Below are 72,089 nucleotides of genomic sequence, written 5' to 3' on the forward strand. Positions count from 1 at the left end.
CATGTTTTTACATACAAAATGACACCAATTAGCATCTATTGTTATTACTATGTAAAACAACACGTTTGACTACAATAAAATGTCACTCTTGGGCTATATATACTGAAGACAAACAGACAACTTAGATTACTATAAATCAAAGTTACACAAGAATTGGTTCATTCTTTCACAACACCTACACTTTCCTTTTCTTCCCCTCCTGACTGCTCTCATCTCTCTAAGGCAATCCAGCCAGGGAAAGAAACTAAATCAAAACCAAAATTAAAAAAAAATATAGAAAAAACAAAAGGACAAAAACTAGTTATTGGAGCTATTTCTTTCTTCTCCTATGTCCCTTCTTCTGCTGTCAAAAGCACCAATCTACCTGGCTCCTTCCAACCCTCAGAAGTGAATTTACAGATTCACAATATTGTGTACATAAAAAATTAAAGGCTATTGATTAACAAGGTGTGCCGGCTTTGCATTTGATCAGTACACCAGCATAGCGAGTGAGTCGGCCTGCATATGAACCAGGCTTGAATTTGATCCTATGAGGTTTAGTCAATGCAGATTTTTTCTTGTTTTGTGGCCCTGACTCCACGAAATAAGCTCCATTTAAAAACAAATCACCCTCTGATACCCATTGCCAGTTCTTCCACACCGATTCTGGCGCGTAATCCCTCTTAGTCACCTTCATTTAGCATCATGTATGTCAGCAAATCACATAATATAAGCCAATAGATACTTGTGAATCTACCTAATATAACCATATATGAATTTTCCAAAAATGTGATATGAATTGTGACGTTTACCTGCTTAGTGTTAGGGTTGTTAGCGGCCTTGAAACGATTACCCTGGCTGATAATGGTTGGATTAGCGCTGCCACCAATTGCATACATTTGCCAATGAGAGTAGTCATTGTTGACAACATGGAAGAATCCCCACCTGCACCTTGGCATCCTTTGAATCAATCCCTTTCCGAACCGATTGAATGCAACAGTGACTTGCATTATTGAATCTTGAGGGAAGGCATCAGTTGCCCCCAAAAGCATCACCTGAATTACCATTGTCAATGACTATTGAGTAATCAAATTAACAACTACTAAATGATTTTTCAGGGTAGTAAGAGTAACTTACGTCGTTGTGATGATTGAATTTGCAGTTAGAAATGGTGATTGCAGTGGAAGCCATGATGGCATCAATGAGGCCATCAGTACATTGGGACAAAGTGCAATGGTCAATCCAAATATGGTTTGAACCAAAAATAGAAATACCATCACCATCACTCACTGTCCTAATTCCAATATGCTTACCAGAATCCCTTATCATTCCACCTGAGGTAGATATGATATGATGAATCCTAATGTTGTGGATTATAACATTATGCACAAATTGGATAGTGAAACCAGCACCATAGGCAATGTGAAGGGAAACTCCCCTGCCATCGATCGTCTTGTCACTCGTAATCATCAGTTCTTGCTTCAACCTAATTATCATTGATTTCTCAAAGATAATCCACAATGGCTCCTCTTGGATCACAGCGTGACGAAGGGTCCCCGGCTTTGGATCCTTCACGTCATCATCCGAGTCATCAGTTACAACATAGTACCTTCCTGCTTTACCACCTGTTGTTTTGTGGCCAAATCCCCGAGCGCAATCTGCTAGCTTTTTCCTGTTTTTCGCCCAGTTTTCGTCACACCTCCAGCATCTGTCGATTGGATTGGTTGCCATGCAACTACTTTTTTCTTTAAGATGCCTCCTTAAGCTTGTAATATTTAGCAATGTGCTGCATAATACATCAAGTAGTTTTCAAGTCATTATTCTTAAAACATGTTTAAGTAAAATCAAAGAAACAACAATAGCTATGCCACAATAACAAACAAGTTAATTAGGGTTGGCTATATAAATCATCATTATTAATTCATGTCCCTCCGTTTAAGCTCGTCTAGGTGAAATATTATAAAAATCAGTTTCTCTAGTACTAGAGGTTCTCTATATTTTCTACTACCATATAAATTTCTCCAACAAGCCTAAAAACTTCTAGCAAATATTGGACCTAATTAAGTAAAAGTGCTGCGTCATAAATCTTTTTCTTTCATTGTATCCTATTTTTCGCTAGGTCTGCATGTAGAAAAATAAATAAATAAAAAAGTATCAAGAAACTACTTACTCTCCAACTTCTCTATTGAATGTATTAGTGACTTGCTCAGGATGTTCATTGTATGCAGCAAGAGAAGAATTGAGCGCTTCCTTAGCTTTGTTTTCCAAATATGCATCAAATTCAGCAATTTGGGCATGCAAATTAGGGACTAATGAAGCTAACGATATAAGCAATATTAACAAAACTGAATTCCCACTAATAGAGGCCATAACTTTTTTTATCCTTTTTAATGTAGCTATATAGCATCAATATCTCTTTTTCTCTTGTAGTAGGTAATCTTTTTTGTGTTGTTTTTTTAGGTATTACTTGCGAATCACTGGAGAAATGTTTGTGTCCAGTGACTCGCTTTTGGAATGCTGCTTAGAAGGAAGCCATCTATAAAGGGAAAGTTTCTTTATATATATCGTAGGTTAATTCCCAAAAATAGAGAAGATGAAGGAAGTACATAGAGGTATAACAGACACAATGGACCTTGGGAACAAACATATGGCGGGAATAGCGGGTATCCAAAGACGGATTTATGGTTGGCTTAGGTTACTAACCAACTTTTGAATGTTTGTTAAAAGAAGTCAAGTAAAATTAGATACAAAATCCACTATACCTTTTTTTATCATAAGTAAATTTAGTAGAAAATTTTAACTCCAATATCAAAGGTTGATACCTTATTTATTATAAATAAATACTCTTTTAAAAAATTATCTCCTATAGTTATCTTTTAATTTTTATAGCAAAATATTTATTTATGGCAACTTCCTATCTTTAAGCCATTAAATATGTTGTGTATTATTTTTCTCTCTCCTTCTTTCTTTTTTTTCTCTCACAAAATTACCGTATAGGAAATAAACTTCTCTCTCCAGGATCTCTCTCTCTCCAATTTCTCTCTGTCACATCGCTATTCTCTTCCCCATTCTCTCTCTCAACGATTCTCCACTGATTCATCTCCATTATCTCTCTCAATTTTTTAGCCAAGCTTGTGGAAATTACTGGCGGAGGACTTGACGGACCATTGTCGAGATCAAGCCCCATTGGCGATGCAGCGTTAGCATAATTTATACCACCGAAGCCATTTATTCCCTCGGGAAGTCCAAATGCAGGATTTGCTATAAGGGAAGCCATTGATCCTTCCAAGGATGATAAAGACCCCAAAAGAGCAGATCTCAAATTTTTCAAAGCATAAATGAGAGATTCACTACCTGGACGACTAAGATGGTGCCAGTACCGGCTGCGACGCCCCACATGACGGCAACCTGGATATCGGTGGATTGGGGACGGAGTTTGGGGCTGAGGAACTTGAAGAGTCTGTTATCTTTTTTTTTCATTGTATTTCAATGTATCTCGTTGTATTTCATGTATTTCATTGTATTCACTGTCTTTTTTTTAATTGTATTTCAATGTACCTCGTTATATTCCATGTATTTCATTGTATTCACTGTCTCGCTGTATTCCATGAATGTATTCATATGCTTTTCTAATTAATATAATTTATGTATTCAGATGTATGTGTGTGTGTGTCTATATATATATATTCAAATATATCTGCAGTGTGTATTCATATATTTTTGCACTATAGATGACCTGTTATACTTCATGTATTTAATGTATTTTTATGTATTTAACTGTATTCAATGTAATTATATAATTTTAATATATAAATCTATTTTTAAAGATATCACTAAAAAATATTTTAGTAAAGATACCACTAAAAAAAGAAATGATGGATTGAATCTCTGAAGATTGCTCTTTTTTTGGAGTATTTTTCGGTTGAGAATCTTTTCTATAACTGAAATTACAAATTTTGTATGTTATAATTGAGTTTGTTGAGTTATATTAGGAGTCTATCGCGTTAATTGATTCACTTACTGTTTTTAAACATCTGAAGACCTTTTTTTTTTTTTTTGCAAATTTCGTTATTGTATTCACGAATACAGTCGAATACATTCTCTGCTTAGCTGGACTCCCCTGTTTTCCGCCGAGTTTTGCTACTGTATTCATGAATACAGTAGCAAAAATACATCAAATGCAGTCTATAACAACTGAAAACATAGCTATAGGAAGTAATTTAGTAAATGGTAGCTATAGCAAGCTAATAATCACTAAAATATAGTGGTTTCTGAAAATTTCTCAATTTAGTATGTTTAAGCCGGTGAGTGCGGACAACTACCACGGTCGTCACTCTTTCGGTCCATTAGGTTCAAACTTATTACTCCTTTTATTTTAATTTATGTGAACCTATTTGATTGGACATGAAGTTTAAAAAAATAAAGAGGACTTTCGAAACATGTAGTGTTAAGCATGTCATAATATTTGTGTGGTTGTAACCAGGGGCGGCTTGACCCTAAAGCAAGTGAATCACTTGCTTTAGGCCCCAAAAATTTAAGGGCCCAAAAATTACTATTTCTCTCTCTATATATATTAGTATATTATTTATATAATTATCTCTTATTATTGATAAATTTATTTCTTTATTGTCATATTAATTTTTGATAACTCGATTTCTTCCTCAAATTAATATAACTAAAATAGTTTTCTGTCAATCTTATTTTACTTTTTTACTTAATTATATTTCTCTTTTCATTAGTTGGTCATGTAACTATATCTAATAATCTAACTTATTATTTATTTTTCTTACATAAATTATACTCTCTCCGTCCCAATGTATATGAAAGTGTTTGACTGGATATGGAGTTTATGAAATAAAGGAAGGCTTTTAAAACTTGTAATCTTAAATAAATCATAAAAAATTATGGGCTAGAAATCATCTCATTAATGGTAAAAAGAAAAATCTAAAGTTGAATTGTTACCAAATATAGAAAGGGACTTACTAAAAAAAAGGAGCCACTTAAGTTGGGACGGAGGAAGTATATTTTCTGGGTTCTCCCATTTCAGTTGTGATGCAATCAACGTTAAATTCATTTAATTTTCTGTACTTTATAAAACTAAGTTCTCATTTTTTTTAATTCCACATCCTCACTTGTGTAATTTTTAAAAAAACGATGTTCATTATATATATATTAAGGCCTTTTATTAAGGCTTTGCTTTATGCCTCGGATGATATTGGGTTGTCCCTGGTTGTAACCAGGGGCGTAGCTAGGTAGGCGGAAGGTGGTTCAGCCAAACCCCCTTTGCCGAAAATTATACTATGTATATAAGGTTTTTTTTTATGCATTATTAGATGTTGAATTCACTTAATTTTTTCGTGTGTTCAATTTTTTATTTTTGAATCTCCTTGATGAATATCTTACTTCCACTTTGAAACTTATAGTCTTATACTTGCCATTAGGGGTGTACAAAGAAAATTGATAAACCGTACCAAACCGATAATCCGAATCAAACCGAAAAAAATCCGATGTGGTTTGGTTTGGTTTTAACTAAAAAAAGTCAAACTGAAACCAATTCAACCCGACATTACATTTATACAATTTTTAAAAATACTTTATACATATAAATATTTATTATAATGTAATTTAATTTCTTAAACTTTTATACATTTTTATCTTTTAATGTATTATTTCATGGACTTAAATAATCTTTTATTTTTTATCTTTTAAAGTTCAAACAAATACTAAATCTAACAAGATAAATTCAATTCAACACTATAAATGACAATAGTATTGGATATCTATTTTTAGTTTTGTATTGGTTTATAATAAAAATGCATAACTTAGTTTATCTTTTTCTTTAGTGCCTAATCATGTAATTAATAGTACTTATTAGATGTACTTATTTTAGCATGACTTATATAGTACTTTTAGATTATGTTCATTTTTATTGTGACTTATTAATTAGCAATATTTATTTTATGCGATTTTATTATCTTTGTTATTGAATATTTTAGTATATGAATCATCTCATATTGTTGTGTTATTTTCTTGAAAAATACATTATATAGTTGTATCCTACTAGGATAAAGAAATATTTGGAGCACAAGTTATAATTTTGTGCTATGAAGACTTTACCGGAAAAAAATCGAAAACCCGAAAAAAAACAGAAAAACCAGGGAAAAACCAAGATTCAAATATCCGACTTTGTTGGTTTGATTTGGTTTATAGATTTAAAAACCCGACACCATTGGTTTGGTTTGGTTATTAAAAAATTCGAACTTACGACCTATGTACACTCCTACTTGTTGCCATAATATTTGTGTAGTTATAAAATTTTTTTAAGTGTAAATAAAAAGTTAAAGTTGAATTATTTTCTAATTTAGAAAGATATCATGTTTTTAATGGACTTTCAGCCATATGTTACCATTTAAATATTTATTAAGAGATTATCGGTAATTACCTTATAAGTTATCTGGTTGTGTAAATATTATATATTGTTAGTGCAGAAAAATTGGACTCTATATTGTATACATATACACACATGTACATAGTTAGAGAAAAATATTCTGGGTGAATACAGCTGCATTTGACTGTCAAAATATAATGTCGACAATCATAACAAACGTAAGTACTTTTGGGAGAAGTTTTTACAATTTACTGTGTCAATGCAGATGTACCTCTATGTTTAAATTTTCCTCAATGTTTTCAAAAGGCATTATTACGCAATGATATAATTGGTATCATATATACATTTAAAAAAAAGAAAAAAACTGACGTTTGTCTGAGAATTTACATAGAACAGTCTAAGTAGGCGTTTGGACATGAATTCCAAAAAAACAATTTTAAATTTGGAATTTCACTAAAATTTGAATTGAAGATTAAGTTGTGTTTGGTTATAATTTTTGCAACATATTTGGATGTCTTTTTTTAACATATTTTGCAACTAAACACTAGCAACCTTCCCATTTTCAATTGAAAAACTGGTTCTCACCAAATTTTCAAATTTGAAAATGCATTTTCAAGTGAAATTAAAAAAATTGTAAGATTTTGATAACCAAATATTATTTTCAAAAAATAAAAAAAAATAAAAAAAATTCTTATGTCCATACGGACTCAAGTTTGTACATTCAATTTTTGCAAACTCTAAAAGAAAATACTACTACCTAATAATCTTTTAATGCTTAATAATCACATTGCCAGGACGGGGTAATGAGTTCTAATTTCGGAGGTTGTATGAATCAAGTTAGGAATTGTTTTAAAATCTAAATAATCACAAAATAGCTAGATAATAGGAATAATGAAAAAGGGACTTTTTCGTATATATACCAGATTTTAAACTTATTTACCCGATTTTGTCTAAGTTTTCTTATTTACGAAAAGTAACTAAAGTTTTTTACAAAATATATACAAATTCGGTCAAAATCTACAATATATTTACAATTTATCTACAACTTAAATATAATTTTTTTTGTATAGAATCTGGTAAAAAAACTACAATTTATATACAATTATATTAGTTGTATATATTTTGTATTATATATATATATATATATATATATATATATATATATACATACAATTTTTTATGTCTTTTTTTCTTTCTTTCCGAGTTTCAATCTGAAATTCCAACCTAAACCACCTCGAATCTTCACCAAATTCTCTAAAAATTGAGATATAAATTTCAAAAAATATTCCCAATCATTTGCGACAACACTCAATCCAAACAAATAATAATTTTTCAAAATTTGATTTTCAAATTCAAAGTTTCGAAACTTTTTAATGGTTGTCAATGAAATTCGCAATATCAATTACGTTCTAACTCTATAATTGTTAGAAAGAAACTTCCGTTAACAAGCAAACAGATTAAATAAAAGCCAAATTAGACAATTTCCAACCAAAATCTCAATGCTTTTGTAGAAGCGGAGAATGTGAAACTTGAAATAAATTATGCAAAAGAAATTTTGGGCGATTGCTTACGTGGGGATGGGAGGTGGGATACGCTATCTGTGTATTATTTGAAAGATGTGGGGATTGGGGTGGGTACGTTGGAAAGCTAATTAAAGCCCTATAATTTAGGGATATTAAATTATCCCTAAAATGTATATTATTGGTAAATTGTATATCAAATTGTAATTAAACTAAAACCTCTTTAGTTATGCTAAATAAGTTTCTAAAATAGTATAGCTAGGTAAAAATTTAATAAAAAAACACACAATGTGAAGCATCTTCAAGGAATATAATTGGCGACAGCATATTCTCCTCCAAAGGCCAATAAGAGAATAAGGGCATATTCTCATAATAATAATAATAATGCTTTTAGAAAGAAAGAAGTGTGAATCGAAATTATAGCTAAAGTTTACTGGATACAAAAATAATAAGTCATACTTACATTTTTGCATTTAATTGTAAAGTTTTAATATTCACAGAAAACCATCTCGATTATTATTACTACCAGTACCAAGTACCAACTGAAAGGCCTATTAGATTAGTGAAATTGTGACCTTCCTATTTTCAATTCATGGGTTCTCTCTTACTCTAAGGGAAAAGAAATATAAAAAGAAAAACGATGAAAACGTGCGTGTGTATTTGTGTGTGATTATCTTCATTTTTGTGATCTGGATTTCATGCTTTTTGCTGGTTGCTATAACAATAAACATATCATAATCTAGTTCGTTCAAGATTTACACGACTATAAGGAGTCACAACTCAAAACTTAATCCATCTAACAAGAATTTAAACAATTAACAAATACTAGATTGAATTACACTTTAATATTTATTACTAATATTCAAAATTGGCCAACCTACTCTAGGCGGAGTTGAAGGGCTATGGCCCAGGTTGGACTGAGAAATTAAATTCCTCAAACAGAAAATGAAAGATAAGACACATTTTTTATTTTTCCAAGGAAAGTTCAGTGTTGCCCTCATGTTAGATCCGATTAACGGTCCACAATTTCTTCTTTCACGTTCAACATGAGATCCGACGGTCTAAAAAGAAGCACCGAAATAAGCTAGGGTTATTCGTATTATTATAATTTTCCTACCACAACCAAACCAAGTCTTTTGATAAACACCGATTCTCTCTCTAGAACCTTCTCTTTCTCTTTGCAGAAACAGTCACAGAAGATGGTGAAGGGTCCTGGACTTTACTCCGATATCGGCAAAAAAGCTAGAGGTATTTCTCTTTCCTCTTGTTTGGTTTTCATTTCATTGTTTCATACTGGGGAAAAATGTTTTTTGATATAATCATTTTCATTATTTCGTATATTTATGTTTTGGTTGTTGTTGTCGTTTAGATCTTCTGTACAGGGACTATGTCAGTGACCATAAGTTCACCGTCACTACCTATAGCTCAACCGGAGTGGTCAGTTTTTTTCTCCATTTGTATATTTTTTATTTATAGTGTATTATTCGGGCTTAGTGCTGTGGGTTTATCATTCAATGTTTTTGCTTATTTTTCATTCGTGCTTGCATTTTGGTGTGAAATATGTAGTCGTGATAACTTTTACAAGTATACAGGAAATTAGAAGAATATAAGGGGGGGGGGGGTTAACAATTTTGGTCTTATGCCGCTCTTATCAATATAGCGAAATGAAACTAATTACTTTAGGGGATGAGGAATGGGATGTTATTTAATTTACACTTTTCCTGTATTATGGGATGGGTTATTAACTTATTTTATGACGGTGGTGGCCGGGCCAACTTGTGCACCTCGACTATTCAACCGGCCTGCTACCTCCTATCAGCGCTTGTATTAGGTAGCTTCGCGCACCAAGGCGTATAGCCTGTTTGGCCAAGCTGGAGAAATCAGCTTATTTTGAGAAGTGTTTTTTTCAAAAGTATTTTTGAAAAAAGTACTTTTGAAAAAAATACTTTTGGAGAGAAGTAGTTTGTGTTTGACTAATGACTCTGAAAAACACTTTTGAACAATAATTTGTGTTTGGCCAAACTTTTCAGAAAGTATTTTTAAGTATCAAATTACGAATAAGTACATGAATAGATTTACTTAATAGTTAATAGGGCAAAGGTTCAAATATGCCTTTGTACTATAGAAAATTGAGCACATTTGCCCTTTGTTAATACTTTAGCTCAAATATGCCCTTACCGTCACATAGTTGGTCCATATATGCCCAGTTACACAGTTGGCCCATATATGCCCTTTTCGAAACGGAATATATCCAAACTGATTAGCTCTTTCGTTAATCGTATTAAAGTGTATTACAAACACTATTTCCTTTGTATTAGTACCTTTTTTTCTTTACCTTTCTCTTTTCTTTTTTCTCTTTTCTTTTCTTCTCTTTTTTTTTCTTTTTTCTTTCTCCCTTATCCGTTTTCTCCATTACTGATGTCTTCTCCATTTTCGTCACCAATTTCACTTGACAAAACTCATGAATTCCAATTACTAAGAAAATTCTCCCATAAGGCAATCAAGTTCCAATTTCACTGGCCCTATAAATAAATGAAATTAAATTATTCCAAAAATTATGGTTTAAACTTTAAAATAATATAAAAAAATCTCAACCTTTAACAATACTCGAAAGACCAAAATATTTAAATTGTTTCCAGAAAGATAATTTAATGATTAAAAGCCTGGTGTTCAAGTTGTAGTGTTATAAATTTGAGTTGTTAGTCTTTTTTCAGCTGGACATTTTCTATTTTTTTATTAACTATGTAAATTAGGGGTGTACATGGAACGGGTTGGTTCTATTTTATCAAAATCAAACCAAACTAATTATATCGATTTGGATTGTTCGATTTTGTTGGATTTTCGGATTTTTTGTTACATAAATATTATTTCAATCTTACTTTGTTAAATTTTTTAGAACTAAATATATGTTCAGTAAAAATTAAAAAATTGAAAAACATATGATCTATAAAAATATTCTTATGGGAGAATTTTCTTAGTAATTGGAATTTATGAGTTTTGTCAATTGAAATTGGTGAAGACATCAGAAATGGAGGAAATCGGATAAGAGAGAAAGAAAAAAGAGAAGAAAATAAAAAAGAAGAAAGAAACGAGAAAGATAAAGAAAAAAAGTACTAATAAAAAGGAAATAGTATTTGTAATACACTTTAATACAATTAACGAAATAGTTAATTAATTTGGGTGGATTCCGTTTCGAAAAGGGTATATATGGGCCAACTGTGTAACTCTAAGGGCATGTATGGACCAACTATGTGACGGTAAGGGCATATTTGAGCTAAAGTATTAACGAAGGGAAAATGTGATCAATTTCGTATAGTATAAGGGCATATTTGGACCTTTTCCGTAGTTAATATTATAAGTAAATAAATAATCTTAAAAATTTATTATTACAGGCAATAATTAAATCTTTTCATTTTGTTTAAGTAAAATATGAAAATAAAATTTAAAAGTACTTAATTCTTTTAATATAAGTTAAAAATCATTCACCCCTAAAGTCACTATATATTAGAAAGCTATCCTAAAAATAATAAGAAATATTTATACATTAATATCCTAAGTATTAGGTTTAACGGTTACTTTGGTATATACTATATTTTGTTAAGGGTATTTTTGGTAAGAAGAAAAGTCAAACCTGCTTCTACTTTTGGGAAGAAGCTACTTTTTTCTGTTTCTGCTTCTTCCCAAAAGTACTTTTTCTCCCCCAAAAAGCTTGGCCAAACACCTCAAGTTGTGAAGAAAAAGTGCTTTAGAGAAAAAAGCATTTTTGGCCTCTTGAGAAGCTTGTCCAAACATGCTAGTAGGCAGATGGGAAAAATCACCTAGTATTTTATTCTAACTTCCAGCAGAGTGTGTAATTCTTGGGAAGGATTTCCTCGATGTTGCCTAACAGTGGATGTATGTAGTGGATGGCTCACATTGTTTAACAATGGTCTCTTGTTATTGAAATTGTTTTGTGACCAGTTAAGAGTATGTCACTAAATTCTATCTCTCAAATTTCAGGCTATTACCTCATCTGGTCTGAAGAAAGGTGAATTATTCTTAGCCGACGTTAACACTCAGCTGAAGAACAAAAATGTTACCACTGATGTAAAAGTGGACACCAATTCCAATGTGAGTTTGTAAATATTTTCATTACCTTTTATTGCCTTTTTCCTTCTGATTTTCAGTTTGATTACTGGCATCTAATATTGGACTGCCTATGTTGAATAACTTCTAGTATTTTTAACTGGAGATACTATTTTTGAATTTATATGCTTTGGAAATGTTAGGTGGCAACATGTCTGGCTGTGTGAGCCATATTGATCTGGTCACGATTTGTTCTGACTTGATCACTTGATCAAACCTTCCCTTAAAAATATAACCCAAGAAATCTAGAAAACCAAAAGTAAAAATGAAGGATTCCTCTGAAGTATTAATTTGGTTACTGTGTATTTTGTTTCCTTCTTGCTGTCTGATTCAATGCATGTCCATGGAGTCGATACCTTTCTCCTTGTGTATTGAAAGAATGTGTTTGTTTGCCTGTTTGCGTGTTCTCCTCCATTTTGCTGTTGGATCTCTCCCGCAGACTATCTTTTAGCCACTTAACATTATCTCAGACGTTAAATCTTTCTGGAAAGAAGTAAGAAACTGATTGTAATGTTGTAATGGCCAAAAGGTCAATTTCGATAAGAGCCAGTGCTTCCTCTCGAACAGAGCTTCGTCGGTTTGAGAAGGTGAACGACGAATCCGAGTGATCGAAGGTTCAAGTAACGTTTTCACTGGTGTTGGTTATGGTTATGTGCCAAGTTCCTTGATCTAAGCCCCCCCTCTCTCTCTCTCTGATTTGTGAGGTTTCCTTTAAAAGATGTGGATTTTCTTCTGATTTATAAGAGGATTTATTTTCTGAGCATGGTAAGACTTTTGTAAACAGAAGCACAAAGTTTGTGCCAACATACATGCAAATCAGTTCTTTTACATAACTGTTGGAAGCTGAGGAAATCTAACATCCTATCTGCTGTACTAACATCTTCTAGTCTACACTGAAAAGCCAAAAAAAGATATATATCTCTATTTCAATGTATGTATACTTTCACATTCGCTCCCAAACATCGTTGATTCCTTTCCTTCCAAATCACCCGCCATATGCAGGAAGGAACTTAAAAGTGATTTGAGTAAATTTTAAAAGTGAATTTGTCAATCTTTAGAGTGATTATATATCTTATAGAGTTATAGTTCAAAGTAGGCATTATGATATTGGTAGGGGATTGAATGATGGGAGATGCAAATACCTCCAAATGCAAACTTTTAGTAACAGAAGATTGAATGGTCAAGTGTGATAATCAAAATAAATGAGTTTTCTGGTAGTCGATAACAAATGAGTTTCACAACCAAAGTCGAAGGACAGTCAATTGGGGGGAGGAGTAATATGTTTTTGAGTTATCTAACTTGTTCTTCCCTCTACACTCTCCCAAAAAGTTCTCTGTCTTCTTTCTTTGGTTTTGATTTTGAGACTTATTGATTGAGAAATTGACAAGTTCAAGTTTCTTTTGTCCAAACTGAGTTGGAGCACAGCCCGACACTGTGCTAATTAATTTGGATTGAATGATACAGGTCTACACTACCATCACTGTTGATGAACCTGCACCAGGACTCAAGACAATCGTCAGCTTCGTATTACCAGATCAGAAATCTGGAAAGGTACCTTTGCTTTTAACAATATTTCTCTGCAGTTGGTTGGTAGTTTAGAATTGCGTGATTCCTAAGCAAAAGAATTATGTTACAGGTAGAGCTCCAATACTTGCATGAGTATGCTGGGATCAGTACTGGCATTGGACTTACAGCAAGTCCTCTTGTCAACTTCTCCGGCGTTGCTGGCAACAATACTGTTGCTTTGGGCACTGATCTATCATTTAACACTGCCTCAGGCAATTTCACAAAATGCAATGCTGGTCTGAGTTTTTCCACTTCTGATCTGATTGCTTCCTTAGCACTGTAAGTATTTGTCTGCCTCCTTGTACATATGTATTTGTTAGATTCTAAATTGAGCAAAGTCTGTCTTTTAGCCATTCTTTCTCTTTCTTTTTGTCAAATGATTTCCTTGTAACGTCTTGGTTTTCTGTCTTTCTCCAAGAAACTCTTTTGGGATTTGAATTATTTCAGCCCGACAATGTCCCTTCTATTGATGAGATACTATTTTGAAATGAAATGAGGGCTGTATAATTGCATTAAATGTCTCTCGGATTTTGAGGAAATTTTGACTTGGGGACCTACATGTTCTATCATTGTCTTTGTTGTTTTCTAATCTTAGATCTTTTTTTGACTAAGCAATAATTTTATACAGGAATGACAAGGGTGATACCCTTAGTGCTTCCTACTACCACACTGTGAAGCCGGTGACAAATACAGCTGTTGGAGCAGAGTTGACTCACAGCTTCTCAAGCAATGAGAACACGCTGACCATCGGGACACAGCATTTGTTGGACCCATTGACCACGGTGAAGGCTCGGGTTAACAGCTACGGTAAGGCATGTGCTCTCATCCAACACGAGTGGCGACCAAAATCCCTTTTCACAATATCTGGTGAAGTGGACACCAGGGCAATTGAAAAGAGCGCCAAGATTGGGTTGGCTGTAGCCCTCAAGCCATGAGTCTGTTACTACCTTACAGAGAAGTGAGTGAAGCAGTGCTGTTTTGTATGGTCCAGAGTAATAAATTAGATAGACTTGTTTCAGCACATTATCCTTCTGCACCAGTAAGAATAAACCTTCAACTGGTAATGCAAACTCATGAATTTTTGCTTATATCCATCCCAAATACATTGAGGGACCAGTTTTTGCCTTCACCTGGCTTCATCATTCATGCAATTGATTAATCTTTATTTGTTCATTATTTAATGGTACGAACATTTTCCCCTTATGATGTTGAATGTCAGTGATGGCACAGAGGCTCTCCAAAGAGAGCTTTCAACCGTCCTTTCTTCTTTTCTTAGTCCTTATCAGGAAAGAAAGTTTGACTGGAAGACCTTTTGATTGGGCGGGATCACTCTAACATATTTGGTTGCTATTAAAGGAGATCTTGTGAAGCACACTGCATCTATCGTGGATGCCTGTTAGCTTTGTTAGTCTTGATGGAAAATGTTGTTAGCTACTATCCGCTAAAGTTTACATACATCTACGATGCCCACTTTGGCTACAATTGCGTAAAAGAGCTCACTGAACACCGAAGCTATATAGTGTAGTTTGTATATTCTGCCAGTGTCCCTAGCTCCTCTCTATACACTTAAAAGAAAAAAGAAAGGCAGCCTGTTACGTGCAAGGTCCGGGAAGGGCCAGAGTCTATTGTAGATAGTCTTACCCTGTATTTTTATTGTAGATAGCCTTACCCTGCATTTTTGTAACAGACTGCCTTCCTGGTCACATGATAGCGATTTTACCCGTTACCCCAAGGCGCACCTTCCCATCATTTAAAGAAAATGTTAGTGAAAACGCATGATGTTTCTCAAGTACACCTATTTTCCGTACCCTCCTTGAAATTACTACTACAGAGCATCACATCAAATACCGTGTACAAGTGTTTAAGAAAATAGCCTGCTATGTGTAGCTAGAGTATGTGCACACAATTAGTTCTTGCACCTTTCCTTTTCTAACACAATACATGGAGAAGTGCCCTCTTTCTCTCAAAATCATCATATCTGCATCGTAAACTAGATGCTTTTCCTTGAAGCAAACTGTTCATTTATTTACCTCTGCTGTGAAAGTCACATCCTCTGGGTCATGAGGAATGAAGACAATAGATGAATTAGAGGAGGCACCTATCTCCTTCATTGTGTCAAAGTATTGGGTAATCAAAATCATATCCATGATATCCTTGGATGATGCCCCAGGAACACTATTAGAGAAACCGAGTACACTTTCTTTGAGTCCTTCTACGATAGCTTGATGTTGACGAGCAATGCCGAGCCCTGCTAAATACTTCGATTCTGCTTCCGCTTCTGCTTGCTTTATCTGCAGAATCTTCTCTCCTTCTGCCTTCTCGTATGCAGCTTCTCTCAATCTTGAAGCTAGTTTACCAATTCACATTAGAAGAGCAAAGGCTAAAATTTTCAGACCACTTGATCTTGGACAAGCTAACAGCTAGAGAAAAATTTACTTTTATTTAAGGGATAAAAAAGTAATCTAGTGAAATTTAAAGATAACCATACCTGCATTAATCTCATTCATTGAACTTTTCACTTGATCATCTGGTTCAACATCTACAATAAGAGTCTGAACTATCTCATATCCATAAAGAGACATTGCCTATGTAATTCCCCAAGGAAAATGAGATAGAGACTGAATTTAGTTTCTTGACTTCTATTTTGTTTGCTTAAGAATTGCAGTATCAATATAAAGAAATACCTTTGTGAGTTGCTTCGCCACTGTTTTGGCTATCTCGGTTTTCTGTTCAAATATTTTATCCAGTTCCAATGTTGGCACAGTTGCCCTAATAACTGACAAACAGAACGAAACATGAAGACAATATAAGGTATGAATAAGTAAACATCTCATCATTATCTCTACAATATGGACTGGAGGTAAGGCAAAATCTAACTATGTCATTCACTATATAAATGATCACAGTCCGAGTCCCAGCAAAGACAAAAAGAAGTTTAGTAATTTCTTTTCATTTGTTAAATTTTGGTGGATAGAATTATTCGGTACCCGTGATAGTGGAAGCTAGCAGATAGAACATACTAGAATAGTAGGATAGTCCATTTATCCGAAACATGGTTATACAAAAAAAATTGGAAGAAGCAATCCTGGAAATTTTGGATATAGATGACCAGTACTGCAACAATAATAAAGTGTGAAATTTACGGAAAAAAAAAATACTAAAACAAAACATAGTTATTAAGGATGCTTTTGTTTGCACAAAACAAAAACGAAAAGATCAATTATCCTTTTTGCAGGTACAACAAAAAGAAAATACACCTAGAAAATTTTGTTGCTGGAGACCTGATGCAATATGTAGAAATTCATGTTACGAAAGTATGCAAGTCTTTACACAATACTCACGCACAAACAGCAGAAGCAGCAGTAATTGAGGAGATTTGCTTTTGCATTTTTTTAAGCATAATAAAGTTATGATAATATACAGGCATAATGTTTGCATCTCACCATCAAAGACATATGCTTTAATCTGCTCTTTTGTGTTGCTTAGCTTATAGAAGGCATCTGCTGCCTTATCTGCCAAGACTCTATACTGGATTGAAGCAACCAGAATCACAAAAACATTATCCTGAAATTATTAGCAAGCAAGCAAAGATAAATACACTTCCTGGAGACTATGGTACCCTAACCATTTCAATTGGAAATTGAAACTTCCTTTCCAGAGAAGTAAGGATATCATTCTTAAGTAACAACTAGCCTTTGAACCAAGAGGATAAAAAAAGAAGACAAATATATTGAACAAACCTTAGTCTTGGATTCACAACGAATGTCAAGTTGCTGTACTCTGAGAGAAAGATAACCAGCTAATTGGCTTCCAAAACACCATGGCATCAAGTGACAACCAGGACCAATAACATCTTCATACTTCCCAAAATTTTCCTTTATAGCAACTGTGGATTGATCCACTTGAATACAACCCAAAGCTTGCCCCATAACTTCTATGATTACAAGAAATAAATATTATTTAGAACATATAGAAAGGATATTCTTGATTTCAAAGTTTAAGATAAAATTAACATCTGAATCTTGGTTTATTCAGATTGACAAGATCTTGACTCAAGATTCACAAAGGGTCTTCAAAAAAAGATTAAACAAAAAAAATAAATTATTATTAGTATACCAATCTGTCTACTTGGTTTTCAAATCAACATTTATATGAAAAGAAGTTGATATATGTCTAAAATGGTAAATGTGAAAGTTGATATCTTTTCTAAGCCAATACTTTTGGATAAGACCTCACTAAATGAACATACAGAAAAAGTCATTTTCAGCAATAAGTTGGCCATTTTGTTATCATTCTTCAGTGCAATTACGAAAATGCACCAAAGTAGTCATTAGGTGGTGGAAGAAACCAGTAAGATGGACATTTTTTAAATTAAAAGTGAGTCCTTATGTAATTTTGACGTGTTTGTGTTTTCTGATTAGTGGGAGTACATGTTACAGTCTAATTAGTCACCTATGTGAAATTAAGGGGAAAATTTCTTTCCCCTTGTAGAAAATGCTCCACTTTGATATTATGCATTAAAGTGATCAATGAATATATGAAGACAAGTGTTTTGCATTCATCGGTATAAACAAATTACACGGTAATATCTTTTCTCCCAAAAGCAACTCCAAATATCCTTTGCTAGGTTTTGGATAAGAGTGTTCGTCTGTCGGTACGGTGCAATATTTAGATATTTTGGTTTGGTATTTTCGGTATTCGATTTCTTAAAATCCTATACCAATATCGTACCTAATTAAATTCGGTATGGTTCGATTTTTCTTCTTTCGGTTTCGATTTCGGTTTATTCGGTTCGGTAACTTCGGTTTATTCGATTTGAATACTAACTAGTGCATAGAGCCATATACTCTAATATTCTTAATTAAAGTACTCAAAAATACAAAACTGAAAATATTTGTTGATAAAAGTTTTGTCCAAAATCAGCAAATATCGACCCATAGAGAGAAAACTGTACATAAAAGAATAAATTTGATCATTAGAAATGTCTTGTTACTTGTTTAAAGCTAATTGATAAACTTAGAGAATAAATAAAAGTAAAATTTTACATTTTTTATATTTATGTTATAATTGATAATATGTGTTTTGTCTAATATAATATATATTTCGGTACGGTATCGGTATTTCGGTATTTTATTTTAAAATACCATACCTAATACCAATTTTTTTAATAACTTAAACCAAATACCATATCAAAAACCAAAATATCGAATACCAAATACCAAATACCAAAATTTTCGATTTCGGTATGATAATTCGGTATTTATCAAATTATGCACAACCCTAATTTTGGATCATATTTTAGTACTGACTTTATCTCCACTTCTTGAGGAATTCTTTCTTCTAATCACTGGATTCCGGAGTAATTCAAACATGACCAGCTTTTGGAAAAAGCATGAATTCCTTGGTTGATTATATTTGATGAGTCAAAAATTGCACGCACATCTTATTTGTATAACCGTGGTGTCCGGATCAACTTTTGCGCACCTTAATTAGGGTACTTGTTACCTCCCGCCAACATTATTCATCTAATAAATTGGATAGTTGTGCATTATGTTTTGCAATTTTACGCTTATAAGAAAAGGTTGGTCTCACTATAAAAATTGCCTTCAACAAAGAATGTAGCTCAACTGTCAAACCAGAACGGTAAAGTAACAAGCAGAACAAACAAAAGTATAGTACTATCTGCTATGACATGAAGACTGCAGTTCAACAATTGATATACTTTTTTTTGGTTGACAAAGCTGACCGTTTTCTACGTGCTACACTCGACAATATGAACCTGCAAGTAACAAAAAATTTACCCTTTTTCTGAGGAATTGAATCAGTGACAATTACAAATCCCCCCTATGACTGGGTCCTGAGAGATAATTGGGAGTGTGTGACATCCGACACAGAAATATATTTACTCAATGGTGCTTATGCTACATTCTTTCCAAGGAGGAGAGTTTAGCACTCTCAAAGATCACTACATCATGTAAAATGTGTACTCCGATTTCCTTGCCAGTCATCCAAGGATAAATGTGGGCCAACAAAATCTACGGAGGGCGATAGGAAAGAATGATAGAAACAGATTTCTTCTAATCCAATTCTATGCTTTGCCATTTGGCTTTGGTGAATTCTGAGGAAGTTGATGATGGTGTGGAGAAGCATGAGAACCATTTGGAATTGAAAGACTTCTTGGTTGCTGCTGTCCGTACCTTGAGAACGATCCCTGCGTTTTAAGGCCATTTCTTGTATTTGGGCTTGATCCAACTCGGTCAGCTTGCATGGTCTGAAAATAGTACGAGGAGCTGGCCATGTCCTTGAGGTTCGGCAAAGGCTTCAAGGCTTCAACCACTTCACTCATCATAGGTCTAGCTTTGGAATCCCGGCAAAGGCATCGAGCAGCTAACTGTGCAGCTTTCTGTGCACCTTTTATAGAAAAATGACCTTCAAGTCTAGGATCTATTAATTTATAGAACCTTCTTCTTTCACCCAAATGTGGCCGCGCCCACTCAACAAGGTTATGCTCCCCATGTGGCCGGTTCTTGTCCATTGATCTCCTACCTGTCATCATTTCAAGCAGAACTACACCAAAACTGTAGACATCACTCTTTGATGTCAAATGTCCTGACACAAAAGAGTGGCACGCGTTTCAATCAGTAAGAGGGAAACATCATCTAATTAATGGAAGTTTCAGTCAGAAGATGGGAAGAACATTCAAGAACCTTTTCAACTGTGGTTCAGGTCATGGAGTTGTACAGAGACATTAATAGTAGGAAATACTAGATTAGAACGGTTTGAAGGATTTGTAAGCGAACTAGCATCCAACTAGGTGGGACTTGAAGTGACACAAAGAAATTTGATAAAGCTGAGCAGGCCATCCAACTGACATATAGGTAAGTATTGTAGGAAGAAAGAGATCGACCAAGATTGTAGCTTTACCTGTCATCACATACTCAGGAGCTGCATACCCATATGTTCCCATGACACGAGTAGAAACATGGGTCTTGTCGCCCTCTGGACCATCTTTGGCAAGTCCAAAATCAGAAAGTTTGGCATTGTAATCCTGAGAGAACCGTGTTATTAGAAAAATGATAAAAATGGGAGAGATCAATTTGCCAATGTGTTTGAACACACCGCATCTAGCAGAATGTTGGATGTTTTGAAATCACGGTATATCACTGGTCTTTCTGCTTCCTCATGAAGAAAAGCAAGACCTTTTGCAGCACCCAGAGCTATCTTCATCCGGATGGACCACGGAAGAGGCAGGGACCCTGATATTACAAAGTTGCATAAAATAATGCAAGGACATTAACATTTACAGCAGAAAACACAGATAAGAACATAGGCATATATTCTAGAACTTCGTAAGTACCAACATCCACTTCACCAGATTCAGATAGCAAGACTGAAAAATCACAAGATAAAAGCCATCATATTTTGGTTACTCCAGAAATATGCTAAATGCAAAAACCTGGAAATATATAATGTATACAAGACCAATTAAGGCTAGCTGTTGGAGTAACATCACTTGTCTTCCCCAAGAATCACCAAACCCTCCTCTAAATTTGACTTTCTTCTTCCCTGCCAAATTAACTACGGTTGCTAGTGGCTGAACCATAGATCACATATAAAAAATGCTCATGCATTACATTTCTCAGCAGAAGGTACACAAACTACAACTGCCAAACGAGGATCAAGGAATTCTAGCAAAAGTGCAAAGGAATCAATCATATAAGCAATTGATAGATTTTGTCTGAAGTAATCCTATAATATTCCTTAAGAAGTGCCAATCTCAAATGCCTCACATTAGGGGGGAACTAACAAGGTTTGACCCATGCAGTCTCAATTCAGTTTTCCTAGTGTTCAAATATAGGTGAAGCCTAAAGATCAAGATGCTCGGTGCTATTACTTTTTATCATGCTTTATAAAATGATAGTGCATTTCCTAAAGGGATGATTAACTGTCATTCTTCCGGAGTAGAATGACCCCCCCCCCTCCCCTCTCTCTCTCTCTCTCACACACACACACACACCTACACATAAGAACTCACTCTATACTCTTATCTCACCATGCTTTTTTCACCACCATCATCGCAATTTCCTAACCTAAATCCTCACTTCCACACTAGTCTTTACCTTGATTCATCTGCATCATGAGGAATCAGTGGCGATGAGGTTTTCTAGAAATGGAAGAGACAAATTAATTGATCAACAGGAATAACATAGATTTCACTTCGGGGTGAAAGGATAACATAGATATATATACTGCACAGTTTCTAGCAACAGAAACAGGTCTTGCTGATTTCAATGGACACATTAATCATTCTTATCTTGTGGCTAATGTCGCAATTGTTTAATTTCTTTAGTAACTGTTTTTTATTTCACTGGAAATGGATTTTTATGTGCAGCAGGCATTGAGGGTCACAGACAACTAGCAGGTTAGACTCGAGGTTGAGCTAAGGAATTACAATCTCCAAACTAGCAGGAATCAAGTGAGAACTTGTAGGTTGTTCATAACACTTAAGTCCGATCTACAGGTTGGTATTTCAAGCTAAGCTGAGACAAGCAAGTCGTTATTGATGAACTAGAAACCTCTCGATTCTAGCTCTTTAGGAATTATATAATGGCCAGAAGAATTTATCCAAAGCACCCAAAAAATAGGGTAAAGCAAAAGCCAAAAATATTTAAGCTGATGCTTATAAACCCAAGATTAACCACTATCCTGTCCAAGAACTCCTTTCCCCTTTCTCTCTCTGATCTTCCATTTCCTCCTTTTTCCCCCTTTCAAGCAAGCATCAAGAAAAACACAAGGAAACTTGGATTCCTTATGCGCCACACATGGATATCTTTCCATCGATAGATCAGAGGGTCCCCCCTTGAACAAATTCTTAAAGGTTAGGCTACTACCTGCTTCTACGGAAGAGGTTTACTTTGTACTGGACTCTTCTCTGACTAGAAGAGCTGCGCCTAAGACTCTGAAGCGAAGGAAGGTGGTCCCGAGCCCCCGTTTTTTTGTTCCCATTGGGTTTACCTTGTTCACAGGTCGACCCCATGGCAGCAAGAAAAGGCGATCTTGTGCTATACTCCGGTGATCTCTTTCCTACCGAGACACGTCACAGCTTTGGGCGACCCCTTCCCCTTCATCTTTTTTTTCGTTTCAAGCATGGACCTTAACTAGATATTTTACCATAGAACTCATCTTCACAGATGGTTAAAAAGCAACAAGAGAACTCAAGTTATAAACTGTGAGTAGTGATTTGGCACGTGACTAAAGCAACTAAAGCTTGCTGAGGAGATCAGCAATATGCACGTGAATATTTACTTAATGTTTTCACGTACGCAAGAATTTACTTATGTGCAACAAAATCTTCTCCAGTAATATATACAAAACATCATCTCTTTTTCTTTCTTCCTTCTCTCTTTTTTGTGGATTAATTTTGCAAAAGCAGATCTGGCACCAATCTTTAAATATAACCAAAATTCAGAGAATACAACAATGTAAAGTATATTAGAAAAGGGTCAATTACATACTTCTGAAAAGATGGTTCTCCAAGCTTCCTCGAGGCATAAATTCATAAACTAACAGCCTTTGATCATCTTCAATACAATAACCAATCAGTTTAACTAGATTGGGATGAATGAGGTCACCAAGAAAATTTACTTCAGCCTGTCAAATAAGAAAATACATTAACATAAACCAAGATGAAAATAAATAAAAACAAAAAATAAACAAGAAATACATCATAAGCTTTTAGATAAAATCAGAGAGCAACAAACCAGCCATTCTTTGTGACCCTGAAGCCCATCATGATTTAGAGTTTTCACAGCAACTGTAAGCCCTGTCCCTGGTTTAACAGGTGCTGTCCCATTCTCTTCAATCCACCCCTTGAAGACACAGCCAAAACCACCTTCACCAAGAAGGGATTCTGGTCTGAAATTTCTTGTGGCCAACTTCAAATCATTGAATGTGAACTTCCGAAGCCGCGAAAAAACTTTAAGTTCCTCTTCGAGCTTGGAGGTGGAAGCATTACTTTCTGCAATACTTGTGGTCGTGGATGAAATAATTGGAGCAACAGCCTGGTCTATGCTTGTATCATTTGCGGATTTACTTTCTGCAAATAATGATAGAAAATGTTAGCACCATGAGTACCAATTACCATTAAATAAATACATTATTTAGATTAATCTTGAAAATCCCCAAAATTTTCCTATCAGGATAGAATAAAGTGATTAAAAAAGTATCAAGCAGTCAACCTATATACTTACTGAAGTGAGTAAAGGTGCAACAAACATAGATACTACATGTGCATACAGTATTATTTCAGTCTATAAAGTCTCGAATGGTTTGTTAATCTGTGCTCATTACGCCAAGAGAACTATGATTCCATTGACATATTGATTTTTTTTTTCAAAATATTCAGCTGGTTTATGCTTGTGTCATTAGTAGATAATTAACTATTTAATCCATTGTGCTAATCTATAACTAGATGGCATTAGTAGTCTAATTTACAATCTTTCCTTTAGCAAACACAAGAAAATAGCTAAGATATTAGGAGTAATTGTTTTCGGATAAGCGAGAAATCTTTGACGACCAGCTAGCATGCGGTCCAAAAGTTGGTGGATAATGGGCTCGCTTCTCTAACTCCTCCATATAAAAGTACCAGGCTTTTAGGTCCTCCGCATGGCTCGAACTCGTGATGTCCGCCTAATCCACACATCACTCTATGCTCTTACCACGAAACCAAAGCCCTAGAACTAGACAAGATATTAATTCTATCAAATCACACTTGTGAATTACTAATTTGAAATCACAAAATGTTGAGCGTTCGGTATTCACAAGGCTCAGAGGAAAATGAAAGACAACTTAAAAACTGACATGAACTAGGTGCTAACGGATCCCACAACCTGTTGGAAGTTGTTTTGTTCACTGAAGAATTATTACCTAGCAGTTTATTACAAATTCATCACTAGAAAATCATATCAGAAGCTGAGAGAGGATGATATATAACAGAAAACCTAGCATTGTTTCATCTCTTGCCATTGATTGTTGATTCAAATTAAGTTTACCTGGCAGTTTTGACATAACAGAGGTGAAGTTTTAATTCAAGAATATTGTGACACGGGCGAACATTAAACAAAAGAAAAACCCAAGAACAACAATAATGACAAGAGAATGCTGCACAACAGCAACTTCAATTTCCGGAAACACAAACATTGTTACCCTAACAGTAAGTGGGGCTTTCCAAAAGAGATACTTCGGAAGTTCCTAGGTTTGTTCTAGTAATGCCTCTAGGAACTTCCTGAATCCAGTTAGCCATCCTGAAATTCTTTAAACTGCCTTCATTATTAGCTCCTCTGAGTAAATATGATCGACTTCAACGGCTAGAAGAAACATGTGGAAGCCATCTTTCCACCTCAAATTTTCAAATAGTTTGCACACCATTTGGCAAAATTGAATGCATTTCACTACTTAAGAAGTGGAAAGATTAATACTTCAAATGAAAGCAGCAAACATTCTGAAGCTAATAACAACCATAAGGAATGGCCTCAGTGACAAAATTCTTTATAAGGTAGGATCAATCTTCAAAGAAAACCAAGGAATAATGCAATTAAAACTTCAAAACATAACAAAGCATGCAATTTCTACAAAAAGAGAGTGAAGGATTACCACAGTGAGTGCCGATGCCACTGATGGAGCTATCAACTTTAGATCTTGAAGAAATACAGCTACCAATAAACCTCAACTTTATCCAACAGCCACTCTCCTCTACTTCCCCTTCTTTTTTCTTCCTTCCCTTTGTTTTCTCTAAATTCCAAGACTCCCCCTTTACACCATCACCACCTAACCCCATACTTAACAATACCAAAATCAAACTCAAAAATCATCAACCCCTTCTCCCCCCGCCCCCGCCCCCACCCCACACGCAACCTAAAAAATTTGTTCTTTTAGAGAATGAAAAAGGAATTCCAAATATCTCTACTTTCTTCAGAGCCAAATCCTCCAATAAATATACAGATGAAATAGCTCATACCCAGTTCAAAAGATCAAGAAAACATGACATTGAAAGCCTCCAAAAGAGCTAATTTTGATTGAGATCACAGGCAAAACAGAGAACCTGCCCCAAGCACTGTACAAACAAAGCTGGTATCAGATAATCCCACTTCAAAAAAGTGCCCCTAAGAAATGTCTGCTGCCCAAAGATATTGAAATCTTAACAAATAGACTCAAATATGCTGCTGACCAGTTCCTGGCTCCTTAATTGAAAAAAATAATACACATAATAAATGAAATATATAGAGTGGGGTTTGGGGGGGGGGGGTAATATATGTCTAGTTACAGGAATGTATGTCTTAGTGGGGTATAATTGGATAACAAAAATTACTATAAATTGACAATATCCTGAAAATAAATATGTCTGTGTATATAAAAAGTTTTGCAAAATCATAAATTGGTGTCAGTCCTAATAAGAAGAAAAATTACTAGTACAAATTAAGTACAACCTTGTAAAAGTTAAGGTTTAATATTTTTTTATTCTGATTAAAGTTATATATTTGTACAGAACATGTGGAAATTTCAAAGAACCTTGTAACTTTAATAATCTTACTTAATCATTTCAAGTTAGTAATAGACAAATTGACTTGTCAGACTATATAATGGTCTTATATAATCACAATCCAATTAAATTGAAAATAAGAAAATGATTGATATGAAAAATGAAGAAAATGAGGCTTGAAAAATAATTTTATTCATAGGTAGTTGCTTTATTATATGTAATAAAATATAAATTCACATATCATGTTATTATGCAATTATGATAAGTTAATAAAATTATAAAGTATTTTTGAATAAACTGTATGTATTTATCGAGCTTATCTTTCCGTAAAATAGGATTGGAGACAGGAAAAGCAGATAGGGGAGCTGCCCAGAGAATGCGGTCAGGGGAAGTTGGGTTACCCAAAATGCCCATGTGAAGGTTGATTGTACTTAGGGGCGTATAAATCGAACCGGAAAACCGCACCAAATCGAAAAGTCAAGTCAAATTAATTAAAAATCTGATGTGGTTTGGTTTGTTATTGAGTAAAAAAATTCGAACCAAATCGGCATATAAATATATAATTTTTATATATACTTTAAGATTTTATATAGAATTTTCTTTAAAAAATATCTAGAAATATTTGGAATTCTCTTATGGAATATAATATTTAATAGAATATGAAGTGTTTCATTTTTATTAACTTTAAATAATGTATTGTATGATCACTTCCTTATCAAGTGTTATTGAAATGCGTCAATCTTTTTGTCCTTCCATATTCATATGTCAAGAACTATTAAATTCTTATATCTTTTTCGAATTTGAAGTGATATTTCGATAATTGAAAATTAAATAGAACATATCATTATTTAGGCATCATATTAGTTTTTATATTTAATTATTAAATCCGATTAATCTTAAAATTATACATCAACGAAAAGTTATTGTCAGACAACTAAAAAATAGATCATGTGCTACTAAGAAAATTCTCCCAAAAAAATATTTTAATAGATCATATATTCATCAATTTTTTTTAATTTTTATTAAACATATGTTTACTTATAAAAAATTTAATAAAGTAAGATTGACATATTATTCATGTGATAAAAAAACTCAGAAAATCTAAAAAATCCGACAAAATCGAACCAATCCAAATAGATAAAATTGATTTGGTTTGATTTTAATAAAAAAAATGAACCAATCCGGTCCATGTACGCTTCTAACTGTACTAATGAACTTGGTTGGATAAAATGTTACCTGTAGGGGTAATTCCGTAAAATGCATTAAAAGAGTTGGCGGTCAGTTTCAGAAAATTGGAACTGGGAAGTGGAGAAAATATGGCAACTAAGGGCAGGAGAGAGAAAGTAACTCGTGGGACCGACAATGTGACGTGTCATTCAGTGAGTTGTAGAGCCCATTTTTGCCGGTACTATGCATGCTTCTTTCCAAGTTAATATTTTAAAAACAATTCCTAGTTGGTTGGTAGCTAAAGTCTAAAGCTGGAGATTCCGTTAACTTACCGATTTTATGAATAAAAATACAAGTTTTTTTGGGAGATGAATATTTTTAATTATATTGTATTATCAAAAGTTATGGCAATACACTGGGTTTATTGTATATTGTACTATCAAAAGTTTTTAACTCATGTTCAGTGTTTGCAATGGATTCTATAAAAAACAGGACAAGTGTTTTATACGAACTTCTAATATTTAATCATGACTAGTTAATATATGTAAATAATTTGTCTTAATCGGATTGATAAATTAAAGTGAAAGGATATATCAATTAACTATGGTTAAATGACAATTGACAAAGGTGTCCATGAAAAATGCAAGACGATTAGTATAAACATGGTTTGTTCCATTAATATATGTTATGACCTCAAATTTTAGAAAATATAATAAACTGAATCGATTTGATATAAACACTAAGCACGTATTTTTTGTCATAAGTCTGACCACTCCATTCTTACAGTATCACTTTTGGGGACACGCTGTACGCAAGATTATTATATTAGATCACATAATCGAATCAAAGATGCTATGATCTTGAATATCAATCATCATTCTAGATAAGCAAGTTATAAGTATTACTAATTATTTGCTCCAATTATTGATCCACGAGTAGACAGGTGTTATCAGTTGAGAAAATCATCGGTGCTGGAACAATTTTTCCTATTTTGAAAATATATCAAAGGGCAATAGATGATTTTGTACCACAACAACAACGACCCAGTGAAATTTCACTAGTGCGGTGTGGGGAGGGTAGTGTGTACGCATACCTTACCCTATCCTGAGAGAGTTGAGAAGTTATTTTCGAAAGACTCTCAGCTCAAGAAGACGAAAATAGACAATATTAGTATCACCAATAGAAATCATAGGAAAAATAACATCATGGAAATGAGAAAGTAGATGCAAAGCAAACGCGATAGACAGTACATAGATCCGGCACTATGGTAAACAAAGGAGTAGTAAGACACAACATTGCCACTAGCTGACATCGACAAAATCCTATCAGACTAGCCGCACAAAGGTACGAAGTAAGGGAGACTCAACTACCTCCTAACCTACAACCCTAATACTCGACCTCCACAACTTTCTATCAAGAGTCATGTCCTCGGAAATTTGTAGCCTCATCATATCCCGCCTGATCACCTCTCCCCAATACTTCTTAGGCCGTCTTCTACCTCTTCTTGTGCCCTCCAAAGCCAGCCGCTCACACCTCCTTACCGGAGTATCTGGGCTTCTCCTTTGTACGTGTGTGAACCATCTGAGTTTCACTTTCCGCATCTTGTCATCAATGGGAGCCACACCCACCTTCTCCCGAATATCTTCATTCCTAATCTTATCCATCCTAGTGTGTTCACACATCCACCTCAACATCCTCATTTCTGCTACTTTCATCTTCTAGTTATGTGAGTTCTTAACAGACCAATGCTCAACCTCATACATCATGGCAGGTCTAATCACATAGACCGAATAATATAATCAATTCTTTTTCTATATAGATAAGCGTCGGATAATGTAGCATAATGTCACGGTCCCAAATCCTTACATTGGGTAGCGGCACTTGTTCGCCCGTGCGGCGCCTGCAGTTCCCCTGGCTGCAGGCCAGCCTGTCTCCTTTCCCAGGATTCCCAAGTACGATCATGTGCCTGTTGGTGGGACTCGCCCCAACTTGTGCCGCCCGTAAGATGCCTAGGCCCTCGGCCCTAAACATGTCGTGGCGCTTCATCTTAGGATCACAATCCATGCGCGCCCTGGGGGATTGGCTTAGGACATGTCTTGTCCCTCGACCAAGACTGAGCAACCCTCCCGCGTGCACAACCCAATCCTCAAGCTTGCCCATTGTCATGCGCGTCTTTCGTGCCATGCCCATACATTGACCTCGCGACATGCTTCCATCCAGAATAGTGCAGTGTCGCCCCACAACTGCACCTTTAGGCCAACGGACCATTGCTTGCATGGTTGAACCAAAGCCATGCTAACAAGTCGACACATGATGCCCCTATGACAGGTGCGTCAAGTATCCAATCAGCACGGAGGTCTCGTTCCAACATTCGGCAGCCCGCGGGACTGGCCGTCCTACACATCGAGCCTCCAGCACCACTTTGATGCCCAACGTAGTCCCGAAGGCGTTGCGCTGTCCACACGAGTTCCCAAACTCATGTGGATACCTTTGACACTCCTTTGAGACATCTAGGCAGGCTCTTGAGGTTGCCCCCAAGGTAGCTCGTTCCATATGGCTCGGTGGCAGCACGTATGGGGGAGGCAGGTCAAAGCTTTCATCACCTATACCCCCCTTATATATGTTTAAAATTAAAAAGCTCAAGTTGCCCGAGTAGACAGTTCTACGTCAGACCATCAGAAGGACCTTTTCTTACCAGTTCTTGACCGAAATCACAACTCCAAATTGCGAGTTGTGACATCCTCCCACACTCATAATGTTATCATCCCCGATGGCACATCATGGCTTAAGACATCCCGGAGTCTGCCCCCCCAGGTATGCCCATTCAAGCTCCCTTTTGTCCTGTGGGTTGGACTTCCTCGAAGTCCTTTCTCAAAAGGAGTCGTGCCACATGCACTCCTCCCCCAAGTATCTTCCAAGCATGCCTCTGCACTTCACCTCCATTCGGTGTTTACTTGGAAAGTGCCTCCGCACTTGCACCCTCTGGTGTCTAACTTTGTGATTGATCCACACTAGTCAATCACATCATGACCCTCACGACCTTCAGGTCCGTCTGAAGCTTTCCTTCACATGTTAGCACATCAATGTGCTCTTTTGACGTCGCTCCCGTAGCCTTTCTCTCCCGTAGCCTTAAGATGCCCTCTTGGCATAACTCTCGTAGCATTCCTCTCCCATAGCTTTTAATTGCCTTCACTACCTTGAAGATGTGTTTGCTTCCAGACCCACGACTTCGCCCATATGCCTCTTGCATAGGCGGGATCCTCCCACACTCAATGTGGAGGATACATCTTAGCACTGTCGTCCCACTCGGCATTCGGCCAACTCTTGGGACGACCTTTGGTGAGTACTACATTCCCAAAGTCATAGCATCGCTGCATTCCCGAACAAAGCTCTTTGTTTTCCAACTGTCACTTCCTCAGCAAGTAGACAATGCTCCCGGTAGTACTTCAATACTCGTCCTATAGACAAGCGCCCTCTTGGCCCTGCTAGTATGGCTTCCCGGTTCGGTGTGCCTCGCACCTGGACACTCACGGTCCTCGATCATTCGACATACTTCTTTCCAGAATGACACCTTATAACTTGGAAATCCGCCCAGTTCTGAAGCTTCGCTATACCCTCGAATCCGTTTCCTCACCTTGGCAATGCCCTCAGGCAACCCAAAGGTCTTCTCCCGAAGGAAAGACACTCAACTTGATGCATTGTACGCATCCTTGGCAAGATCTACGCTATGATCATGCCCAAGTTTATAGTCCATGGCTCCCACTCTTCGCAATATGGTTGCACGATTTGGCAAACATGGCTTTCTCTTGGCCATCCGACTCATAGGCATATCACCTCATTCAGTAGCACCTTAGACTCACAAAATACAATGGAATCACCCATTTCTTTCTTCGACCATCAGTATCGAGTTCTCGATCTTTGGTGGCATATGAACATCAATCTCTGCTTTGATGTGATCTCTACACTGACATCCAAAATGCGCTCGCCATATCCACCCTTTGCCTTGACGTTGTACCATGGCATAGTATGGACTTAATCAGCTCTGATACCAAGTGTCACGGTCCCAAATCCTTACATTGGGTAGCGGCACTTGTTCGCCCGTGCGGCGCCTGCAGTTCCTCTTGCTGCAGGCCAGCCTGTCTCCTTTCCCAGGATTCCCAAGCACGATCCTGTGCCTGTTGGTGGGACTCGCCCGTAGGCTCGCCCCAACTTGTGCCGCCTGTAAGATGCCTAGGCCCTTGGCCCTAGACATGTCATGGCGCTTCATCTTGGGATCACAATCCATGCGCGCCCTGGGGGATTGGCTTAGGACATGTCTTGTCCCTCGCCCAAGACTGAACATCGCTCCCGCGTGCACAGCCCAATCCTCAAGCTTGACACTCGCCTAGTGCATCCGCGACTAGCTCGTGCCTCGCCCGAGTAAGGCAACCTTTAACACTTGGCCATTGTCATACGCGTCTTTCGTGCCATGCCCATACATTGCCCTCGCGACACGCTTCCATCCCGAATAATGCAGTGTCGCCCCACAACTGTACCTTTAGGTCAACGGACCCTTGCTTGCATGGTTGAACCAAAGCCATACTAACAAGTCGACACATGATGCCCCTATGACAGGTGCGTCAAGTATCCAATCGGCACGGAGGTCTCGTTCCAACATTCGGCAGCCCGCGGGGTTGGCTGTCCCACACATCGAGCCTCCAGCACCACTTTGATGCCCGACGCAGGCCCGGAGGCGTTGTGCCGTCCACACGAGTTCCCAAACTCGTGTGGATACTTTTGACACTCCTTTGAGACATCTAGGCAGGCCCTTGAGGTTGCCCCCAAGGTAGCTCGTTCCATACGGCTCGGTGGCAGCACGTATGGGGGAGGCAGGTCGGAGCTTTCATCACCTATACCCCCTTATATATGCTTAAAATTAAAAAGCCCAAGTTTTCCGAGTAGACAGTTCTACGTCAGACCATCAGAAGGACCTTTTCTCACCAGTTCTTGGCCGAAATCACAACTCCAAATTGCGAGTTGTGATAATAAGGTTAATGATACCATATCTTGTTTTCACGATAAGTTTTCCCTAGCATCGGATAGTTAAGGGATTCATCCAAACTTCCTTTATCGAAACATTTATATATATATATATATATATATATATATATATATATATATATATAAGGCTAAAATTAAATTTTATGTATATATAGTAGATATTGAATTCTCTTAATTTTTTTTGTGTGTTTAATTTTTAATTTTGAATCCACTCAGCGTAAAACATGGCTATACCACTGTCCACTCATTTCTTGAATTTTTATAGTTATTGTCTTATTAGTTATTACTAGTTAGTGACTAGGGTGTTGCGAAAGAACTATGAGAAATCTCACACAGAAATGATTTACCTGTACAGTAGATACCTTGTATTAGTGTTAACTTTTGGTAATTATGATGATAGAATTCCTATACACATAGTGTATCATGCGTTTAATTGAATTTTTCTGCTCTCATACTATCTTTATTGTAAATATTGTAGCATCAGAGATTCAAAAAGGGAGTTCGGAACCAAAATATGATTCTTTTGGACTCAAAGAATCAAAATGTGTGAAAAACAACTTGGTGACTGTTTACCCGGAAAGTCGAATATAGTTAAATTTATAAGTAGTTCTAAGGATATGTGATATAGCTTGACATAAATCGTACGTAGAAGTGGAGATGTTTAGATTCTTGACTATAAAAATGAGATATAAATTATTGAACAAGAAGAGTGAGTATGCTGAGTAAAACAAGCTCAAGAGATTTATTCTTCATTAAATAGAAGTAGCCTTCTTTTCTTACAATGTGTGAACCTCCTATGTGTTTACAAGGATTCCTCCCTTTATAGTAGAGGGATCTTACTTTATTTATAATAAAAATATATAGTGGAGAACCCACGATTAATTGTCTCTTCCTCGATTCCTGCCAAGATTCTCTCCCCTAGTGCGGTTGCAATGGCTTTTGTCTGCGAGCTCGATACTGGCTCGAGCTCGGTATTGGGTCGAGCCCTCGGCCTTGGTTCGAGTTCGACATTCGAGGTGAGTGTCAATCGGTCTGTGTATCTCTGATAACCTTAATATTGCCTTGCAATTCGATTTGATCATGGGCTCGATAATGATACCAAGTCGATTCCTCGATCGGTCTTGGAGCACGAGGCTTGTTTGTACTATCCTCGGAACTCGTCTCGAGCTCTCACTTCGATCGCTTACTATTCAAACTCGATCAAACATACGGAGATCGAAATTTATTTCGACCGTATACAGATAGTCCCCTCATTTCTCAGGAAGAATGTGGTGAGAAGCGATATGATTTTCAACGGCTCAATCAGATTATAAGCGGAAGTTTTCACTGGGCTCGATCATGACGTATGTGATAGCTGTCCCGTTGATTTAGTCTTTCAAGATATTTAATGCACATCAAACGGTGGTCGGCCACCGCTCTTACTGAACCGCCACGGTATAAACCAATAAATAACCCTTCCATTTATCATTTACCACTTTTACATCTTCAAACTCCCAAATTTTCTTACTCTTTCTGCCCCTATTTCGTCACTTGTAGAGCCACCTTCATCAGCGTTTGGCACCATCAACCTTTCATCTTTCTTTGCTTTTCTTTCTCTTACATCAATGGAAAAAACTTCAAAAACCATACCTCATAAAGAGAAAGCTTCCTCTTCACGGCCGTCCGGCGACAAGGCGCCAGTAGAGCCGCCTCCCCACGAGTATGTTCCTGGCCCGTGTACTCTGAAGATCGATTTTAAGGTTGAAAATCCTTCGTCGGTTCCGGGTCGATATGAGCATGTGTTGATGTACATGTGCTCGATAACAGAGGGTCATCTCGAGGCTATGAGGAAAGACTGCAACTGGGGTCCCGGGGTTGTGTTGAAAATTCCCTCTCCCAAAGAGAGTGTCATCACTCATGTGGAGGGTTTTTTAAGTGTTTATACTTACCCCTTCACGTTGGGTCTCGTCGACCCAGTGATTATTGATTTTTGCAAAAGATATCAGGTCACCCTCGGTCAAATTCATCCTTCTCTATGGCGCATAGTAACCTTACTTCGCTTCTTCTCCAAAAGGCCAGGGGACTGGATTTTACCCTAAATCACCTCATACGATTGTATCGGCCTCAAATCTTTCGAGGAATAATCAGACTCTATCGTCGGGCATCGAAAACTTTAATGTCGAGCATCGACGAAGACAAGGATCGGGGTTGGATGGGACGTTATATTCGGGTGAGGACCCGTGACCTTATCCCGGAAGAGAAGATATTGTTCCCCGAGGAATGGAATTTCGACCGTAAGTGATTTTCATAAGGCGTTGCTTTTCGTATCTTTCTCTGATTCTCTCTGATATCTCCCTCAAATATACAGCTGCCCCTTGGATGCCACAAGCGGTACCCGACCTCGAGGATTGGGTTCGGAAGTTAAGCTTGACTTCCTCTTATGCCGAATGCGCTTGGCGTGATTTGGCGAAAGGTAGGTGGGAGGCCAAGAATCACGGTAAGGGTCACTTTTCATGTTTTTCAAAACGTTTTTATGCTCCATTCGTTACTGACTTCCTTTCATGCAGGCGTAACCAAGGATGCCGTTTTGAGGCCTTCGAGTGGTGAGGAAGGAACCAAGTCCCCGGCCCCGAAACTGGGGAAAGATAAAAAGCGAAAAGTTGTCTCTCGGTTAAAGGACCTCAAGCCCAAAACTCGAAGGGTGAGGAGGAAGGCAATCGCTCTTCCGATGGACTTAGTCCAACGACTGAGAGAAGAAGAAGAATGTGCTTTGGCTTTGGTGGTCCTATCCGCGAAAGCTATCGAGGTCGCCAGACCTTCTAAGTCGATGACGGCTGCACTGGTCGGGGCCGATTCCGATACCCTGAGTCTCGATCAGAGCATCCCGAGCAATTCTCTCGGGACCATGATAGTGGGTCATTCGCCTTCTCTTCCGACCTTTTCTAAGGAGGCATTAAAGAAAGCTCGAGAATTGAAGACCCTCGATATGGGCAGAGGCTCTAGTGTAGGGGATCTGTTTCGGGATTGCTTTACTGGAGTCAGTGATGCCTCCGATATTAGTGACGCTTCTATTCTCCTAGACGATGCCCAATGTTTCATTTCTCGGGTAATGATTTTACTGTGCTTGGTTTCTTCGTTCTTTTCTAAACCTGACTTGTGTTTATTTTTTCCTTCTATGTAGGCTATTAGCAAGTTTCGAGCCGACCTCAGCCAGTATGAGGTCGAGCTTCAGAAAGTCTCGGGGGAGAGAGATGCTATGTGGCTTCTTTGCGGCCAAAAGGATGAGGTTATAAGGGACCTCCAAGAAGATTTGGCTAAGGCTCATGAAGAAGAGGCCGAACTAGATAAACAAGTAATCCTCGTTCTGTTAGAGTATGAGTTTGACCCAACTATGGAAGCTAACCCTTCATTATCTCAGCTGCATCAAAAGGTTGAAAAGATCGGGTTGTTTCGGGAAGAAGTCGATCAAATCAAGGCCGAATGTGATCGGTGGAAGGAGACTATCGACCGCCTAACTGTAGAAAAAGAAACAATCTTGGCCATATTATCATCGGCCGATGTTCAGTTTCAAGCGTCAAGAAAAAAGGTTCGACTCAGGCCAAGGGGATAAAGGAGCTTTAAACAAGGCTTGCTGAGGTCAAGGCAGAGATTGAGTCATCGAAAGTCATGGCAGACAAATCTATTGCCGTGTATCAAGCCGATGATGAGGCTGCTCAAATGGAGGCAAGAGTGGCAGCGGATACTGCCGACACTCGAGCACATTGGGTTTCCGAACTTACTAAGTGTCGATCTCGGAGGGAGACCCTCGAGGAGATACACGCTCGAGGTTTCGATCTTGCTGAAGAGATAAAAAGGGCCAAAGAACTCGAAGCTGATGCTGAAACCTTGGTTTCTGATGGCAACGATGATGATGATGATGATGGTAGCAAGAGCGGGTCCGATAACCGGGGGGGTGGAGAAGAGACCGCTCTCGATGATAACCCAGAAACTTAGCCATTAGCTTTCATGTTGCATTTATTCACGTAAACAATCTTTGTATATTTATACTAATATGTTTTTATTTTACTGACTTGCTTATGCTTTCTTGCCTTGTGGAGATTTTATTCATGCCTTGCGAATATTTTCATACGGATTTAGGCGATTTCATCCAATTTGGCCTTCGTAGCCTTTATGGCCGAGTGAGTGTTTACTCGAACTCGAAATAAAAGTAGTCCACAGGATTAGTAGTCGAGTTAACATTTCGAACTCGAAGTAAAATATCGTAACCCTTAGGCTTTTTATGATCGAGTGAGTGATTGCTCGAACTCGAAGTAAGATAGCCCTTAGGCTTTAATAATTGAGTGAGTGATTGTTTCAAACTCGAACTCAAAATATCTAAGCCCGTAGGCCTTTTATGATCGAGTGAGTGATTGCTCGAACTCGAAGTAAGATAGGCCTTAGGATTTAATAATTGAGTGAGTGATTGTTTCAAACTCGAACTCAAAATATCTAAGCCCGTAGGCCTTTTATGATCGAGTGAGTGATTTCTCAAACTCAAAGTAAGATATCCCTTAGGCTTTAATGATTGAGTGAGTGATTGTTTCGAACTCGAACTCAGAATATCTAAGCCCGCAGGCCTTTTATGATCGAGTGAGTGATTGTTCGAACTCGAAGTAAGATAGTCCTTAGGCTTTAATAATTGAGTGAGTGATTGTTTCGAACTCGAACTCAGAATATCTAAGCCCGTAGGCCTTTTATGACCGATTGAGTGATTGCTCGAACTCAAAGTAAGATAGCCCTTAGGCTTTAATATTTGAGTGAGTGATTGTTTCAAACTCGAACTCAAAATATTTTAGCCCGTAGGCTTTTATGATCGCTTGTATCAAAAATCCTTTTGATGGTGGTTGACCTTTAAGCCTGTTTGAATCATGAAGCAGGAAGATATTTTCAAAGTGCGAGATATCTGAAAAAAGAAGTTCTCCTTTATAAATCATTATACATTTATTTGTATCTTGTTCCTGAGTTCGGCAAAACTACGTGAGCATGGTTCGTTTTGACCATTTGGCCCTTACACTTTTATCTATCGAGACCAAGTTCGACATGACCCTCAGATACTATTAATTTGTCCCCGGGTAGCACATAGTTGTTGTCTCGTTAAAAACCTTGTCGGAAAAACTTATTTGGGATAAAAGCCGAACTTAAGGGAAAAAGAGTACAACGCATGCTTTGAAACCAGAGGTCTTGATATTTTTTGTTGAATTCCTGCAATGAGTTAGTGTCGAATATACGTATATAGATGATAGAGAAGAGAAAACCATACCTTAACAATAATATCGTTTGAGAAGCGATATGTTCCAATTGTTTGGTAATGGTTTTCCATCCATTGCTCCAAGTTTATAAGACCATTTTCCGACAATATCGAGGACTTGAAAGGGTCCTTCCCAATTTGGTCCGAGCTTCCCTTCATTAGGATCTCGAGTGTTGACGGTGACCTTCCTTAGGACCAAGTTCCCGGTCTTGAAATGGCGGAGGTTGGTTCTTATGTTGTAGTACCTTTCGATTCGTTATTTTTGTGCAGCCATTCGAACCAGTGTCGCTTCTCATTTTTCATCTAATAATTCAAGGCTAGTATTCATTGCCTCGTAGTTTGATTCTTCCGATGTATGTTGGAACCTTGCGCTTGGTTCCCCGACTTTGATCAGAATTAAAGCTTCGGAGCCATACACTAAGGAAAATGGGGTCGCTCATGTACTGGATTTAGATGTTGTCTGATATGCCCAAAGGACTTCGGGAAAGATTTCTCTCTACTTTCCTTTAACTTTGTTCAATATTTTCTTTATGTTTGGATGATAATCTTGTTCGTTGATTCGGCCTGTCAGTTCCCGCTAGGATGATATGGTGTGGACAATATTCTTTTTATTTTATGGTCTTCGAAGAATTTTGTCACTTTACTGCCGATAAATTATTTACCATTGTCGCATGTTATTTCTGCTGGTATCCCTCTCGTAAAACATAATCGGTGTCTCCTGGTCTCAAACATACCGCCACTGGTCCGTCGAACATCCTTCTGTATAATGTTCCATCTTCAACCAGCGTGAATCGAGCAGCCTTGGTTCGTAGAACCCTCGATTCTTTAGGGTTCGATGGGAGTTTTCCGCTCTTTAAGTATTCAATATACTTATTCTTCCAATCCCAGGTTAAGCTCGTGGAATTTATTTCGGCATGTCCCTTCTCAATTACAGATCTCAATAGTTGAACGACAGTCCCCGAGTTGATCTTATCTTCCTCGACCGACGACCCCAAATTTGCGAGTGCGTCGGCCTCACAGTTTTGTTCTCGAGGCACATGTTGTAGGGTCCATTCTTTGAAACGGTGTAGAGTTACCTGTAATTTATCCAAATACCTTTGCATCCTATCTTCTCAAACCTCGAAAGTTTTTTTTACTTGGTTAATCACTAGTAAAGAGTCATATTTGGCTTCAATGACTTCTGCTCCCAGGCTTTTAGCTAGCTCGAGACCTGCAATCTTGGCCTCGTACTCGGCCTCATTGTTAGTTAATCTAGCGGTTTTGATGGATTGCCTAATAATGCGGCATGTGGGAGGTTTCAGTATGATGCCAAGCTTGGATCCCTTCACATTTGAAGCACCATCTGTGTAGAGGGTCCAAACCCCCGACGGCGTACCCGATTTTAACAAGACTTCCTTTTCAACTTCGGGTATGAGGATTGGCGTGAAATCAGCCACGAAGTCCGCAAATATTTAGAACTTGATGGTCGTACGGGGTTGATATTCGATATCGTACCCACTGAGTTCGACGACCCATTTGGCCAATCGACCCGATAATTCGGGCTTGTGCAAAATATTACGAAGTGGGTAAGTGGTTAAAACGCATATGGGGTGACATTGAAAGTATGATCTTAACTTTCTAGAGGCGCTTATTAGTGCAAGTGCTAATTTCTCTAAGTGAGGGTATCTAGTCTCTGCTTCTCGTAAGGTCCGACTTACATAATAAACAGGAAACTATGTACCTTGTTCTTCTCGAATTAGGATGCCACTTAGCGCGATTTCTGATACCGCCAAGTATAAGTAAAGCTTCTCATCTGCCCTCGGAGTGTGAAGTAGTGGTGGGCGAGATGGGTACCACTTCAATTATTCTAGTTCCAGTTGGCATTCCAAGGTCCAGGCAAAATCGTTCTTCCTTTTGAGTAGAGAGAAGAATTTGTGGCTTCGATCTGATGACCTTGAAATGAATCGGCCTAAGGCAGCTATCCGTCCGATTAGCCTTTGCACTGCTTTCACACTATCCATGACGGTGATGCCTTTGATGGCCTTGATTTTGTCGGGGTTGATCTCGATTCCCCGAATCGATTCCATGAAACCAAGGAACTTGCCCGATCCAACCCCGAAAGCACATTTCTCGGAGTTGAGCTTCATGTTGTATTTCCTTAAGATCTTGAAAGTTTCCTGAAAATGAGTCAAATGGTCCTCTGCATGCAGGGACTTAACCAGCATGTCATCAATGTAAACTTCCATCGACTTACCTATTTATTCTTCCAATATTTTATTCACTAGGCGTTGGTAAATAGCTCCATTTTTAGCCCGAATGGCATTACCTTATAGCAATAGGTTCCGTACTTGGTGATAAATGAAGTCTTTTCCTGGTCCTCCGGGTTCATTGGAATTTTATTATACCCGGAGTAGGCATCGAGAAAAGTAAGGATCTCTTGGTCGGTTGTGGCATCGATCATGCGATCGATGCTAGGCAGTGGAAAAGAATATTTGGGGTATGCTTTGTTTGGATCTTTATAATCTATGCACATTCTAAGTTTGTTCCCCTTTTTAGGGACTACAACTACGTTGGCTAACCACTCGAGATATTTTACTTCCCGAATTGACCCTATTTTGAGAAGTTTAGTTACATCATCCTTTACAAATGTGTGTTTTATCTCTGACTGATGTCTTCTTTTTTGCTTCACCGGTTTGAACCTAGGGTCCAAGCTCAGCTGGTGCATTGTTATTGACGGTGGGATCCCTGCCATGTCTAAATGGGACCAAGCAAAACAATCTAGGTTATCGATAAGAAATTGAATAAGTTTTTTCTTGAGTTCGGGGGTCAATCCCGTTCCCGGGTATACCTTTCTCTCGGGCAGATATTCGATTAATATAACCTGCTCCAGTTCTTCGATTGTAGATCTGGTGGCATCGGAGTCGTCGGGGACGATGAAATCTCGAGGTGTCAGAAACACTTCCTCGTCATCCTCTATTTCCCGTTCCATCGATTCGATCGAGGTTGGTGGCTGTGATTGCTATTTGGTTTCTTGTCTATCTTTAGTGCTCGATCTTTCCGAGGCCGATAACGTTGGTATCGATGTTACCTCATCGACCACAAATATTTCCTTCGCAGTGTGTTGCTCCCCGTATACTATTTTCACGTCGTCCGACGTAGGGAATTTCATTACTTGGTGGAGGGTCGAAGGCACTGCCTTCGTATTGTGGATCCAAGGCCCTCCAAGGCCTTCCGAGTAGGGCATTGTACCTCATATCTCCTTTGATTACATGGAATTTTGTATTTTGGATGGTTCCAGCTACATTCACTAGTAGAGTAATCTCCCATTTAGTCGTTTCACTGGCCATATTGAAGCCGTTCAAAACCCGAGCTGCGGGCACGACTTGATTCTGCAAACCGAGCTGTTATACTACCTAAGATCGGATTATATTCGCAGAGCTACCTGGATCCACTAAGACACGCTTAACTTGAACTTTATTTAATAGGATAGAAATTACCAGAGCGTCGTTGTGAGGTTGAGAGATGCCCCCGACATCTTCAATTTCGAATGATAAAGTGGCCTCGGGTACATAGCCTCGAGTTCGTTTTCCCCTCGTGGCCGGTATCTTGCCGTATTTGAGCACAGGTCCCTGTGGAGTATCGACCCCACCGATGATCATATGAATGATATGCAGAGGTTCCTCTTGTTTATCTTTTTTTCCAGCGTCCCTTTCTTTGAAATGATTCTTAGCTCGGTTACTGAGGAACTCTCGAAGGTGGCCCTCATTGAATAGATGGGCTACCTCTTCTCTTAATTATCTGCAATCCTTGGTCCGGTGGCCATGCGTACCATGATACTTGCACATCGAATTTGGGTTTCTTTGGGAAGGGTCGATTTGCATGGGTCTGCGCCACCTAGTATATTTGATTCTTCCAATCGCCGATACAATGCCCGATGCGTCGACGCTGAAATTGTACTCCGATAGCCGAGGTGCCTCTATAGGGTCGGCATATTTATCAAAAGCACTCTTGCTCATAAGCCCCCAAGAATTTTGTCCCCGATCACTCCTTATATTGTTTCGAATGGCATTGCACGTTGAACCGTTGTTCATTCGATCTGCGACATACGGTTGATATCGGTCTCTGTTCGGCCTTTTCTCTCTGTCGATATCCCTCTGGTTTTTAATAGCTGTCCTGTTCTGATGCATGGATCCGGAAGGAGCTCCCAACTGGTCGTCTTCGACCCTAATTTTTGACTGATATCGGTTGTGTACATCCGCCCAAGTTATTGCTGGATACTCGATCAAATTTTGCTTCAGCCGACGTGATGCTATTGAACTTTGCTTGTTCAACCCTTGGGTGAAATCTTGGACGGCCCAGTTGTCTGTGACCGGTGGCAATTCCATGCGTTCCATTTGAAATCGGGCCACGAACTCCCTCAACATTTCATTACCCCTTTGCTTTACTTTGAAGAGGTCTGATTTCCTTGTTGCAACCTTTATGTAACTAGCATGTGTCTTTACAAACGAATTCGCTAACATGGCAAAAAGAATCGATGTAATTTGGTGGCAAATTATGATACCAAATCATCGCTCCCTTCGAGAGGGTCTCTCTAAATTTTTTCAATAACACGGTTTCGATCTCATCGTCTTCCAAATCGTTACCCTTGATGGCACACGTGTAAGAGGTGAGGTGTTCGTTGGGATCGGTCGTACCATTATATTTTGGAATTTCGGGCATACGGAATATTTTGGGGATTGGTTTTGGGGCTGCACTCGAGGGATCAGGCTTTTGAATGAATTTTTTCGAATCCAGCCCTTTTATCATTGGTGGAGCTCTTGGGATCTGATCGACCCTAGAATTATATGTTTCTACTTTTTTATTGTTATCTTCGACTCGTTTTGTGAGTTCCTCGAGCAATTTAGTAATTTCGGGAGTAGTCCCTGATTCTTACTCGTTCGGCTTCACTATGGTCGGCTATGTCCTGTGGGTGATTTCTCGAAGCGGATCGGGCTCCGGCTTGCTTTGTACCTGAGTTTGGCTCTGCAATTGAGCTATCACTATTTGCTGGGCCTGGAACATCTCGAAGTTCATCCGTAAGCTGACTTCGATCTCTTCCACGTTATGGGCGTCTCGAGCTACGTATCGAGTACCGCCCTGAATGCTTTTTTCCGGTTCGGAACGTTGGTTCGCCTCAAGAGCCACTTGTGAATTGACATCTAGCGGTACTTCGACTTGGATTTCAGGTACTTTGACTCGAGCTTCAGTGACATTGTTAAGTGGCCTTCCGGCCCTGGGTATTAAGTCGTTTGTTTCATCCTGAAGGCCGGCTTCATGGTCGATAGGTAAAGCCATCAATCGAGGGTTTGCCATTGTTGATTCGGAGTTGTAAACTGGTGCGTATTGCGGATTTGTATCAAACAACCACTGTTATCCTTAGCCCCACAGTGGGCGTCAAACTGTTTACCCGAAAAGTCGGATATAGTTGAATTTATAAGTAGTTCTAAGAATATGTGATATAGCTTGACATAAATCGTACGTAGAATTGGAGATGTTTAGATTCATGGCTATAAAAACGGGATATAAATTATTGAACAAGAAGAGTGAGTATGCTGAGTGAGTATGCTGAGTAAAACAAGCTCAAGAGATTTATTCTTCATTAAATAGAAGTAGCCTTCTTTTCTTACAATGTGTGAACCTCCTATGTGCTTACAAGGATTCCTCCCTTTATAGTAGAGGGATCTTAATTTATTTATAATAAAAATATATAGTGGAGAACCCACGATAAATTATCTCTTCCTCGATTCCTGCCAAGATTCTCTCCCTTAGTGTGGTTGCAACGACTCTTGTGTGCGAGCTCGATACTGGCTTGAGCTCGGTATTGGGTAGATCCCTCGGCCTTGGTTCGAGTTTGACATTCGGGGTGAGTGTCAATCGGTCTGTGCATCTCTGACAACCTTCACGTTGCCTTACGGTTCGATTTGATCATGGACTCGATAATGATACCGAGCCGATTCCTCGATCGGTCTTGGAGCTCGAGGCTTGTTTGTACTATCCTCGGAACTTGTTTCGAGCTCTCACTTCGATCGCTTACCATTCGAACTCGATAAAATGTATGGAAGCCGAAATCTATTTCGACCGTATACAGTGACCATTTTATATATAACGCCCTTTTAAAGGACGCTATACCTTAACGGCCGTTTGCCCAATTAAGTATAGCGCCCTTTTAAAAGGCACTATATGTATAAAGCCTTTTTGAAAGGCGCTATATGTATTATATGGGCCCATCAATAATTATTCTGGGCTTAACTGACATAACAATAGTTCAACTGAGTATAACGCCCTTATTTAAGGCACTATACCTCAAATAATTGTACCCCCGAACTGGTTTTTGCCTTATTTAAAGATGTTAAAGATTTAAGAATTTTGTAAAAACCCATTCATAAATATTCTCAAGTCTTCTGAAATATTTATTCGTTAAGTTGTTTTGCATTTTGTTGTTTCATACATATTTTGTTAACATATTTCATTGATCATAAAAGATTTTTGCCATATTTAAAGATGAAATGATGAAAAAAGGTCAACGTTATAAATGATTCAATGATATACTATTGCAAATTTTAACATACTATTACTAATTACCATAGTATTTATTTATATTAAGCAAACATTATTATATATACATAAGAAATAGTTTAAATTTTTTGAATCGTATTGCATAGCAATTAATGAAAGATTTAAATAAAGTTTCATATTAAATAAAATTTCTGTGAATAGCAATAAAGTATTTTATATCTACTCATTAAAATAATATAATTAATAGTGTATTAATATATTATATTTTTTGATATAATAAATAATAAGAATTAATATTTACATAAAATACACATACATAACACTAGGTATTTGAAATGAAGTGATAATAACTGATATTACTTAACATCACAAGTTTTTTCACAATAACATCTGATAAATACAACTTTATAAATATTTACAACATCATATTATGTTTTTTTTTCGCTATCTATAAAATTTTTTACTATTAACATCAAATACCTAATCCACGTTCACCGCACCAATAGTTCATAATATTGTGCATAAGTTAATCACAGAAAATATGCAGTACGTATAATTATGCATAGATGTGGAGCCTGACAATAAATAAATACTTACAAGGTCAGACAAAGCATGTAGCATAAATTATTTATTGTGAGAATTATATTTTTATTTATTATTATTAATATAAAATAGTGCTGGAGATAAAATTGTGAATAATTTAATTATATAAATTTTAAAAGTTATTTATTTTGATAATACTGTTCAATTAATCATTAATGGTGACACATAAATAATTAAGTATGTAAATACATTTTTAGTATTTCTTATACATATGAATCATTATTGAAATGTCAATTAGTATATAAAAAATGATTTGAGCTAATGTATTTTTATTATGTTTAATATTATTAGTTCATTTGAAAAAATTCCCTTAATAATGAAATATTGTTTAACGCAAGCCATGCATGTATATAACTAATGATAACAAAAATAATAAATGCATGTCATATAGCAAGAACCATGTAAAATGAAAAAAATATTTATTTTAAAAATAAAAAAGAAATAAATACTAACATTGATGAAAAAATAACATTATACATGAAATAAAAATATCATAAAAATGCTAGTAATTAAACTAGTCAGTTAAGCCCAGAAGAATTATTAGTGGGCCCACATAATATATATATAGTCTTTCAAAATAGATTTTAACATTGTAGGTCACTAATAAAAAAATATTTATGTCAATATTACTATCTTTCAATTATTTTAATAATAAATATTTTATAACAAATGTAGCATATTCAAACAAAATACTAGTATCTCTCTTTAATACTCCTATTACGTAACTGAGAACTCATTTATCTATCTTCCACAAAATTAGGGATTGCATTTATTATCTTGTTCCTCTTCACAAAGCAACAAAAAAACCCGTCTATTTCCATTTCTTTTCCTTTTATATTGTATTGTTTTTTCACTTTTTTTTATCCTTTATGTTTTTTCTTATTTGGAGGAAGGGGAATTAGATCAGGCTGCTTTAGCGATTTGAATCAAAGAGTATCAAGTGATGACATACTTATGGTTAATGTTGTTCTTTATCGTTATATTTTTGTTATAAATAAAGATAAAATTTGCATATTTATGGGATAAATATGTTAATGGAAAGTATATTTTTGATAAAAATATTTATTACATATAAAATATATATATATATATGAAGTATATGTATGTATGAAGTATATGTATGGTCTAAATTCTTTTGTATCCAAAACATACCATGTATAATTACGGTATAAATATGTTTTAGGGAAATTATGGTTTTTTATTTTGGAATATATATGAAGTAGCCTTCACCCTGAATCATGATACAATAATTATATAATTATTATCCCAGGTATAACATTAGAAATTAACTTATATAAAACACATCTAAAAGCAAATTCCATTATTTATACTAGCATAATACCATATATTATTATTATACCAAACGTATACCATATATATAATTTGCAAATGCTGGACATAACACATTCAACAAAATACCGTTATTATACTAGCATTATACAGTATATAAAATCTTCATATCATTTTCTTAAACACATCAGAAGTGTCTAGAATACATTATTATATAACTATTAAACACTATATATTTGTTACTAAAAAATACACATCATATCAAACTATGCATTAAATATGTTGAATTGTCACCTTTTAACTATTTAAGAAGGAAATAGTCATTTTTATGTGTTTTGATTATAGATAGACACTCTATCTGATATAATAGAAAAGGAAGAAAGTTATGGCAGCTAAATTTTAGGAAGAAAGTTATGGACTGGGCGAAAAAGTAGGAAATAGTTGTCCGTGTAATGCAAATATATAGCTGCCACATTTGTTATTTAAGTCATACTTCTAGACTTTTGTAAATTTTGATAAAATATTGCATAATTATATTTTTTTCTCCTTTCAAAAAGGCTTTATACATATAGCGTCTTTAAAAAAACTTTATACATATAACGCCTTTCAAAAAGGCTTTATACATATAATACTTTTTAAAATGACGCTATACTTAACTGGGCAAACGACCGTTAAGGTATAGCGCCCTTTAAAAAAACGTTATATATAAAATGATCACCAAATGTTTTTCCACATATTTTGATTCTTTGAATCCAAAAGAATCACATTTTGGTTCCGGAATAATTCACACGGTGTTGGCTTCAAAAGAATGAGATGCCAAAAATGCCCATAAAACTATATCGCTATAACAAAAGTAAAAAGGCAATAATTACAACAAAAGCTGACATTGTATGGCCGTCATTTGAAATCCCACAACTACCTACAAGCCTACAGAAATGGGCTTTAGAGGGTTATACATATAAGTATTAACCATGATTAGAGAAAATCACAAAGCGATTTCTTTTTTATATATATAATAAAAAAAGGATCTTCAAGTGTAAAGAATATATATGAGAATCAAATTAAAATAAAAAGGCAAAATACATAAGTAGCCACTTGAACTATACACCAAATTCCCGTTAAATATTTTTTGAGGACTAATATAACCTTACACATCCAACATTTTAAAATTGTGTCTAGTATACACTACTTTTTTCTTGACCAATTTTTTATTCGGAGATTGCATCCACATGCCAACCAAAATGTGACACATGTCATAATTCATCTGTAAATAAATACTAATATATTTAAAATAAACTTTAATTGATTAAATAAAAAAATATATATATGTCTTCTTCCCCCACTCCCAACCCCCTTCCCCTTGTCCCGTCAACTTCCTCCTCAGTCATGGAGCTCAGAAGAGAAGAGCAAAATCAAGGGAAACAAACGAAGTTAAGAATGCCATCATCATCATCATGAGCGCAACAATATTTGCAGATCCGATAATGGAGGAGATGAAAATTGAAATTGCAACTCCTCCTTTCTCCATTTTCAGATCTTATACCACGCGCAAACAAAGTAAATCAAAGTCAATTTTTAGTTTTCATTAATTAAAGAATTTCATTGTAAATAAAATCTCCAATCTTCTCTTGTAATTTTAGTCATTCTCATTAAATACGAAAAAATATTCTATTTTATACATGTAAAAATTGGATGTTTTGGTGAGTTTTAATGGTAGAGAAAGAAGTAAGGGAAGTTTGGAAGGGCAAGAGACGAAACAAAGGGTTTAATTTCTGTCATTCTCATAAAAGAGCACCTTATTTAAAAATTTTATCATGGGTTTTGATGAATTTGTTTTAAGGTACATGGGGGAGAGACGATATGGAGGGGAATTTGGGTAAGACAGGTGAGAAAAGGGTGGGTTGGGGGAGGGGTCCTGGTAGTTTGGGGAAGAAGTTGGACAAGTAGTTTCATTTGATAGAAAGGAAAAACAAGAAAAATGTTATTACTTTGACACGTGGCACTAAAATATGATCCAAACAAAATATTTACAAGTTTTACGCACTCACTTTTATTTGATAAGTACGCGTGTGCTACTTAGCAAAAGTTGTGTGTACTAGACACAATTTTGAAAGGTTGCGTGTGTAAGGTGATATTGGTCCTCAGAAAATGTGTTTGATGTATAGTTCACGTGGCTACTTATGTATTTTGCCAAACAAGAAAGCCCATTTTGCGGATGACATAACCATTTTCAAATCCTTTATATTGTTCTATCTCGAACACCAGGGGCAGAGCTAGAGCTTCGGAAGCGGATTTGGCTGAACCCAGTACCTTTGGTGCAAACTCTGTATTTGTCCTTAAAAGGCAATTGAATATGTATAAATTATTAATTTAAAACGAATAGAATTTCGAATCCATTAGCTTTAAATCCTAGCTCCGCCTCACTAGAACACCACATTCTCTTAGTTTGTCAACTCTTATGTTCCCATTACTTTGTGTTTATTTTAGTTTTCAAAGAGTAATGTTCCCCGTAGCTAAAAATGCAAATAAAATATAATAATTAAGCATGGCTTACAATAATGTGTTGCATAACACAAGGAAGAGTGTACGAAGTGATTTGCATGAGCCATGAGGTCAAAGGTGTATAGGGTAAAAATATGCTATGCTACGTGGTCATTTGAGAGAGTGACACGTGGAACATAAGGCGGGGATAGTTAAAATCGAAGGCAATTATCCCGTTTGTCATCGGAAAGAATGACACTCATAAATATGCAATAAATACCCTCCGCCAGGTAGTATTTAATGAAGAATATTCCACAGTATTTAGTGCGTTTCTCGTTACAGAGAATTTGCCATTTATGCTCACCGTTACACTTTCTTCAATGGCCCCCATAATTGATATTAAAGAAGGGCATGATCCCAGGACCTTGTTCTCTAGGTGCAGGTATAAATAGTGAGCTCTGTTGTCATTTTAAAGGACACGACTTTTCTGGAAGACTTATTCTATAATCGATTAAAAGCTTTATACAATTTTATTTTCTTGTACCATGATTTCATCACTGTTATTACCGGAAGCTCTGCTCTTAGAATTACTGTTTATGCGGTTTTATCTTCACTTCAAGGCTAAGTATTGATAAGAGTGGGTTGCTCTAGTGGTGAGAACCCTCCACTTCCAACCAAGAGGTTGTGAGTTCGAATCACCCCAAGATCAAGGTGGGGAGTTCTTGGAGGGAGGGAGCCGGGGGTCTATCGGAAACAACCTCTCTACCCCAGGGTAGGGGTAAGGTCTGCGTACACACTACCCTCCCCAGACCCCACTAGTGGGATTATACTGGGTTGTTGTTGTTGTTGTTTGTTCAAGGCTAAGTATTGCGTATTTCTTTAATTATTTTATTATTTCAGGATCGAATTAATTCACTTATCTAGAAATCACGTATAAATTTAAATGTACCATTTTACGAGTAATTAAGTTGATCCTTGCCTCATTTACTAATGTGTTTTGATTATTTGTCTTAGCAAAAATTATAAAAAAATGGCAGACAATGGTATTAACAACACACACAATCTTGAGGCTCAAGGAGACCAGCCTCATCACGAGGATTCAGTAGTGACACCCACAATAAGGGGAATGATTCCTCGCCCGCCCACGACATGTGATACCCACGACATGTTCGGGAGGCAACTCCCAACGATGTTGAAGAGGAGCATGTTGTTGATGCGGTAAGGGTCCTACAAGAGCAACAAACGATTATTCTAGGCCACTTCGCACGACAGGATAAGGTTATGACGGAGTTGAAATAGAAGTTATTCGGGGCTTCCAATAACGCGAATAGATGAGGACCAGTTCCTGCCAGTGCTCCCGCAAATCAAGCAATGCAGAGGGACGACAACAACACCCCGAGGGGCGAGGTTGGCTCCAATGGGGCTGGGGGTAGAGGATCTGGCCCGAACAACGAGAATGATCCCTTCAAGAGCGATCTCTTATGGTTTATGAGGGAAGTGAATGCCCGCATGGACCAAATCCTGGGTGCACTACCGGTGTTGAAAGGACTGAACTCATAGAAGTATACTCAGTTTTCGTACAAACCAAGCATGGCACCGGAATTAATCCCGAAGCGATTTAAAATACCCGATGTGCCGAAGTATGATGGAACTTCAGACCCTCAGGAGCATATTACCACATACACAACGACGGTGAAGGGGAATGATATAGATCCCCACGAGATTGAATACGTTTTGCTGAAAAGGTTTGTAGAGACTCTTACGAGGGGAGCCTTGACATAGTATTCGATATTACTCGAGCATTCCATAGATTCCTTTGAGATGCTTACATACTCCTTTATTAAGGCTCATGCCGGGTCCAAGAAGGTGCAGGCCCGAAAGGCCAATATATTCAGAATTACATAAGGAGAATCCGAGTTGTTGCGGGAGTTTGTCACCCGATTCCAAAAGGAGAGGATGCTGCTCCTGGCTGTTCCGGATAAATGGGAGGCTGAAGTATTCACCAAGGGTTTAAATCTGAGAAGTTCAGACGCTTCCCAAAAACTAAAGAAAAACTTTCTTGAATTCCAAGCGACGACTTGGGCAGATGTCCACAATCGGTACGAGTCAAATATAATGATCGAAGATGATCAGGTTGTTTTTCCTCGTCGGAAAAAGGACGAGAGAAGAATAAAAAAAATCAAAAGAGGATTTCGACATAGATAGATGGCCTTCCAAGTGGCCAATTTTTTCCCTACGAATGGGCCGAAGGATACGGCAGAGGCTTCCGGTTGGTAGACAGGTTCGTTACCGACAGAAGAACTAATCGCGGTCGGAACAATAGATCATTGCAGGATAGAGAAGCGTCAGGTACGTGCGATCCTTCCTACCATAGACTATCAGAATACAATTTCAACGTCAGTGTAATGAAGCTGGTATCATCTATGAGAAACATCAAAGAAGCACGGTTCCCGAAGCCGATGAGATTCGATCCTAACTAGAGGGATCCCAACTTGTGGTATGAGTACCATGAGATGAATGGCCACCGAACTTGGGACTGCCGAAATCTGCGAGAAGAGGTGGCGACACTATTGAAGAATGGGCATCTCAGAGAATTCTTAAGTGCTCGGCCAAGAACAACTACGGTCGCAACCGTGATAACGCGGGACCCTCGAAAGCAGGTGAAGATCCCCTGCGTCAAATGATCAACATGATATTCAGGGGGAATGAAATCAACGGGGTCACCTTCTCTGCAGCAAAAAAGACAAAGGTATCAATAACCCATAGAAAGAGACTCCGGGAAGTTGTTGAAGATGACATCACTTTCACGGAGGAGGACGCAAATGGATTGTTGCTACTACACAACGATGCCCTGGTAATTTCTTTAAATGTACTAGATTTTAAAATCAAACACATTCTAGTGGATCCAAGGAGTTTGACCAATAACATACAATGAAGGGTATTGGAGCAAGCCAAACTCACCACAAGCATCGTTCCGGCCACAAAACTCCTCGCCAGATTCAACCTCGCGAGCGTGACAACCCGAAGAGAGATCTTGTTGCCCACAAACACCGAATGGGTGATGAAGATGACTCCTTTTGAAGTGGTGGACGGTGATATGAGATATAATAGATGAGAGCTGTACCGTCAACATATCATCAGTTGCTAAAATTACCAACACCCGAAAGAATCAAATAGATAAGGGGCGACCAACCGACGGTAATGGAGATGAATGCGATTTCGGTCTCCAATAGCAAAGGGAAGGAGCACACATCATAATAACTATAGGAATCAACGTCCACTCCCAAATCGAATGAAGTTAGCTAGGGGGAAGAAGTGTCGGAATCTTATTAGGTGGAGAGATATTTCTAGGTACTAGAAGAGACGGATGCAACAAAATCGACAGCAGAAGAACTCGAGCAAGTTGCATTTTTTGAAAAGTTATTAGAAAGAAAATTCCACTTGGGGACAGGACTGCACCCCGAGCTCAGGTCTAACTTTATTGAATTTCTTAAATATAATGCCAATTGTTTTGCGTGGTCGCATGTGGATATGACAGGTATTCCAACGGAAGTGGTCGTACACAAGCTAAGCTTGGATCCCAACATCCCTCCGGTAAGACAAAAGAAATGCCCTATTACGGAGGCCAGCAATAAATCTCGTCTACTTGATATCGGTTCAATGTGAGAGGTAAAGTATCTAGACTGGCTAGCTAATTTAGTAGTAGTTCCTAAGAAGATTAATATATTTTGCATGTGTGTAGATTATAAGGACATGAAAAAGGCATGCCAGAAGGACTCGTTTTGTCATGACCTAAAATTCCACCACAGGCGTCGTGATGGCACCTAGTCTCTAAGACTAGGTAAGCCGATTTCAATTACATTTTTGGAGCCATTATTTTTAATTAAATAAGTAACCAAAACAAACATCGGAACAAATATGAATGTACAACCTCCCAATACTGGTAGTACTGAGTCACGAACTCTAACTAACTAATTGACATGATCACGAGGACCGAATATACAATACTGTTTGATTAAAATTAACAGTACAATGAAATGAAAAGACTCCAAGGGACTGCGACGACCAAGCAACTCTACCTTGAATCCTTACGATACCGCTTTAACTCTTCTCAAGTCCGATGTCTCCAATACCTGGCTCTGCACAAAAATATGCAGAAGTGTAGTATGAGTACACCACGGTCGGTACCCAATAAGTATCAAGACTAACCTCAATGGAGTAGAGACGAGGTACAGTCAAGACACTCACTAGTCTAATAACTTGTGCAATATAATATACAAAATAGTAGGAAACAAATAATAATAAGGGAAGAATAAAACAACTAGTGATATGCACAACAGACAACAAGAATACCATTAATATCACTCAACAATTAATAAACACAATTACACCCAATTAAATCAAGTCCTTCAAATAAGTATCTTTCACATGTAATTCTTCCAGATAACTCTCTTTCAAATATAATTTTCTCAAATAATTATTTTTCAAATATAATTCTTTCAATAAATCTTTTCAAATATAATTTCCTCAAATAAATATCTTTCAAATACAATTCTTTCATATAATACTTTATAAGTAAAAATCTTTCTAAATAAATATTTTGAATATAATTCTTTCAATTAAAAAGTTACCATGTGACACCTCATTTCATAATCATAAAAATACGAGTCTCAGCCCTTTTTCATATTTCCACGGCACCTCGTGCCCATAATTAAATCATCATATTTTCCCGGCACCTCGTGCCCTCATTTCATATCACAATTGCACGGACAATTCACGTGCCAAATATCCTCATTATTTACTCATGACATCTCGTGCCCACATTTTATTTTATAAACCGCCTGGCAATAGCCACAGGCTCTCATTTTCAACATAAATCAGATTGTTATCAATTTATCAACAACAAGACAAATTGCACAAGGTATAAAAGTAAACACAAGAAAATCACAACATCACATGAAAATTATCAACACCACAACCCTACATAATCACATATCGTCCCTGACAATAGCCACCCTTATCGCTCCTATTGCCACCCTTATCACTCTTACAACCACCCTTATCGTTCCGCCCAAACAACACCAATAGCCACCCTTATCGTTCCGCCCAGACAATATTTCAACAAACACAATAGTGAAATGCCACCCTTATAGCCACATAATATCAACGTTGAAATGCCACCCTTATCTCCCCAAAATAACAATTCACACAACACAACAATTTACACGGGAAATTATCACAGCAACATAACAAAATCAATTCATATCACAATTTGCCCAATGGCCACAACCAAATTCCAAAGCTACAACCAAGTCAATTAATTTCACAATAAATAGCCAAAAGCTCTACACAATGTGTACAATACCCAAAAACAATCAACAGAGATAGAAATTACTCAACATAAAGCAAAGTTTTCATTAAATTCAAATTTTTAATAATTATATAAACACCTCTTCTTAAGCTCATTTAATTAATTATTCGCAGAGGGAAAATCCATAATGAAATTAAATTCCAATAATTATCAAACCAACAAATTCAAGGAATTACATAAATAATCAAGTAACAATCACATCAAATTGTCATATAATAACAGATTCAACAACAACAAGGATTTAGGCACGATAATTAGATGATTAAATATATACCAACAATTACCCAATTTATCACACAATATGCTTAGGAATTTAACTCAATAAAATTTACACAAATAAGCCGAGTACGTACTCGTCACCTCGCGTACATGGCTTTTCATATTTCACAAATGGCAAATAAGACTCGATGCCTAAGGGGTAATTCCCCCACTCGAGGTTAAGCAAGACACTTACCTTTTTGAAGTTAGGCCGATATTCCAGAATAGCCTTCTTGCTTGAATTGACCTCCGGACAACTCAAATCTATTCAAATTAATTGTATAACTTCATTAAAATTCATCGGAAATAATTTCGGATAATAATAATACGTCGACTTAAAATTTTATTCTAAAAAGTCAACAAAAGTCAACGCGGGACCCGGCTCTCAGAACCCGACATAATTTTTATGAAATCCGAACACCCATTCCGATACGAGTTCAACCATACCAATTTTATCGAATTCAAATAACAAATCGACCTCCAAATCTTAAATTTAAACCAAGAGGGTTTTCTAAAATTTTCAACCCAATTTACTAATTTAGTGATCAAAACAACAATAGATTCATGTAATTTAACCAAAATCATGTTAGGAATTCTTACCCCAATGTTTTCCTTGAAAAACTCTCGAAAAATCGCCTCACTCAAGCTTCCTTGGTCCAAAAATGGAAGAATGACACAAATTTGGACTTTATTATGCTGCCTAGGGATTTGTTCTTCGCGTTCGCGAGACTCCCCTCGCGTTCGCGATGAACAAATTCTTCAAAAGACATTTTCAAACTCTTCTCAAATAGCCTATTGTATAATCGTCATAACATTTTGTACAAAACTTCAAATGATGAATGGTTTGAGATTCTGGAAACTAGACTCCAAGTGCTATAACTTTTATGTGTTGTCATCTCCCAATTCCTTATAGATTACGAGATATAAGCTTCAAAAGTCAGCCATGTGCAACGAAAATTTCCAAACTCTTCCCGAATAGCCTATAGTGTATCCTCCATAACCTTTTGTACACAACTCCAAATGACAAATTGGTTACCTTTCTGAAAATTAGACACAAAGGGCTTCAACTTTTAGTTTTGGATCATCTCTAAATTCCTTATAAATTGCGAGGTATGAGCCTCTCAAATCAGACGACAAAAGGCAAAATTTCCTTCTTCGCGAACGCGAGAACCTCTTCGCGAACGCGAAGAACAAAGTCCTAACAGCAAAATCCTTCTTCGCGAATGAGATAGGCTACTCGCGAACGCGAGAGGCTACTCGCAAACTCGAAGAACAACACCAGAACCAGCAACCAGCAACATCAAAACACCCAAACTTGGTCCGGAACTAGCCCGAATCAAACCCGAGGCCCCTGGGACCCCGTCCAATCGTACCAACCAGTCCCAATACATAACACGAACCTGCTCGAGGCCTCAAATCACATCAAACAATATTAAAGCAACGAATCATACCCCAATTCAAGTCTAATGAACTTTGAAATTTCAAATTCTATATCTTGTGCCGAAACACATCAAATCAATCTGGAATGACTTCAAATTTCCTCTACGGACCTCCAAATAATTTTCCGGACACGCTCCTAAGTCCATAATCACCATATGGAGCTATTGACATCATCAAAATTCCATTCCGGAGTCGTCTTCACACAATTATGACTACGGTAAAAATCCTAAGACTTAAGCTTCCGGGTTGGGGACCAAGTGTCCCAAAATCACTTCAAATCATCCGGTAACTGAATTCAACCACGTACGTAAGTCAATACACATAATAAGAAGATGCTCAGGGCCTTATGCCGCGAGGCGGGGCTTAAATTCTTAAAACGACAAGTTGGGTCGTTACATTCTCCACCTCTTAAACAAACGTTCGTCCTCGAATGTACTAATAATTATTCTAAGGTTATCGAATTGATGATTTTTACTTTTACACATATACTCACGGTTGGTCCCACGTTACTGCATTGGAGGTAAGTCCGGAAATACCATCTCATTTGAGATTATTTCTTTTATCCATATTTGTGAACCTTAAGACCAATTTCTCACACTCCAAACATTTTAGAAAGTCCGATTTTTCATCAACACACGGTATTAGTCTCAACTGGCTTTAGCAACTCGTGCCTACGCACACATCAAATTTCTTGATGGTGTTGAAGTACTTCAAATTTTTTTGGGGTGTTATATTCTTCCCCGCTTAGGATCATTCGTCCTCAAACACATAACATAATTTATCTCTTCTTTCACACATGTCAATCTCCCAATTTTTTTTCTAACTCCCAAGTTTTTCAGAAAATTTCAGCAGAGTCTCCCCTGTAAATGGGCCTATCCACCTGTCAGAGTAACACCAAAATGACTCTTAACAATACATCCACAAGGTATATATCAATAACACTGATCTCATCATTACAAGCATTGCATTATCATTATGATATCAGGACATGAAGTATATCATATGTATGCTCATCACCACATCTCAGGTCTTAAAAACTGTTCATAATTAAATCCAGCATCATCAATTAATCTCATATTAACCAGTACCTTATTTCAAATTTTCACAACACTGACAATAAAATGTGAGGCATGAAGACCTTATGATTACTTACTCGGATAAATGAGTCACATTTAACGCCACCTGGGCACTCATCTCATGGGCTAAAACTCAATGTTTACAGCACGAAAATGGCTGAATATGCACAGAAAGTATACAAGAATTATCAAATAAGCCTAACTTGCATGACTCCCTATTAATATTATTGTACAAATTAAATTTCACACAGGGAGAATTTTAAACTCATAATTATTTCATTGCAAGGACCTTGACCTTATATAACTTCCATCGCGGCTTGTAGCCCGGTTTAAATATTTCACATCATATAAAAATTGCGAGGATCTCGTCCTCAACTCCGAATCACAAGTATTTTGCACATTGTGCCAACTGAAAATTTTCAATTTCCTTTCTTTCTTATTTTCCATATATTTCATAAACAGTTTTCACAACACATAATGAACCCTCATACCGGTAGGGCAAAAAATTCATTAAAAAAATTGGAATCAATTATTCCGAAACACATTAAACCCACTGTGATGAATAATACAAATATTACTTTTGGACTTATAGCCGTCAATTCTCCCAACATGGATAACATATAAGTGGGTCACAAAATTACGAAACTTACCCATAAGCGGAGAATAATAGGAGGACTCACCTCAATATTCAGAACCGAATCAAATTAAGGGAAAATATCCTTTTATAACAAAAGCAGGATCGTACCTGTAATGACACCATCTGGTGTATTGGCCTCAGCCAAATAATAGCGATTATATCAACGGGTCGGGTCTCCACCTCTTAGGCGTCCACTACCCGCCCTTCCTCCACCTCTAGCTGACTGTGCACGTGGAGTATCAACTGGAATAAAGCTTGTAGTTGGAGTGTTATGATAAAATCCACCCCTCCCAAGTCTGGGACAATCTCTCATGATGTGCCTAGTATCCTCAAACCTATAACAACCCCTCTGAGGTCGCGACTGCTTGTACTGACTCTGTACCGAATAACTGGAATAACCACTATAAGAATCTTGTGTCGGTGGTGCATCGTAGGAACTTACTGGAGCACTCCGAGTAATCTGATGTGCGGACTGAGCTGGCCGACTGCTCGAGTCTCCGCTATAACGAGTCCTAGTTGAAGAGTAAAATCCATTGAACCCTCCATATCTTCAAGACCTTTTGGCCTTCTTAGACTCCCTTTCCTCGCCTAAAACACCCTAAATATTCCTTGCAATCTCCACTACTTGTTGAAATGGAGTATCAGTTTGCAAATCTCGAGCCATGCATATTTTAATATCATAATCGAGCCCCTCAATGAATCTGCGGACCCGTTCTCTAACTGTAGGAACCAAGATAGGTGCATGATGGGCTAATTCACTGAAACTGATAGCATATTGTGACGGTGTCATAGTGCCCTGACGCAACCGTTCAAACTTTATGTTCCACACATCTTGGAGAGTCTAGGGAACAAACCTTTTCAAGAACATTTCTGAAAATTGAGTCCAAGTTGGTGGTGTTGCATTGGCTGGTCTACCTTCTTCATAGATTTTCCACCACCGATACGCTGCGCCTGACAGTTGAAATGTAGTAAAGGTAACTCCGCTCACTTCCACAATATCCATGGTACGGAGAATATAGTGACAATTTTCCAGAAATCCTTGGGCATCCTCTGTAGTCGTGCCACTGAAAGTTGGTGGATCATATTTCTTAAACCTTTCAAGTCTCTTTTGTTCTTATTCTGATGCCTCGGGCCTGACCTCAGGCCGAACCAGAATAACAGGTTGTACCGATACTACACCTGGAACCTGACCAACATGAACCTGCTGCTCTGGAGTTGTGGTAGGAGTCTGAGCTACTCCTCCAATCTGCGAAATATTTGGTGCAATAAAGATCAATCCCGCCTGAGTTAATGTACCAAACATACTCAAGAACTGTGCTAAGGTCTCCTGAAGTCCGGGGGGTAACAACAGGTGCTTCTGGTACCTGTCCCCCGACTGAAGCTACTAGTGTCTCCTCAACTGTTGTTTTGACAGGTGCTGTATTCGCAGCACGTGCTCTTCCTCGACCTCTACCTCGGCCCCGACCTCTTGCAGCCCTAGCAGTATGTGCGGATGACTGCTCAGCTAACCCAATAGCACGTGTCCTCACCATCTGTGAGAGAATGGAGATATAAAGGTTCAAATTCCAAATTCAACAAATTCCGCACGACAGGAATGAAAGAAATGAAAATTTCCTAACAGTTCTGTAGCCTCTCGAAGATAAATACAGACATCTCCGTACATATCCGCAAGACTCTACTAAACTCGTTCGTGACTCGTAGAACCTATGAACCTAGAGCTCTGATACCAACTTGTCACGACCCAAAATCCCACCACAGGCGTCGTGATGGCACCTAGTCTCTAAGACTAGGTAAGCCGATTTCAATTAAATTTTTGAAGCCATTATTTTTTAATTAAATAAGTAACCAAAACTAACAACGGAACAAATATGAATGTACAACCTCCTAATACTGGTAGTACTGGGTCACAAACTCTAACTGAATACATGGAATGATCACGAGGACCGAATGTACAATATTGTTTGATTAAAATTAACAGTATAATGAAATGAAAGTACTCCAAGGGATTGCGATGACCAAGCAGCTCTACCTTGAATCCTTACAATCCCGCTTTAACTCTTCTCAAGTCCGATGTCTCCAACACCTGGCTCTGCACAAAAATGTGCAGAAGTGTAGTATGAGTACACCACGGCCGGTACCTAGTAAGTATCAAGACTAACCTCAATGGAGTAGAGACGAGGTACAGTCAAGACACTCACTAGTCTAATAACTTGTGCAATATAATATACAAAATAGTAGGAAACAAATAATAATAAGGGAAGGATAAAACAACTAGTGATATGCACAACAGACAACAAGAATAGCATTAATATCACTCAACAATTAATAAACACAATTACACCCAATTAAATCAAGTCCTTCAAATTAATGTGTTTCACATATAATTCTTCGAGATAACTCACTTTCAAATATAATTTTATCAAATAATTTTTTTTCAAGTATAATTCTTTCAATAAATCTTTTCAAATATAATTTCCTCAAATAAATATCTTTCAAATACAATTCTTTCATATAATACTTTCTAAGTAAAAATTCTTCCAAATAAATATTTTGAATATAATTCTTTCAATTAAAAAGTTACCATGTGACACCTCATTTCATAATCATAAAAATACGGGTCTCGGCCCTTTTTCATATTTCCACGGCACCTCGTGCCCATAATTAAATCATCATATTTTCCCGGCACCTCATGCCCTCATTTCATATCATAACTGCACGGACAATTCACGTGCCAAATATCCTCATTATTTACTCACGGCACCTCGTGCCCACATTTCATTTTATAAATCGCCTGGCAATAGCCACATGCTCTCAATTTCAACACAAATCAGATTGTTATCAATTTACCAACAACAAGACAAATTGCACAAGGTATAAAAGTAAACACAAGAAAATCACAACATCACATGAAAATTATCAACACCACAACCCTACATCATCACATATCGTCCCTGACAATAGCCACCCTTATCGCTCCTATTGCCACCCTTACTACTCCTATAACCACCATTTTCGCTTCGCCCAGACAATACCAATAGCCACCCTTATCGCTCCTATTGCCACCCTTATCGCTCCTATAGCCACCTTTATCGCTCATATTGCCACCCTTATCGCTCCTATAGCCACTTTTATCGCTCCGCCCAGATAATATTCCAACAAACACAATAGTGAAATGCCACCCTTATAACCACATAATATCAACGGTGAAATTCCACCCTTATCTCCCCAAAATAACAATTCACACAACACAACAATTTATACGGAAAATTATTACAGCAACATAACAAAATCAATTCATATCACAATTTGCCTAATGGCCACAACCAAATTTCAAAGCTACAACCAAGTCAATTAATTTTACAAAAAATAGCCAAAAGCTCCACACAATGTGTACAACACCCAAAAACAATCAATAGAGATAGAAATTACTCAACATAAAGCAAAGTTTTCATTAAATTCAAATTTTCAATAATTATATAAACCTCTTCTTAATCTCATTTAATTAATTATTTGTAGAGGAAAAAACCATAATGAAATTAAATTTCAATAATTATCAAACCAACAAATTCAAGGAATTACATAAATAATCAAGTAACAATCACATCAAATTGTGATATAACAACAGATTCAACAACAACAAGGATTTAGGCACGAAAATTAGATGATTAAATATATACCAACAGTTACCCAATTTACCACACAATATGCTCAAGACTTTAACTCAATAAAATTTACACAAATAAGCCGAGTACGTACTCGTCACCTCGCGTACATAACTTTTCACATTTCGCAAATTGCACATAAGACTCGATGCCTAAGGGGTAATTCCCCCCACTCGAGGTTAAGCAAGACACTTACCTTTTTGAAGTTAGGCCGATATTTCAAAATAGCCTTATTGCTTGAATTGACCTCCGGACAGCTCAAATCTATCCAAATTAATTGTATAACTTCATTAAAATTCATTAGAAATAATTTCGGATAATAATTATACGTCGACTTAAAATTTTATTTTAAAAAGTCAACAAAAGTCAACGCGAGACCGCCTCTCGGAACCCGACATAAATTTAATGAAATCCGAACACCCATTCCGATACGAGTTCAACCATACCAATTTTATCGAATTCCAATAACAAATCGACTTCCAAATCTTAAATTTAAACCAAGAGGGTTTTCTAAAATTTTCAACCCAATTCACTAATTTAGTGATCAAAACAACAATAGATTCATGTAATTTAACCAAAATCAAGTTAGGAATTCTTACCCCAATGTTTTCCTTGAAAAACTCTCGAAACATCGCCTTACCCGAGCTTCCTTGGTCCAAAAATGGAAGAATGACACAAATTTGGACTTTATTCTGCTGCCCAGGGATTTATTCTTTGCGTTCGCGAGACTCTCTTTGCGTTCGCGATGAACAAATTCTTCAAAAGTCATTTTCAAACTTTTCTGAGACAGCCTATAGTATAATGGTCATAACGTTTTGTACAAAACTCTAAATAATGAATGATTTGGATTTCTGAAAACTAGACTCCAAGGGCTATGACTTTCATTTGTTGCCCATCTCCCAATTCTTTATGGATTACGAGATATAAGCTTCCAAAATTAGCCCTGTGCAACAAAGATTTCCAAACTCTTCCCGGATAGCCTATAGTGTATCCACCATAACCTTTTGTACACTATTCTAAATGCCAAATGAGTTACCTTTCTGAATACTAGACACAAAGGGCTACAACTTTCAATTTTGGATCATCTCCAAGTTCCTTATAGATTGCGAGATATGAGCCTCTAAAGTCATACGACGAATAGCAAAATTTCCTAACAGCAAAATCCTTCTTCGCGAACGCGAGTGGCTACTCGCGAACTCGAAGAACAACACCAGAACTAGCAACATCAAAACACCCAAACTTGGTCCGGAACCACCCCGAATCAAACTCGAGGCCCCCGGGACCCCGTCCAATCGTCCCAACCAGTCCCAATACATAACACGAACCTGCTAGAGGCCTCAAATCACATCAAACAACATCAAAGACACGAATCATACCCCAATTCAATCCTAATGAACTTTGAAATTTCAAATTCTATATCTTGTGCCGAAACACATCAAATCAATCTGGAATGACTTCAAATTTTGCACACAAGTCATAATTGACACACCGAAGCTATTCCAATTTCCAGAATCGGATTTCGGCCCTGATATCAAAAAGTCAACCCCCGGTCAAACTTCCCAAAAATTCATCTTTCGCCATTTCAATCCAAATTCCTCTACGGACCTCCAAATAATTTTTCGGACACGTTTCTAAGTCTATAATCACCATACGGAGCTATTAACATCATCAAAATTCCATTCCGGTGTCGTCTTCACACAGTTCTGACTATGGTAAAAATCCTAAGACTTAAGCTTCCATTTTGGGGACAAAGTGTCCCAAATCACTCCAAATCATCCGGTAACTGAATTCAACCATGCACTCAAGTCAATACACATAATAAGAAGCTGCTCAGGGCCTTATGCCGCCAGACGAGGCTTAATTTCTTAAAAAGACAAGTCGGGTCGTTACAGGTTTCCACTGCCAAATATCGAATAGATGATTGATGCGATGACCGAGCATGAGTTAATCAATTTCCTTGATGCTTACTCTGGGTACAACCAAATTAAAATGAACCTGAAGGATCAGGAAAAGACTTTGTTCATAATAAATTTTGACACATATTGCTATAATATCTTTCCCTTCGGGTTGAAGAACGCCGGAGCCACTTACCAGCGGCTCGCAAACAAGATGTTTGAAAAATAGATAGGAAAAACTATGAAAGATTATATAGACGATATGATCGTTAAGTCTTTAAGCACAGGTGATCATCTTAAGCATTTGCAAGAAACTTTTGACATCCTAAGGAAGCATAACATGAAGCTTAACCCCGAGAAGTGCGCATTCGGGGTCAGCTCCGGCAAATTCTTAGGGTTCCTTGTATCACAAAGAGGGATTGAGGTAAATCTCGATAAGATCAAATCCATAGAGGATATCCAGGACCAACTGTCGAGTGTGAAAGAAGTTCAAAGGCTCACAAGGAGATTGGCCGCTTTGAGAAGGTTCATTTCCCGATCATCAGAAAATGCCACAATTTCTTCGCGCTGCTAAAAAAGAAGAACAATTTTGAATGAACGCCGGAATGCCAGCAAGATTTAAGAGATTTAAAAAGGTATGATCACGCCCATATCACACCTTAATAGATATATGGAGCGGTCGTATGCAATAACAGAAACCCAACTAAGAGTCGGGGTCGAATCCATACGGAGCTAAGATGAGAGTTAGGGGTATATATTTCAATTTGCACAATTGGATTATCTAGATTGCACTTCCACAACAAAGATTTGTTTTCTATTTCTAATGTTACTCTAATGATTGCAAAATAAAGAAAGAAAACTAGAGATAATTATTTTTAAGGGTTTTTCCAAATGGATTAAAAGCATAGGGATGTGACCATGACCTAGGTGATTGCCTAATGGGATAAAGACTTTAATGCTTGTTCTGTTGATTGGAGTGTATTATAGCTATCAACTCTAAATTACCCACTCAATGTCTCTCCATCAGAGAGTGGTTTTGCCTACTTTGGCTTTCTCAAGACCAAATGGGTATCACCCAAAACAGTTGATAAAAGCTCAAGTGGGGTTATTACTATCTCTAGGTTGAACCCTTTAATTAGGTTAATCAATCTCTCAATTGACCCAATTCCTTATTAGCTATGTTATACAATACCAAGTGTCTCTTTCTCAAGTAGAGACTAAGCTAAATAGGCATGGATCAATATATCCAACCATTAATTCTAAAATTGAAGCATGAACTAAGCTAAATAATCAACACCCAATCATAAACAGACACTAAATTAGATACCCATAAGGTTTACACACTAAGGTTGGGCCACAACCCAAGTAAAAGTCTAGCTACTCATAATGGGGTTTGAAGAAAATAAGGAAACAAAACTAATTAAACTCATAATGGAAGCTTAAAATGATTAAATCTATTGTAAATACACCAAAACAAAGTAAAACTTCCTAAAATAGTAAAGAAAAATGGCTATAGCAACTTCAGAGGTTCAAACTTGACCTAATTTTGTGAAACTCATCTATTTATACAAAGCTAAAAATCTCGGACAAAAATACCTCTTGGGAGGTTCTGCGGCCGCAAAATTCCATGTGCGGTCCGCAGATTTCTTCATCTGGCAGGAGCTGGTGTTCTGCGGCCGCACATTTCTGAACTGCGACCGTAAGATAACTCTTCTGTGGTCCGCAGATTTAGAACTGCGATCGCAAGGCACTCTTATGTGGTCCGTAGATTTAGGACTGCGGCCGCACAATTCTTGTGTGTTATGCCCTTCATAGAGGCTCCTAGACTTAATATTTTTGTATACTCTCTGATCTTCGACTCTTAGCCTAGCTTTGCGGCCGCACAATTCATGTGTGGTCCGCACTTTGCGTAAATGCCTGCTAGATTCTTCCTCTTTGTTTTGCGGCCACAAATGGAATTCTGCGGTTAGCAATTTCTTCTGCGGACCGCACATTTGTGTTTCCTCAGCCTGTATTGCCTTGTGCTTTGGACTATACTCTTTTTAGTTGAATTTCATCTCGGGAGACCAACTTTCAGCATTCCTGTAGTCTTGCATAATTTAATTAGTTTCGGGAATACAATTCAGTGCTTTTAGAGTAAAACTAAAGCTAAAAGGCGTTAATAAGCAGTCAAAATCCCCGCTTATCAACTCCCCAAACTTAAGTCTTTGCTTGTACTCAAGAAAATAAATTAGTTCCCACCTCCAAAAGTTAAGGGTTATTTCAGCGAGTCAAAGGTGAGCCATCCGCACATTAGTTGGGACCAATAATTACCTACACTACTCATGTGTTATCAACAAGGCGACAAGTTAACATTCATGCACATACAGTTCTTATGTGACATTTGAGCTTCAAGCTCATCAAAGACTCTTGCTCTATCATGTAAGTCATGGTGGACTCCAAACTCTTCCTCCTCTACTTTCCACAATTCCTAGCTACTTCAAAAGTTCAGCACTCAGTCCAAAGATTTATGAAAGGTTCACTCATCTCTCTCAAGAAAATGTCGCAAGTACGGCTTCAAGTACCATAGGATTGCCCCTCATGTAGATCGCTACTAATGTAAGCTCACTCTTCTTGAAATCAAGTAGGAATTCTTTAGGGATGTAATGAAGGCTTTTGGATTAGGGTTGGATACAGTATGGGTGAGTAGTTACACCTTTCCTTAAGCACTCCATTTTTTATTTCTCGGCTCACACTTTGCCAATTCTTTGAGGCACTTTCATTTCCTTGGGGAACTAGAGAGACTTAAAATCACTCTTTCTTGATCATTACATTAATTTTCTCCCTCTTTGATTTCTCCATGTTTTGGATCGTTACCTCTCTTTGAATCCCTTCAACTCTTCCACTTATTCACTTTTATTTTTGCATTTTTCTTTTCTTGCCTTTCCTTCTCATCATTTCTTTTCTCTTTTTGTGCTTTGATACCTTTTTCAAGTTCCTCGTCTCTCCCCCAAACTTACATTTTAGCCATTTGTTTCACAGGAGTGTTAAGGAAAGCTCGGGTGTCAAGAGAGGGTCACGACAAAACGGGTAAAGGCTTGTAACATGGTTGTCAAATGAGAAAGGCTCGAGGTTGAAAGGGGTTAATTAGGGATAACAATATTGGTAGGAAATATAAAACTCAAATGGGCCAAAGAAATCCTACAATCACTTCTCAATCCAAGCAAAACTTAAGATTTCGCCTTAAATTACATTCGGGGCAAGTTCTAGACCTTTCACCTGGGTACTTGGACTAGCAACAAAGCATCTCACCCCTCATGCAAATAGATTGTTAAAGTTGATAGAGTCAAGGGCCCACAACGACCATATTCAAGATTAGAAATTACTATGGTTTAATTAAACCACTCGATGGTTGCCAAAGTCAATACAAGAGTCACTAAGTCGCTAACTAGAGCTATTTCTTTCAAAAACCTTGTTTCTAACTATAAACACGTAGTTAAGTGTGTTGGTACCAATTGAAGCATGTTTGGCTCTTCGAGCATGACTTAATTATGTCTTTTTATTCATTACTACTACTATTATTACCTAAGCACCAAAAATGGACTCATTCCCTTAAGAATGTTATCACGCCATCCATCGTTGGGACGAGTCACCTGGTTCACACAACAACTACCTTTGGAAAGAACAATGGCCTTAAGAAAAAAAGTATTATTATATACTAGGACATAAGAAGAATATACTAACTCAAACTAAGAACTAACAAAAGAACAAAAATAAAGAAGCTAATAAATAAAAAACTATTGAATACACATAATTAGAAAAAAAAAAGAATATATACTGAATAAGAACGAAAAAGAAAATAATATTAAGTTATTACACGCCAAATGTCTTAGAATGTAACAAATATGATCAACATAAACTCCACCTCCCCTGAATAAAGATAAGTATTGTCCCCAATGCTTAACAAAATAAGAGTAAAAGAGGGAAAAAAGTGAAGAAAACTCCCTATGGCTCCTTGGACATCTCAGTGTCCCCAGCAATGTCACCACACTCAGTCTCATCCTACTGAATCTCATTATCCTCAACTTTGGGTATGACTGGGTTGGTGAACATCTGACACACTACCTCAGCAGTGTTGGCAGCAGAGCCTGGATCATCAGACTGGCTAGCTAGTTCCACCGGTGCTGATGGTGTTGTAGGATCTGGGTCTGAAGGGTGTGGGTAGATCAACATGTCAAAGGGGATATCTTCGACTGCAACAAGCTTGGCACCTGTCTCCGGAGCTTGTCCGCTGACTTCTTACTGGCCTGGGACTTTCTCATCTTCTTTACTTCTTTTCCCAGCTATTCAATCACTGACTCGTGCTGTACCAAGGTAGCCATGATGGTGTTATGGTTTTCTAGGATCTTCTTCAATGTCTGCTCAACTGTTAGGGGAAACTGAGGTGCCTGAACAATAGACTGTGCTGCAACAATACTGGATAAGTCAGACAACTTTGCAGTTGCTGTCTGCATCCAGTTGTTGAGGCTCGCCAATGACTGGAAGACTCGCATCGCAAAAAGTGGAGCAGTAGGCATGGGCACCGGCTTCAAAGACAAAGTGGAAACTGTGGCAGGAGCTGCAGAAGGGGTTGTGGATGATGGTGGAGGCACAACTACGGCACTAGAGGAAGGTCGGCCGAAGTAGATGGAACATCAACTGCCTCCGCAACTACCACAACTGGCTCATCAGACTGGCCTGTGGTGGAAGACGACTGACTGTTTCTCTTTGGGTTGTTCGTATCCATAAGTGAGTACCAAGAGAAAGGATTCTTCGGCCTCACCTTTGTATCAAAATCCCTTGGTTCCACCCCTGCATTCGTAAGATACTCTATAATAGTGTTGGGGTACAGGTAGAAAGAGTCATCCTGTCGGGCGATCACTTAGATGTTGGCCGACATCACGACACCCAGTTAGATAGGGTACCCAGCCATAATAGAGGCAACTAAGACTGACTGAGGAATCGGCAAGTGACTCTCATTTTGACTCGGGTCCGGTGTGTTGCAGACAAATGATTTCCACACTTTTGCTTCAAAGCTCAGTCTGCTCCGGTGGTCAGGAACTCCAGCGGTGATCCATGGTGGTGGTGGTCTTGGTGCAGCTAGAATATCCGCTAACCAAGGACAAACTGCATCCCCAAGTGCACAATTTTCTAGGTATTCTTTTGGCTCGACATCATCAAAGCCCAAGTATGTGTTCAGTGTGTGGGTAAACCACATCCACCCTTTGCATTCTTTAAAGTGCCTCAGCACGGCCGAGTTGTACCTCTCTAAATCTGCCAGTAAGAACTATCACTCAAGTGTTAGCGACATAGCCGACCACCATGTGCGAAAACTTGTGAAAGCTGCTAGGATAATGAATCGGTCCTCCTAAACCTCTTTCTTCTTTGTTCTTTCAATCCCAGTAGATGGGGAATCTCCCCCTGTACCATCATCGGGTATGTCCTAAATGGGTATATCCTGTGTCATAGGGACTGGTGCTGTTGAAGGCTCAAAATCCTGACTAGCACTTTTCGATCCCTCGGAAGTACTGTGGGATGAGGATGGCTCGTCCCTAAGTTAAAATCTCCCTGATGTCATGGACTGTGCTGTCGGTTGTTCCTGAATAGAGGCTGAGTTGCGCTCTGATACGTCCCTAGATGGGATGTATGAACTCATCTCGGAGAGATCTTCACCTTTCCCTCTACCGGTTATTGTCTTTTTTCTGATTTCCTGCTTTTGGCAGTAGGTAAACCTCTCTTGCCTTGTCCCTGAGAAGGTTCACCCCTCCCTTTGGAAGTATCGCTTTTACCTTTAGATCGAACCATTGTCTGTATCAAGAAAAGGCGGTTTTTAGTTTCAATTCAATGTTAAGGCATACACAGGAAATATGCAATAATACACCAGAGAATATAGTGAGGGTCACAAGCACATTATGCTTGCATGGTAAAGATCTGCGGTCCGCTCAATTTTACTACGGCCGCAAATGAAGCCTTTACGGGCCGCACAATTTAGCTTTGCGGTCGCAAAAGTGAAGTGCGGTCACATCTCAGAAACCCAAAATATGCAAACTCTCTAATGACAGAGAATTGGCTGATGTGCGGCCGCAACATGATTTCTGCGGTCCGCATAATTTGACCTGCAACCGCATATTTGAGTCACGAATGTAGACTCTCTGAAGTCAGTGAAAGGGCTGTTCAGCGGCCGGAATGGAAATTATGCGGTCCTCATAATTCTTTTGCGGCCGCAGACCCATTCTTTACTAAAGCTGCCCTATAATCAACTTCTGCGGATCACACAATTTCAGGTGTGGCTGCAGAATTCAAAACACTATGAACAGTCCAGTATTTCAATCTAGTGTTTGCAATTTTTGAGCAAATTTTGACATGGTAACATCATAAAGGCATGAAAATATGTTGACCCAATCCCCATAGAACATGTACTAGTTAACCCACTATAGATTTACCCCTATATGAATGAACAATTTAATTCTATTGATAAATGGCCTAAAAATAATTAAAAAGCTACAAATTAAACTTTTTAAAAAATGAAAATTCTAACAAGAAATTTAAGCATACCAGATGTGAATGAGTACAAGGGATGAGTAATCACAATTGTTGGGCGTGTGGGCAGATAATTCACCAAGAAATTTCAATATCGTGCAAGTTTTTGTGCACATAGAGGAAAAGTTGTAACAGTTGCCCTAGCCCTCTATTTATACCGGTGATTTTCTAAGGGAAGGAGGAGCGGGTGAGGCTGCACATCCGCACTCTGTTACCTAGTGAGTTTAAATTGTATCTTATCTGAGGTCCGCAGAATTTTGTGTGCGGCCGCAGATATCCTATTGCGATTGCAGATTGACCATTTTTCTGACAGACCAACTTCAGAGAGTTGGCAATTTTGAATCCTCCAATTGTGCGGTCCGCAAGGTTATTGTGCGACCGTAATGCTCTTTTGCTACAACACTCCAAATTCTGCGGTCCGCTCAAATCAACTGCGGCCCGCACTTCTTTCAACACTTAGCCTCATTTTTGTCCACCATTCCTGTAAGTCACACTCAGCCCTGTAGCACATTCCAAATCAAGTTAGCACAAAAATAATCCTAACTACAAAATAAAAATAGACGAAAGGAAAAGAAATATGGGTTGCCTCCCAAGAAGCTCCTGATTTGATGTCGTGACACGACGTAAAATACCATCAATTGAAATGAATGACCACCATGACGTGGATATCTCCAACTTTTAACAAATAGTGCTTCAACCGGTGACCATTGACTTGGAATACTTCATTGTTTTGTTCTTCAAGTCCAATGCACCAAAAGGTGTTACACCCAATATTTCAAAGGGACCACTCCATTTAGACTTTAGCTTTCCGGGAAATATCCTCAACCTTAAGTTATACAACAATACGAGATCGTCCATCTTGAACTCTTTGTTCCAAATGTATTTGTCATGAAGATATTTCATCTTTTCTTTGTACAAGGACGAACTTGTGTAGGCATGGTACCAGAATTCATCCAATTCATTCAAATGTGCAACCCTCAAGTTAGCGGCTACATCCCAATCAAGATTTAATTTCTTTAGAGCCTACATAGCCTTGTACTTAAGTTCCACCGAATGATGATAAGCGTTTATGAATACCAACCGGTATGGCGACATTTCGATAGGTATTTTTTAAGCCGTACGATAAACCCATAATGCATCATCAAGATTCTTGGACCAATCCATTCGATTAGCATTCACTGTTTTGGACAAAATACTCTTTATCTCCCGGTTGAAGACTTCCACTAGCTTGTGGATGATAGAGAGTTGTGACTTTATGAGTAAAAACATACTTGATAAGTCAAGTGTCGAAAGCCTTGTTTCAAAAATGTGACCCCCCATCGCCTACAATAGCTCGCGGAATACCAAATCTTGTGAATATATTCTTCTTCAAGAGCGCCACCATACTTGTCGCTTCATTGTTGGGTATAGCAATAACCTCCACCCATTTAGACACATAATCTATCGCGACAAAGGTGTAGGTGTTTACACAAGAACTCACCAAAGGACCTATGAAGTCAATACCCAACACATTGAAAATATCAATCTCCAAAATGGTGGTGAGGGGCATTTAATTTTTCTTTGAGATTCCACCGGCCCTTTGACATTCATCGCATCTTTTTACTAAGTCACTTGTATCATTGTAAAGAGTAGGCTAATAGAAACCACAACTAATCACTTTGGTTTCTGTTCTCGCTCCACCATGATGACCACCATATGGCGAAGAATGACAAGCCCCAAGAATTTCACCTCGCTCTTCTTCCTTTACACATATTCTAATCACCCCATCCGTAAAAATCTGGAAAAGGTATGGTTCATCCCAATAATAATCTTGACAATCCCGTTTGAGCTTCTTCCTTTGGTTTGAAGAGAACTCATCTGGGATGATTCCACACACAAAGAAATTTGCTAGATTTGTGAACCATGGCACCTCTTTCAGTGGAATAGCCAAGAGTTTCTCATCGGGGAGGGAGTGATTGATTTCAAGGACATCATGCGACCTCCCCTCCTCGTCCAAGCGAGACAAGTGGTCCACTACTTGATTTTCACTCCCTTTTCTATCTTGGATGTCAATATCAAACTCTTGCTACAAAAGCACCCATCTCATCAACCGAGCTTTGGAATCTTTCTTGCTCATAAGATAACAAAGTGCTGCATGATCCGTGTGGATAATAACTTTTGCACCCATCAAGTACGGGCGAAACTTCTCAATTGAAAACAAAATGGCAAGGAGCTCTTTCTCCGTAATGGTATAATTTACTTGAGCACCATTCATGGTTTTTCTAGCATAGTAGACTGGATAAAAAACCTTGTTGGCATATTGCCCCAAAATAACCCCAACCACTACGTCACTTGCATCACACATGAGTTCAAAAGGGACACTCCAATTTGGAGCGATGATGATGGGGGTAATTGTCAACTTGAACTTTAACAATTCAAAGGCTATCATGCACTCATCATTGAATTTAAACTTAGCATCTTTGTCAAGAAGCTTGCACAACGGGTTCACCACCTTAGAGAAATCTTTGATGAAATGTCGGTAAAACCCCACGTAGCCTAAGAAACTCCGCATACCTTTCACCGAAGTTAGAGGTGGAAGTTTAGAAATCACTTCAATCTTTGCCTTGTCAACTTCTATTCCATTATTTGATATTTTGTGACCAAGGACAATGCCTTCCTCGACCATGAAATGACACTTATCCCAATTGAGCACCAA

General features: G+C 37.7%; 4 protein-coding genes across 4 annotated transcripts; 1 reads left to right on the forward strand and 3 right to left on the reverse strand.

The window, feature by feature from the left end:
• Window positions 1-108: 108 nt before the first annotated feature.
• LOC104117830 (pectate lyase-like) lies at window positions 109-2,493 on the reverse strand. Its single transcript, XM_070188165.1, has 4 exons — window positions 2,150-2,493; window positions 1,117-1,765; window positions 792-1,034; window positions 109-670 (listed from the first exon to the last, which is right to left on the reverse strand). The coding sequence occupies exons 1-4, from the start codon at window positions 2,347-2,349 to the stop codon at window positions 440-442; spliced, it is 1,323 nt and encodes a 440-aa protein (XP_070044266.1). The 5' UTR covers window positions 2,350-2,493; the 3' UTR covers window positions 109-439.
• A 6,487-nt stretch (window positions 2,494-8,980) lies between these two features.
• Window positions 8,981-14,707, forward strand: LOC104117831 (mitochondrial outer membrane protein porin of 36 kDa). Its single transcript, XM_033661693.2, has 6 exons — window positions 8,981-9,135; window positions 9,257-9,324; window positions 11,887-11,997; window positions 13,477-13,563; window positions 13,649-13,857; window positions 14,207-14,707. The coding sequence occupies exons 1-6, from the start codon at window positions 9,087-9,089 to the stop codon at window positions 14,511-14,513; spliced, it is 831 nt and encodes a 276-aa protein (XP_033517584.1). The 5' UTR covers window positions 8,981-9,086; the 3' UTR covers window positions 14,514-14,707.
• A 652-nt stretch (window positions 14,708-15,359) lies between these two features.
• Window positions 15,360-17,700, reverse strand: LOC104117832 (hypersensitive-induced response protein 1-like). Its single transcript, XM_009628952.4, has 5 exons — window positions 17,319-17,700; window positions 17,022-17,142; window positions 16,263-16,354; window positions 16,067-16,163; window positions 15,360-15,925 (listed from the first exon to the last, which is right to left on the reverse strand). Exons 1-5 carry the CDS (start codon window positions 17,505-17,507, stop codon window positions 15,597-15,599), a joined length of 828 nt encoding a protein of 275 aa, XP_009627247.1. The 5' UTR covers window positions 17,508-17,700; the 3' UTR covers window positions 15,360-15,596.
• Window positions 17,701-19,160: 1,460 nt separating this feature from the next.
• Window positions 19,161-25,820, reverse strand: LOC104117833 (serine/threonine-protein kinase PBL34-like). Its single transcript, XM_009628953.4, has 6 exons — window positions 25,231-25,820; window positions 23,340-23,674; window positions 23,094-23,229; window positions 20,698-20,834; window positions 20,503-20,626; window positions 19,161-20,187 (listed from the first exon to the last, which is right to left on the reverse strand). Exons 1-6 carry the CDS (start codon window positions 25,412-25,414, stop codon window positions 19,667-19,669), a joined length of 1,437 nt encoding a protein of 478 aa, XP_009627248.1. The 5' UTR covers window positions 25,415-25,820; the 3' UTR covers window positions 19,161-19,666.
• Between the last annotated feature and the right edge of the window lie 46,269 nt (window positions 25,821-72,089).

The sequence above is a fragment of the Nicotiana tomentosiformis genome, chromosome 11 (genome assembly GCF_000390325.3).
Source record: "Nicotiana tomentosiformis chromosome 11, ASM39032v3, whole genome shotgun sequence".
Classification (NCBI taxonomy): Eukaryota; Viridiplantae; Streptophyta; class Magnoliopsida; order Solanales; family Solanaceae; genus Nicotiana; species Nicotiana tomentosiformis.

What these genes read in the sequence shown, in the direction of transcription:
- LOC104117832 (XM_009628952.4), bottom strand. Translation starts at nt 17,507, where the DNA reads ATGGGGCAAGCTTTGGGTTGTATTCAAGTGGATCAATCCACAGTTGCT. An exon ending in GTTGTGAATCCAAGACTAAG is followed by an intron (nt 17,143 to 17,318) that starts GTTTGTTCAATA and finishes TAATAATTTCAG; the next exon opens with GATAATGTTTTTGTGATTCT. An exon ending in AATGAATGAGATTAATGCAG is followed by an intron (nt 15,926 to 16,066) that starts GTATGGTTATCT and finishes TTGGTAAACTAG; the next exon opens with CTTCAAGATTGAGAGAAGCT.
- LOC104117833 (XM_009628953.4), bottom strand. Translation starts at nt 25,414, where the DNA reads ATGGGGTTAGGTGGTGATGGTGTAAAGGGGGAGTCTTGGAATTTAGAG. An exon ending in AGGGTCACAAAGAATGGCTG is followed by an intron (nt 23,230 to 23,339) that starts GTTTGTTGCTCT and finishes CTTATTTGACAG; the next exon opens with GCTGAAGTAAATTTTCTTGG. An exon ending in GGAGAACCATCTTTTCAGAA is followed by an intron (nt 20,835 to 23,093) that starts GTATGTAATTGA and finishes TTGTAATATCAG; the next exon opens with GGTCCCTGCCTCTTCCGTGG.
- LOC104117830 (XM_070188165.1), bottom strand. Translation starts at nt 2,349, where the DNA reads ATGGCCTCTATTAGTGGGAATTCAGTTTTGTTAATATTGCTTATATCG. An exon ending in TTCAATAGAGAAGTTGGAGA is followed by an intron (nt 1,766 to 2,149) that starts GTAAGTAGTTTC and finishes TGTATTATGCAG; the next exon opens with CACATTGCTAAATATTACAA. An exon ending in AATTCAATCATCACAACGAC is followed by an intron (nt 1,035 to 1,116) that starts GTAAGTTACTCT and finishes ATGGTAATTCAG; the next exon opens with GTGATGCTTTTGGGGGCAAC.
- LOC104117831 (XM_033661693.2), top strand. Translation starts at nt 9,087, where the DNA reads ATGGTGAAGGGTCCTGGACTTTACTCCGATATCGGCAAAAAAGCTAGA. An exon ending in TATCGGCAAAAAAGCTAGAG is followed by an intron (nt 9,136 to 9,256) that starts GTATTTCTCTTT and finishes GTTGTCGTTTAG; the next exon opens with ATCTTCTGTACAGGGACTAT. An exon ending in CCTATAGCTCAACCGGAGTG is followed by an intron (nt 9,325 to 11,886) that starts GTCAGTTTTTTT and finishes CTCAAATTTCAG; the next exon opens with GCTATTACCTCATCTGGTCT.